We start from the raw sequence: 71,407 nt of genomic DNA on the forward strand, positions 1-71,407 counted from the left end.
ATCATATTGTTTATTTACTTTTTATCATCTACATCTCATTCACGTAAACGAATGATGATGATTATTTGCCACTTGTTTCCGAACATTTTAAAATATATTTTTTTAGATGTTTACTTTGTCAGGTGAACTTAAGCGTTCAATTGATTGGTTAGCATGGTTACGATATATTTATGTATATTTAGTAACTAGATCATGGGATAGTGATGGTTTTGATTTATTTTATTTGTATTAGATTAATTTACACTTCTCCATATGACGAGCTGAACTAGTTGTTTTTCTTTTATAATTATTTGAAAAATGAAAAGAAAAGAGAATAGTAGGAATTCTCTCATCCCATAACCTGCGTGCTCATTTTGCTTCACATTTCATAAAAATAAATATGCAAGGCCAAAAAAAAAAAAAAAATTGTTAAAAAGTTGTTATTTTCTTAACTCAGACCACAATTTGAACATTGACGGCAATAAAAAGCGACATGTTTAATACTAATAACCTTTTTCGTTTAAAAAACGACATGTTATCGTTTTATTTAATTTTAATTATTTTTACTATTACGAGACTCTCATGAGAGCGAGAAGTCTTAGGGAGAAAGAATTGTAATACTATTTTGAGTTGCAAAACTCATTAATCAAGACCATTACGTTTTGAAATGACATAAATCATTAATATAGTATCATTTTTAAGGGTTGTTTTTGACTAATTTTTTATGTTAAAAATCCATAAGAACAAATTACATAAATCATCGATGCACGTGATCTTCGGCATGAGTTGGCAAATTAGAATCATATTTTATGTCTTCAGCCAGCGTGCTGTTATTTGGCGAGACACGTCTTTGCCTTCACTCATTTGGTGAGACACGTCTTGGCTAGACCTTTGACTAATTTTTGTGGCCACAAAAAGCTCATCTCTTCAATGACGGTGTAAGTTGGGACCGGTTTTAATCGAGGAGGGGCCCGAAATTTTCGCCGAGCTCTTGTTGTTTTCTAGATTAAATGCTTGGCCAAACGATCGAATTCAAAATGTCACCTGTGCTGTTGTTTTTCACGTGCTAAATTCGGCCCCCATCAATTCAAAGTAGTATGCAGAGCCGGGGATACTTGGTAAGCTATCAATACAACCGAGGTGTTAAAAAACTTTACGTACTACTTGTGCATGCTACGAGACTACGACAGATACGTACACGGGCGTATCTACTTTTACATTAGAGTTGGGTTTGTATATTCCAAAATTTAATTCTCTGCCGATGACGAGGATATTTTACTTTAACAAGACGAATATATTTTTAAAAATATAAAAATATAAATTTAGTATACTAATGGATAAAAAAAATCATCTTTAATATATTAAAATTTATGTTATTTTTTATAGGTAATGGCTATTTTGGAGTTGTTTCAAGGTAGAGCACGAATCACAACTACACACGTAAAGTGATAAATAATAAAAAATACGTTATAACTTTGATCATGTAGTTATGAAGACGTGCTTTATCTTAGAGCAATTCCTATATAGCTGAATCATTTTTTTATATTTTAGTGATGTTCTTACTTTAATAAAATGAAATTTTCATTAAAAAATTATGCGTGTATGTATATGTGTATGTATACATATATATACACATATTCTCAGGAGTGAGTATTCTCATTTTTTAAAAAAATACAGACACGCTATTAAATTATATAGTTTAATTAAGTCAATATTTATTCATTATAAAATCATATGATTCAATAATATATTATGTCAGCCCATATGATTTATTACTGTGTTGCAAGAAAAAAAAATGTTTACATGAAAGAAATACTATATATGTATATATGGGTAAGCTTTTAGTTATGAATTTATGATTATATTACAACCAAAAGTAGACTAACAGACACAAGTTTTAATATATTAAAAAATAAAATACAATGTATTAATAAATATCACGCTTATCTATACACAACCCGCAACTTTCCACGTTTGAATCTTTAGACTTTAGGAGCTTATCTAGAAGAAATGATCAAGAGAGCTTATGCTATGGTACGCTACATGACTACATCCAATCAATTTTAAGATTTTTTTTTATAATTTTCTAAGAGAAAAAAAAAGGGAAATTAAAGATCGTGGATATGAGTATATGAATTTCTTAAGAGAATATTACATCGCCATCATCGCCATGCCATCCAATATTATTAATTTGAAAATTATATAATAAGGGAATTGACAGGTCATAGTGCAGTGTATGCCTCTTGAATTTTCTATTATAAAAAATTCTAAGTGGATAAGCCAATCCTTTTTCTTTAGGTCAAATAATTTGGGTTTATTATTTCAAAAATAATTTTATTTTAAGTTATTGGGTACTGAAAATTAACTAAGGATCCTGTCACTATCGCTGTTAATTATGGATTGCGTTAAAGAGTCACGATGAAATCGTGGAGACATTAGAATTATTAATTAGGTGATTCTATAATGGAATGGAAATCAGTAATGTAATAAATATGCACTATTAAATTTTGACCAATGTTGTAAATATTGTATTTAAAAAATAAATTCTTTAATAATATTGTAATTAGTTAACAAACAGGTTAAACATATTATTTATAGATTAAACGAAGAAAAAAAGTTATGATGAATCACAATATTTCTCTTTTGGGTTGAGTTAATAAATCTCTTTATTTAATTTCAATCCATCAACTTAATTTCAAAGGTTCGCTGTTTTTTATTCTTTAATTTCTTCATCAATTTCGTTTCTTCTTTTTTTATTCTTTGAAAGCTTGGAAAAATAAAAAATTCTGATATGGTATTTTTTTTAGAGTAAACGGTTGTATCTACATGATTAAGATAATTTATTTACTTGTTTTTTAAATAAAACATTTTTTAAAAAAATTATTTTATAAAAGAAGGTGATTGACCCAACTGGGATTAAATTCCTAGTAAGCCTAATGAAAAATCCTCTGCTAAATCATCCATCACTCTCCTTACTTCCGCAGGACAAAAAAGAAAATTGATGAACAAATTGAAGAAGAAATTGCAGTGGGCAAGTGAAAAAGAAGAAAAAATTTGGAGAGTATGAGAGGATGAAGATATTAAAGTAAATTCTTCAGCATAAACATAATAACATTAAAATAAAATTAAAATTATCAATATTTTATTGTTGATTTAAAATCACATAAAAATATAAATAATGGGACTCGTAACGAGAGGAGAAACTAGCGACTGAGATATTCGCATAATACACTCTCTTTAGTTATTTGGCTACCAACTTTAGAAACAAATTTACTCTTATTTTCCTATCTAAATCCTTGAACCTGCCATTTAAAAAAAAAAAAGATTCTGAACTTCTTTTTTGGGTAAAAAAATTTGTTTCCGAGTAACAAATATTATTAAAAATACTTATTAATTAATTAAAAATTAGAGTACATATTAAAAAGTCATTATTAATTAAGCTCAAAATAACCAAATTTATTCGTAATTAAAATTTGATATTATTTTCCTAGTTTACAAAAATTATTGACCAATATCAAATTTAAAATTATTTATCGCCCTTGCTTATCTCGCAATTTATTTATTAATTTATTATTATTAGTTTTATTCTTCTCTTCGCCGATTATAATGATAAATTCACAAGCAATAAGGCCGTCCTCGAACTTGTTGAATGATTAATGAAACTTCCTAATTAAATATTAATTTGAGTAAATAACGTGTGCCTTTTTTTCTTTGGTTTGAGTAAATTATACTCATCTTCTCTCAGAATTTTGTATTATCTTCTTCTTCTTATTATTTTTTTCATTAAGAAGGCTGGGAATTATGCTATATCGAATTCAAATCAATCCTCTAACCAAAATTATATCTTTATCTATAAAAATAATACCAATCAATTATTGCTTTTGGCATCTTAACATGTTTTTTTAAATTTTTTTTTAAATTTCCTTAATAAGTATAGTTGTATGCAAAAGGTCAATTATAGGAATTATTAGTAACTTTCATATATGACATATATATTTTTTTGTTCTTTTGATGTGACAAATGAATAAATGACGAATATGAATCCGATTTTGAGTCCTGGAATAGGTTACATGGATTCATGAGCAAATGGAGAGCTTATTTTTTTGGGAAATTTACGAAATTAGCTATTATAATTTTGTATTTTTCAACTTTGGTCCCCCAAATTTTTTTAATCAAAATTAGACAAACACCAACTTTAAAGACCAAACTACCCTTCTCATTCTCACCCTCCTCTCTCCCCCAAATCCTCCCCATCTCACCGAAATCGCTTATCTATCGTCGGCCGTGTAGAGCGACACCGGAGTCCATCATTGACGGCCGAAATCACCTCCCACGTTCAAAATCATCCAAGATCTCCAAAATCAATTGTAAAAATTCAAAACTCTAGGTGAGTTCTTACTTCTTCTTTTTTTATTTGTGTTGCAATTTTGTGGTGTTGTTGTGCTTTGTTGTTGTTGTTGTTGTGGTGGTGGTGTTGGGTTGGTGGCGGTTGTGATGGATTGATTATTTGCGGTTGTTGATGGCGGTGGTGGGTTAGTGTCTTGCAAACGGGATGGGAGATGTTTTGTATGTATATTGATGGGTGTTGGATGGTTGCTGCTGTCTATTGTACGGAATTTACAACAGTCATCGTGCGACGGGCACAGCCCAACGCGCTAGTCTCGGTTCCTATCATCAAATCATTGCTGTAATATTTTCCTAAAGTGATCAACAAGATAAATTATAAGAAATTTCCGCGGTTCCCTCATTAATGAATTCACGCTCTCTGCAACGTTGGTGGTAAAAATATTATACCTCCTACCTTTGAACTTAGACTTGCCTAATTACATGTGCCAACATTATTCTCTAAGTAGTCAATTGTACTCGTGTGGAGTTGCCACAATCCCTCTAGTTGTTTTTTAAATTCTTCGTGCCCGTATGTTTTCGCTACATTTATGAAGGCAGACTCAAATTCACCCTAAAGAGCTTTTGACATCTTAAATTTTAACTTAATATTACCTTTCACATGGTAAAAACAAACGCCATGGGCAGCTGTACGAAATACTTTTAGAACGGCTCTCTTAATCGCGGTGCATCGGTCAGAGATAAATACTAACTCCAGCCTATTATCAATCACTCTATATAATTTTGTCATGAACCATTCCTAAGTATCATTGTTTTCCGAATCCATAACCCCAATGGGTAACAGATACAATTGGTTGTTTCCATCCAAGCATGTCGCAACAAACATATTTCCACGATATAGCCCTTTTAGATGAGTACCATCCACAACAATCACTGGCCTGATGCACTGCATGAAACCCTTGATAGAAGATCAAAAAGTTACAAAGTAGTATACAAAATTATTGTCTCCATCTCGCTGCAGGTGAGTAACTGTACCTTCATTTGCTTTTGTCAAAACATAAGAGTATTTAGGAAGTAAGTTGTATGACTCTATAGGGTTCCCTCAAACTATTTCAAGGCCGACTTCTTTAGCCCGATATGTGTTGTGCAAATTTTAATGTACTCGCAAGCGCACGAATCTATTGTAGTATAGATCTATGGTGACGAGTGTCGATCCCACGAGGAGGTGGATTTTAATTGTGTAGAATTAATTTTGTAAATGGGTTGTTGGATTTATGGTGGAAATGATTTGGTATATGCTAAAACTTAAATTAAAATGGCGAGAATAAATTCTAAAATTGGAATTGCAATGGCGAGAATAAATTGAAGATAATTCTATTGAAATGACGTACTTGGGTATCTGGATCCGTATCAACATGCATCATGGGCTAAATAATCCGTATTAATGCCAATTAAATCATGAGGGGGGAATCCACACCTCATGAACCACGCTCTAATCAATATGGTGCTAAGGGCTTATCGTGCCAAATAATAATAACCTTATACTAGAGAGCCGGTGTAACCAAGGCGGTACTAGACAAGATTAGTATTATTTGTCGACGAGAAGTCAAAACATCCACAAAAACTAGAGGGGAAGAGAAAGTAAATTTACCAAATTAAGCCCATGACACATGTTGAGACTTCACCTTCAACCCAAGCTTGAAAGAAAATTAGCCACTCATAATTGAACTAGGGGCAAAATGGGAATTTATTAAAATACGAAGAAAATACAAGATGGAGAAGGAATTACAGAAAACAGAGTCCAAAAATGGATTCAGAGATATCAAATTAGGGGGGGAGGCCCCCTTTTTATAGATACATGGAGTAAATCATGGCCATCGGATTAAAAACAGTTTGGACGCTCAGGATTGCGCCACGTCATCAGTCAACAGTCCACGGTTTGACCACGCGGATGAACAGTAACACGGTTTGACCCGACTTTGAACAGTAACGCGGTTTGACCCGGATGAACAGTAACGCAGTTTGGTTGAAAATAATCCTGTGTGATGCATGCACCGTACGCGAGATTTTTCGTCCACTGATATGCTGCCACGTCACCATCAACAGTACATAAGAATTTTAGCCCAACAGGATCGTGACACCTCATCAGTCAATGCCACATCATCGGTCAATGCCACGTCATCGATCCGTCTATGTGAACAGTGTCGTGAACAGTAACGTAGACAGTACCGTATACGTGAATAGTACCGTACATGTGAATAGTGCCATTTTTCCTTTTATGCTCCTCCTAAGGTTTTCGACCGTCCTGAGTTCAAAAGTGATGTCCGTTTTGCCGTCTGATCTCTCCTTTATTGTGAAATGACTATAATGCCCCTAAAATACATAAAATACTTAATTAAAATAAAACACATGTAATTAAATCACAAGAAGGTTAAATATATAAAAGTAAGGGTTGTTAGTAAGACTTAAAATGTAAAATGACGGTTTTCTCCTTTATAAATATGCATTTTCTAACACTCAACACACCCCCCAACCAGCTTATTGCTAGTCCCTAGCAAATGAAGCGAAAACAAAATTCAAATTCAAAATAATTTTTTTTTTGTTTTAATAGAAACACTCGTATTTATTCCATCAGATTAATGATAGCAATCAAATAAAAGTATAAGCATTATCTCCAGTCTAAAGCAACATCACACCCACATCAACCATCCACATGAATTAGCCCAGTAGACTTTGTTATAGCTACTCTCAAGAATGACATGTCAAACCCCAAAATCTCACTGGAAGTAGTGACACTCTCACAAATAAATTAATCCCAATAAAAATAGTCACTCCAATGAATGGTAATTGAGAGAGAAAATAATAAAGAAGTGATATCACATGCTCTCACCAAGATGAAATAAATATGCCCTCAGCTTAGAAATAATACGATCTCAAGTCAAATAAAATGTTAGTCAACCCACTTTATTTATCTTTTTTATTTTTTATTTTTTATTTTTTAATTATGCATCACTACATCTTTTTAGCTCATATAACTAGCTTCTACTTCAAACTATAGTTCCCTAAAATCAAGAAGGACTTTTATTAGGACGAAACGTAGGCTAGGGACATGGCTAACAAAGAAGGAAAATAAGGAAAACAAAGTGTATGTTTGAGAAAAATGCAGAGAATTTTTTTTTTTTTTTTTTGGAAGTTGCAAGGTGGATTTCACCTATTATTGTTATTTTTATTCTTTTGAAACAACAACTTTTGTTTTTTTTTTGTTTTTTTGTTTTTTTTACTTTTATTTGGCATAACTTCACTGAACAACATAATTATTTACATTTTCTCAAACATAAATAGGTGATGGAACTTATAAGATATCGGGTAATACTCCAAATCGGAGTGGGTCAAGATGATAAGTTGACAAAGAAAAGGTTTTTTTTTTTTTTTTTTTTTTTTTTTTTTAAGGCTCAAAAGGGTTAACTATGGATATTAAATAAAAGGGATGGCTTGAAAGGCTCAAACGGATCAAAGATGGCCTCTCCATCGTCTTTTAGGGCTCTAAATAATCTTCCATATCTACTAGTTAGATGGGCCTCCAAATGTAGCAACACACTCTTTTTTCTTTTTTTTTTTTTATTTTACAATTTTTTTTTTAAGGGTTAACTCAAAAGTAATTTAGAGATCGTGTATAAAATAATAAACTGCTAAGCTGTATAAAGAGTGGGCAAAAGGGTTATTCTCCAAGAAAAATAATAGGCTCAAAAACTCACTTGGTACTTATTATGACATGTTCATTCCTTCAAGCAACTCACATTTGTCTCCGACATCAACATGTAAAGTAGCAAACATAGCGTAACATCACTTAAGACCAAAGATAATACAAATACTAAAATTTGAAATTAATCATGTCATCCAATGTTAAAACAAATCACACATTTTTTTTTTTTAAACATCATTCTACCCCCCAACCTATTCTAAACATGAAAGGAAAATATGCATGCAGAAATGTGAAAATGATGCATAAAAACTAATTAGAAAAGTTACACGTAAAATGATAGAAAACGAAAATGATTTTTTTTTTTTAAAAGAAGATGCGTTTCTAGAGGAACTACACTCCATATTCAGCCATCTTCGACTCAAAAGTTGGAAAATGTATATTTATAAAGGAGAAATTAAAAAGAAGAAAAATAAACATAAACACATAATAAAGAAAAAGAAAATGTCTGAATTTTTTTTTTTTTTTTATAAACGATGAAGATGCGTTTCTAGAGTAACTACACTCCATATTCAGCCATCTTCAACACAAAAAGTTAGCAACAGTTAGTTTCTACAACAAAAAATTAGTAAAAACTTAACCAAAATTCCACAATTGTCGACTATTCCCTCCCCCCAACCAGAACGAAACATTGTCCTCAATGTTTGAAATGAAAGAAGTAGAGTTTAGAAGACATCACCTGGGTGGTGCAACACAGAAGAAAATATTTACAGGCGGAGAGTTAAATCTAATTTGTACTTCTTACTGCGGCTACTGTTACCATCATTATTTGGACGCTCCAACACAAAGGTCCAGGGGTCTGGCTCCGGTCGATAAGCTTGTAACATATCAAGTAGCTCATTAGCAGTGTGAGCACAAATAAAGAGTTTTTTCGCATTAGAGGGAATGAAATAGTTTTTTATTGCATGGTTAAGAAATGCGATAAAGCCATCATAAAAGTTATTGACATTTAACAAACCGATGGGTTTCTGGTGGATGTGCAGATGGGCCCAAGATGCTAGCGTGATAAGTGCCTCTAGTGTTGCAAGATCTCCTGGAAGGAAAATAAAAGCATCAGCATGATTAAGCATTTCAGTTATTCTTTCCTGCATACCTGAGACGACTAACTCTTCTCCAGTTGATGAGTCAGACGAACTGCCCAATGGTTTTAAGACTCTTGGGATGATGCCTAACACTTGACTTCCTCTGATAAAAGCTGCTTCTGAGACCATTTTTGATAACCCTCGATTACCTCCTCCATACACCAAGTGTAATTTTCTCGCTGCTATGCTTCGACCAAGATCTATGGCTGCCTCAATGAACTCTTTATGTTTGCCATAGGTAAATCCAGAAAGCACACAAATGTTCTTGAATTGTCTATTGGGAGTAGCTGCCATTGTGATACTTCTCGAAAACAATTTGTGAGTGCTTGACAAAAAAGAAATCACATTTAAGAGTCTCGGTGATAGTGGGTCATGGTTGTGTATGAGGTAATATGTTAGTGTCAAATAACGCGTAAAGCACGTGGCTCGCAAGTCAAAAAGAAAACAGTAAAAAGGAAAAAGTAAACAGTAATAAAATTATTAAAGACAATAATGCAAACAATAAGACAATAGTGAAATAAAATAACAATAAAGTAAAAGGATATTTACAGGTAGTTGCGACTGTGGCTCACATCTTCCTCTGGTTTTACGTCCAGAAACGGCTTGAACGCCCTCTATGGGTCGAGGATAGGCTTCCTATCCAGTTTTCTTATAAACTGGCAAACAGGGTCGTTTATAGTCAGATTCCCGAGACTATATCGTGCATGCTCTTTCTGGAATAATGACCATAACTGGAGAATCGCTCCTTGCACATATCCACTGGGATGCGTTTCAAGAGACAAAAGGATATCATCCAATGACTCCTTATTCAAGCCATCCCTAATGAATTGAATCTTATCTTCCCTGTTATCAGACATCATTCCTAAAGAACATGGGTTTTTATTGCAACTCATTCTGGCACACTTATGACAAGCAACAGAAATTTTTCGAGCTCGTCGTTTTCTTGCATAATTTCCTTTACCACAACCAGGCATGTATGCAATAAATTTTAGAGGTAACTCACCTGCCGATCGTACTTTAGCCTCGATTAACCAACGGATGTCAGCAGGTATGTTATTCCTCATGAGTAATCGCATGCGTTCGGACCGAGCTTTATAGATCGTAAGGAGGGCATTCTGAGGAAGTGAAGGGAATCGCTTGTGAAGCTTCGCTAGAATCTCGTTTCTGTCCATACCTTCGCCTCAGAATATCAGTTATTATGGGAAACTGAAGTAACCGACTTGATTGTCACGGAGTACCGTTATCCGCCACTTCACCGGGGTAACAAACTAAAGCACACAAACAGAAAAACAAATTAAAACACACAAAGAAAATTAAAATCGTCCTCTTATTGAATTTACCTCAAGCTCCAACTGGATGTCGTAAACACTTCTCTCAATGTCTCTGAGTTGGCTTTCTAAACCCTCAACATAGGCTACTAACTCTGGTGGTTGTAGAGCCCAAATGCGTTGTGTTTTACAAAATTGAATCTGCCTTTTGAGATGAGTTTTGACACGTTGAAGTGGTTTAAGAATGTTCAGGAGGAACGGTCTAAGTATGAGACTCATGATTAAAAATGATAAGAGAAAACTTAATGGTAAAATAAACACACTTATGCAAAAACAATTTCAATTAGCAAAAGAATAATAATAACAAGAAAGAAAGAAAAATCAAATCAACGAAAAGAAAAAAAAATCAATTCAAATTTGGTGGGTCACTCAAATTTATTTCGGTGTCTTCTTCATGTGGTTGGTACTCTAGATATGGCTTTAATCTTTGACCATTAACTTTAAACGTGACACCGTTCTTTGGGTCTTTAATTTCAATTGCCCCATGTGGAAAAACAGTATGAACAATAAATGGGCCAGACCAGCGAGAGCGTAACTTACCTGGGAATAGGTGCAAGCGAGAATTGAACAAAAGCACTTTCTGACCTGGAGTGAACGATTTTCTCATAATTTGCTTATCATGGAAGACTTTCATTCGTTGCTTGTCAATCTTGGCATTTTCGTATGCATCATTGCGAATTTCTTCAAGTTCTGCCAGCTGTAATCTTCTTTCTGAGCTGGCTTGCTGCATGTCAAAATTGAATTTCTTGATGGCCCAATATGCACGATGCTCGAGTTCCACAGGTAGGTGGCAAGCTTTTCCATACACTAGCCTGTAGGGTGACATCCCAATCGGGGTCTTGAAAGCCGTTCTATATGCCCATAAGGCATCATCAAGTCTTAATGACCAATCTTTTCTGTCTGGCCTCACCGTCTTTTCTAATATGTGCTTTATTTCTCGATTGGAGATCTCAACTTGGCCACTGGTTTGCGGATGATACGGGGTCGCCACTTTGTGTGTGATTGAATACTTTGTCAAAAGAGCTTTGAATGCTTTGTTACAAAAGTGGGCACCACCATCACTGATTATTGCTCGAGGGAATCCAAAGCGTGAAACAATGTTGCTTTTTAAAAATGCTATCACCACCTTTGAATCATTGGTCCTACATGGAATAGCTTCTACCCATTTTGATACATAGTCAACAGCAACCAATATGTATTGATGACCAAAAGACGGGGGAAAGGGTCCCATGAAGTCGATACCCCATACGTCAAAAATCTCAACCACTAAAATTGGATTTAGTGGCATCATGTTCCTTCGCGTAATGCTCCTCATTCGTTGACACCTATCATATGAAGAACAGAAAGTGTAAGCATCTCGAAATATAGTTGGCCAATAAAAACCACATTGTAAAACTTTAGTCGCTGTTTTCTTAGCACTGAAATGGCCTCCACAAGCTTGTTCATGGCAGAATGAAAGGATATTCTGAATTTCACTTTCTGGGACACATCGTCTAACAATTTGGTCTGCACAATACTTGAACAAATACGGGTCATCCCAAAAGAAATTCTTTATCTCTGCAAAGAATTTTGCCTTGTCTTGCTTGGTCCAATGCTCAGGAAGTTTACCTGTAACAAGATAATTAACTATATCAGCATACCAAGGTAATACTTCCACACTCATTAATTGTTCATCTGGAAATGACTCATTCAATATTAATGGCTCTGTAATTATGTCAAAATGGAGACGAGAGAGGTGGTCCGCCACAACATTTTCTGTCCCTTTCTTATTTTTGAATTCCAAGTCAAACTCCTGCAAAAGTAACACCCAACGAATTCGTCTGGCTTTTGCATCTTTCTTTGTGAGAAGATATTTAAGAGCAGCATGATCTGTGAATATAATTATTTTACAACCAATGAGATAAGATCGAAATTTCTCTAATGCAAACACTACTGCTAGCATTTCTTTTCCTTTTCGCAAGGTCATTACTGCTTTGACCTCTCCATGCTGTTGTGGTGAACTGGTACTTGCTTCATGTACTCCTTTAGGATTAGGCACTGGTTGACTTGGAAACTTACCTTTCTCAACGGTCATTGCCAAGGTTTGAACTGAAGAAGCAAGTTGTCCCACCATCTTCTCGAGGCTTGAAACAGATTGAGCTTGTGAGTTGAAGCCCGCTCTCAACTCATTTCGTAGTCCATCAATGGTGCGGTTCTGTTGCTCAATCGTGGAGTGAGTAACATTCCTAAAATTCTGGAATGCATCCTCCCATGGTCTAGGTTGAGAGTGGTTCTGGTTCTGATTGTATGGTCTAAATGGTGGCTGAGAGGCTTGAGGATTTTGTGGAATTGGTGGAGCTGGAGCTGTTGGTCCATTCTGTTGGAATCCTTGAGACCATGAAAAATTGGGGTGGTCTCTCCATCCAGGGTTATATGTGTTGGAGTATGGGTTGTAATTTGATGGCTTTCTCATTACACCTATGGCATTGGCTTGATCTGAGTATGAGTCATGGTCATGTGGCTCTGTTGATTTAGCAGTCGATAATGATGCTATTTGTCGAGAGAGACCTTCAATTATCGCTTTGACTTCTTTAATTTCTGAACTTGATTCGCCAATTTGAACCTCATTTACTCCCTTAATTCGTCTAGTATTCCTGAGTGATCGACTCCGTTGTTGGGAATTATCCGCTTGTCGCTGGAAGAATTCCCAAATCTCTGATGCACTTTTTGACATTAGCTCTCCTCCACTTGTTGCCATTAGCCATTCTTGCACATTCGGCAATAATCCCTCCAAAAAGTATTGGCATTGGTGCCATTTCTCGTACCCATGATGTGGACACTTCAAGAGTAGCCCATTGAATCGCTCCCATGTCTCGAAAAACTGCTCGTCCTCTCTCTGAGTAAACTCTGAGATTTCCCTGCGAATAGCATTGGTTTTATGCACTGGGAAATATTTATTCAAAAATTTCGTTACCATTTGTTCCCATGATGAAATGCTATTGGCAGGCAATGTATTAAGCCATGAACGAGCTCTATCCTTTAAAGAAAATGGGAATAATCTGAGTTTAACATCATCGTCTGAAAAATTTTCATATTTAAAAGTTTGACAAATGGCATGAAAATCATTCAGATGATTATATGGATCCTCATTTTCTAAGCCATAAAATGTGGGGAGACAATTTAGCACACTAGGTTTTAATTCAAAACTCCTAGCAGCTACATTTGGGTATCTTATGCATGATGTGCTCAAATTAGCTAAGGGACTAAAATAGTCCTTAAATGGCCTCTCCTGTGGTGCTTGTAAATCCATTTTATTTTTAATTTGTTTGTGTGTGCGAAGTGTTTTTTCTAATTCAAGGTCTATAGGTTCAAGATTAGGTAATAATGACCTACGACCATGCATGCAAAACAAATAAAATAAAAATAAGGATGAGAACAAAACAAATAAAAATAAAGAAGAGGGAGAAATTACGATACTAACCTTATTGCGCTATTACAACCTTTCTATAAAAATACACAAAAATAAATACGTGAAAGAAATTAACTAAAAATTAAATTAATAAGAAAAATTACAAAGAAAAATAAATTAAAAATTAAATTACAGAATTTTAAAGAAGAGAAAAATAAAAGAAATACTAACCTTTAAATGTAGATTCACTCTTTTTTTTCTTTTTTTTTAATAATAAAAAAAAATACAAGAAAATAAATAAAAGAAATTATTCACAAAAATTAATTCTATGAATTAAAATTACTTACCTCCCCGGCAACGGCGCCAAAAACTTGTTGTGCAAATTTTAATGTACTCGCAAGTGCACGAATCTATTGTAGTATAGATCTATGGTGACGAGTGTCGATCCCACGAGGAGGTGGATTTTAATTGTGTAGAATTAATTTTGTAAATGGGTTGTTGGATTTATGGTGGAAATGATTTGGTATATGCTAAAACTTAAATTAAAATGGCGAGAATAAATTCTAAAATTGGAATTGCAATGGCGAGAATAAATTGAAGATAATTCTATTGAAATGACGTACTTGGGTATCTGGATCCGTATCAACATGCATCATGGGCTAAATAATCCGTATTAATGCCAATTAAATCATGAGGGGGGAATCCACACCTCATGAACCACGCTCTAATCAATATGGTGCTAAGGGCTTATCGTGCCAAATAATAATAACCTTATACTAGAGAGCCGGTGTAACCAAGGCGGTACTAGACAAGATTAGTATTATTTGTCGACGAGAAGTCAAAACATCCACAAAAACTAGAGGGGAAGAGAAAGTAAATTTACCAAATTAAGCCCATGACACATGTTGAGACTTCACCTTCAACCCAAGCTTGAAAGAAAATTAGCCACTCATAATTGAACTAGGGGCAAAATGGGAATTTATTAAAATACGAAGAAAATACAAGATGGAGAAGGAATTACAGAAAACAGAGTCCAAAAATGGATTCAGAGATATCAAATTAGGGGGGGAGGCCCCCTTTTTATAGATACATGGAGTAAATCATGGCCATCGGATTAAAAACAGTTTGGACGCTCAGGATTGCGCCACGTCATCAGTCAACAGTCCACGGTTTGACCACGCGGATGAACAGTAACACGGTTTGACCCGACTTTGAACAGTAACGCGGTTTGACCCGGATGAACAGTAACGCAGTTTGGTTGAAAATAATCCTGTGTGATGCATGCACCGTACGCGAGATTTTTCGTCCACTGATATGCTGCCACGTCACCATCAACAGTACATAAGAATTTTAGCCCAACAGGATCGTGACACCTCATCAGTCAATGCCACATCATCGGTCAATGCCACGTCATCGATCCGTCTATGTGAACAGTGTCGTGAACAGTAACGTAGACAGTACCGTATACGTGAATAGTACCGTACATGTGAATAGTGCCATTTTTTCTTTTATGCTCCTCCTAAGGTTTTCGACCGTCCTGAGTTCAAAAGTGATGTCCGTTTTGCCGTCTGATCTCTCCTTTATTGTGAAATGACTATAATGCCCCTAAAATACATAAAATACTTAATTAAAATAAAACACATGTAATTAAATCACAAGAAGGTTAAAATATATAAAAGTAAGGGTTGTTAGTAAGACTTAAAATGTAAAATGACGGTTTTCTCCTTTATAAATATGCATTTTCTAACACTCAACAATATGCTTGCTGATATGTTAACTGGACATCGTATTCATGTTGCATGTTTGCTCTAATGTCATTTGGAGTGTATATCCGTCTTTCTTGGATAAACTTTTCTGCGATTATATGACCAACAACCCGGCTCCTTACTTGTCGAACACCACCGACCAATACCTCATTGCAACAAATATGTACATTGTCAACTCTTCTTACTAACCAAGGAACACGCTCGTCATTCGAAGCTCTTGTTGCTCAAATACGCCATTTACATAATTCCGAAGAACGCTGGGCCTAAAAACGTGTCATTGTCGATCGTGTGATCTTGAAATCAAACTTACCCCTCAAGGCAACTTTCCGCAGTTATAATATTAACTCATTATTCTCAGCAAACAACTTACCCACTCCAATATCATCGTAATTACAAAATTTTGACCAAGTCTGGGGCAACCAAGTTCGAAGGTAAAACTAGAGCAAGACTTACAAGGTGGTCATATGTTGTTCTCTTTCTCGAACGGACAATTGAAGGAATAGGTTGGTTGTCTCTGTTATTAATAAGAATATCGTTTTGATCTTTATCCTGCTCATTAGTACGAATATCAGATGGACCGACACCCCCATTATGAACTGAACTATTGAAATGATTGTTCGTTCTATTATTATATGGTCTCATCCATACATTGTTTACTGCTATGTCTCCGATGTCATCAATAAGATCATCATTGTTGCGAAAATCATTATTGTTTATCAAGAAAAAAAGGTTGTGGGTTTTGATTTGTTTCGTCCCAAGTTTTGAAACAATATATTTTACTCAAAAAATAGACACATATAGCCTAAATTATGACCTCCAAAATATAACTGTTGGGCGAGCTGTCGCACAAAACTTGCTGCAACAAACAAGCCGCCGCACAACAATTCAGATTATATAATCTGAATTTTTGTGCGACAGGGGACTGTCACACAAAATTTTGGGCAACATAATAAGTTGTCGCACAAATTTTCGTGCAATGGGTGCTGCCTATTATTCGAATCTTCGCGAATTGGTCAGCACCCATTGCAAAATATTACCACCAACACACTCCAACAGTGGACCACCACCACCACCACCACCACCACTACCACCACAACAACAACAACACACAACCACAACACAAAACAAGAATAAAATAAAGCATCTATTTGAAATTGTTAACCTAGGATTTTTGAACTTCAACCGTTGATCAAGGAGATTTTGATTGCTATTAGTCGTGATTTTGGTGGAATTTGTGTTATTGAACGTGATTCCGGCGAGATTGGCCGCCGGTGATAAACTCTGATTTGCTCTATGGTGCTACCGATAGGTGAGAACTTTGAGTGAGTGAAAGATTTTGGTGAGCTTGGTTGAGATTAATGGGGGTAATTTGGTCTAAAATTTTGTCGTTTGGCTAGTTTTGATAGAAAAAAAACTTGTGTGGTTAGTTTTATAATTTGTTAAAATATAGTGGCTAATTTTATAAATTTCTCTTATTTTTTTGATTGCATGACGACAAGAAACAACTTGAAGAAGGGAGATTTATTAATCAAATTAAAAAATCCTACTTTTCGGTTTCTTTGATAGAGATTTTTTTTTGGTTAAAAGTGGCATATATGTAATTTGATATAAAAGATATCAATTGTAAAAGTTGGAATTTGATGTTTACTATTATAAATTTGTTATTAGTCGAGAGATTTTTAAGTAATTTTTTTAAATTAATTCACTTATATTACATTATTAATTGGGCTTTGGCTCACCCCTACCTTTTAAAATTTAAAAAAATAAAAAATAATCAAAAGAAGTTAATGTCGACGGAAAAAGAATAATGGTGTAAATACTGAATGAATTCAATTTTAATTTATCAATCCACTAGAATTGCTGAAGAAAAAAGGCAAATAATAATTAACTTTTTCGTGGTGGAAAAATTGATGAACGGATTCATCAAGGTTATCAATTATTATTATTTTTTTTTTTTTGTAAAACAACAAGACAATTTTGATGTTTCTAGGCCTAACCTCTCCGCCATGAATTTTCTCCAGCAGTTCATGGGGCCCTGCCATGCCATCGCCAGCTCTCCAGATTACTCTTTAACTTTCCAAAGCAGCGAGAGGTCAAGAAGTGCGAGTGCCTACAAATTAAAATGCATAAAATCAATAAATAACGTCATAGTTGGCGTACGAAATTATATATGTATTTGCCATTAAATTATATATTCAGGTTTGAATGCAAAAATATGGATTTCGTGTGGATTTACAATTATACCTTATAATATTATAGTTAATTCCACATAAAATTCACATTATTATTATTATTATTATATGTTGGTTTTTTTAATTTAATTTTTTTGGTTTAAAATTCAGATAGAAATTTAAAGTGATTGATTTTCATGTAATCTACTAGTAGATAAGGAAAATCAAAATAACATTTAATTATGAATATTCATAATACAAATTTCCTTCCTTCCTTCCTTCCTTCCTTTATTTTCATAAGCTACCAATTTTATTAAAGAAAAAAGGAGGAGAAGGGGTACCACACGGTCCACACCCATTACGAGCAATGTACATGCAAGCTGAAGAACAAACAACAAACAATCATTTACTACAAAAATATGTACACAATTACTTCGCATCCATTCATCTAGTGCAACCATAATAATAGAGTTGATAATGCCAAAATAAAAATAAAATTACAAGTAATAATGTGTTAGAAAAATAAAATTATATAGGTCACCTGTACTAAGATTTAAAAAAAAAAGGCAAAAAAAAAAAAGAGGAAATAATTATTATTTGGGAAAGCGGTGTTTCAACCTATTATCTATTTCGCTTTTCTTGTTTTGGACTGAATTGTATAGACAATGCTTTTTATTTTTATTTTTATTTTTCCATATTTCGCCAATGGCGAAAGTGACTTTTAGAAATTGATTGTGAAAAATAAAGACAATAAAACCTTGTAATCCTAATGCAAATAAAAGACAAAGCCTTGATAAGAAAGGTAAAGGACAAATGGTATAACAATCTGAATTTGATTGGGGTTGTTTAAAATATATACAACAATTTGAACCTTAATAATAAGAATAACTACATATACAAATTAAAATATCATAATATAAATAAATTAATAAATTAATTAAAAATATAAATAATGAAAATAAATTACATCGCTCGTATGTTGTTTATAATTCAACTAATTATAATATACCATTTCAATTTATACAAGATTGTTTGTTTAGCTGTATCACTTACTGATAATAATAATATATTTCCTCCATGCAGATTGACGGCTCTGTTTCCGTGTTTCGCACATTTTCCACAGTCAATCAATCACAATCGTCAATCACAACACGTTCACATTGAGAAATCTGGATCCCTAATTTTCTAGGTTTTGACATATACTGACATAGTTTTTCTGTTTGTATCAAATAAGTCCTTAGCATAATAGCATTCACATTCGCACCATTATGTTGCGGACCGCCCAATTCGCTAGCCCAATTGCCCCAATTTCGGGCTAGAGAGCCAACACAAGGCCAAGAGTGCTAGCTTGGCCCAATTCCGGAAGGTTCTAGGCAACTCTAGCACATGTGAACATGTAAATATTCTAGAATACTTTATACAATTCCAGCACATGCAAATAGCTAGGAAATTGTAAAATACTCTAGAGTTTGACAAAGTTTGGCAAAGTTAGGTAAAGTTAGGCAAAGTTAGGCAAAGCCTCCCCTATAAATATGGGATGGCATTAAGCATTTGTATCCAACAAGCATTGTAATCTCTCTTTGTGCAATACAAGTTTCTTTGGCTCAATTGCTCTCTTCTCTTGTTCGAGAATCTCTAGGCTTACTTAGCAACATTCGGCAAAGTTGTCTAAGTGCCGCACGGGTTAGCTGCGCAAAACACTCATCCCGTGACAAGTGGTATCAGAGCTAAGGTTTGCACGCATGCAAATTAGCTTACGAAGCAATGGCCAACCCTTCGAACGTAGCACAAGAGGGTCTTGTTGGTGTGGATGTTCCACCGGAACCAAGCCGTGGCCGAGAGGGAGAACGCGCCCAAGGCAAGACTCGCGGCAAGTCCAAGGCCCTATCCGTGGATGCGTTGGAGCCTCGTGTAGGCACTCTCGAAATAGCATTGTCCGCCGCTCAAGATAGCCTCGTGGGATTGGAGGAAAGAGTGGATGGTCTCGAGGGAGAATACGCCGAGTTCACGGTGGCCACAAAAGCTCTCATCCATGAGCAAGCGAACATTCTCCGAGGTGAGTTTCGTTCTTGCCATGATGAGTTGCTCAAACTTCGTAGTTTTGTTCAGGACGAACTACGTGTTGTCCGTGCGGAAGTGGATGAAGTCCGCTCGGATTGGGCATGGCACAAGCGCACACTCTCCACAAGTCCAGCTTCCGCAAACTCGAGTGATGCGCGCCGCATTGACGTGCCAAAGCCCGACACCTACGATGGCACATGCAATGCTACCATCGTGGACAATTTCCTCTTTGGGCTGGATCAATACTTCGATGCCATGGGTGTCCGAGATGAGGCATCGAAAGTAGGCACTGCACCCACCTATCTTAGAGGCGCTGCACAACTATGGTGGCGTCGCAAGCATGGCGAGATGGGCAAGGGCATTTGCTCCATCGACACTTGGGCCGACTTCAAGCAAGAACTCCGAAAGCAGTTCGCCCCAAGCAATGCGGAGAAGGAAACGCGAGTGCGCTTACGTCGCCTCAAGCAATCGGGCAGCATTCGGGACTACATCAACGAGTTCACTACCCTCATGTTGGAGATAAGCGACATGTCCGACAAGGATTCACTCTTCTACTTCTAAGATGGCCTCAAGGATTGGGCCAAGACCGAGCTTGATAGGCGTGGCGTTCAAACACTTGACGACGCCATTGCCGTTGTGGAGTCACTCACCGAATACTCTACCCAATCCAAGGACAAAAAGGCCAACCAAGGCAAAGGTGGGGGAGAGAGTCGCAAGGACAAGGGCAACAACCGCAAAGATTAGGGGCAGAAAAAGCCGCCGAGCAACAAGAGTTGGCAAGGAAAATTGGAGGGCAAGAAGGAGGCGCCAAAGCCGCGAAGCCCATGCTTCATATGCAATGGTCCTCATTGGGTACGCGACTGTCCGGAGAAGAGGTCGCTTAATGCTCTTGCTGCCCAACTCAAGAGCAACCCCGCAATGTCCACGGAGGAACCCCAACTCAGCATGGGTTCTCTCCAACGCCTCGGCGCACTCAATCGCCACAAACCCGCACTCGTCAAGAAAGGGCTCATGTATGTAAGCGCAAAGGTAAACGGTCAGTCCGTTCGCGCGCTGCTAGACACGGGAGCAACATGCAATTTCGTGTCCGTAGACGAGGCCAAGCGCTTAGGCCTCAAGGCCACCAAGGAAGGAGGCACAATGAAGGCTGTGAACTCACCCGCCAAGCCAATTGCGGGAATCGCACAAGGCGTGCACATCACACTTGGTACGTGGAGCGGAAAGCTTGACTTCTCCATCGTGCCCATGGACGACTTCAAGATGGTCCTCGGCATGGAATTCTTCGACCAAGTCCATGCCTTCCCACTGCCCGCTACAAACTCCTTAAGCATCCTCGACGGGAGTAAAGCATGCATGGTACCCACGGAGCGAGGCAAGTCCGAGGAGAAGACACTCTCCGCCATGCAATTCAAAAGGGCTTTCAAGAAGGACCCAAGCTTCTTGGTCTCCATATGGGAACTAAATGAGGAAGGAAATAGCGGAACGTTGCCAAACCAAGTCCCTCCATGAATTCAAGTCGTCCTCGAAGATTACAAGGATGTGATGCCTCCAGAACTTCCGAAGAAGCTCCCACCTCCGCGAGAGGTAGATCATGCGATTGAACTGGAACAAGGCGCGAAGCCACCAGCCTTGGCACCCTACCGCATGGCGCCACCCGAATTAGAGGAGTTGCGGAGACAACTCAAAGACTTGCTGGATGCAGGCTACATTCGCCCCTCAAAGGCCCCATTCGGTGCACCGATCCTCTTCCAAAAGAAAAAGGATGGATCGCTGCGGATGTGCATCGACTATAGAGCGCTCAACAAGATCACTATCAAGAACAAGTATCCGATTCCCTTGATTGCGGACTTGTTCGACCAGCTTGGCAAAGCACGGTACTTCACCAAACTTGACTTGCGCTCCGGGTATTATCAAGTGCGCATCGCCAAGGGAGACGAACCGAAGACAGCGTGCACAACAAGGTACGGGTCTTTCGAATTCCTTGTGATGCCTTTTGGCCTTACTAATGCACCCGCCACATTTTGCACACTCATGAACAAGGTACTCCAACCATTCCTCGACCGCTTCGTGGTCGTGTACTTGGACGACATTGTGGTGTATAGCACCACACTCGAGGATCATGCCCAATACTTGCAACAAGTCCTCCAAGTACTTCGAGACAATGAGCTCTTCCTCAAACTAGAGAAGTGCTCGTTTGCCCAACAAGAGGTGGAGTTCCTTGGCCACAAGATTGCGGGCGGGAAGATCATGATGGAGAATGACAAAGTAAAGGTCATCCTCGATTGGGAGCCTCCCTCGAAAGTACCCGAGCTTTGCTCATTCCTTGGGCTGGTGAATTACTACCGCCTCTTCATTAAGGGCTATTCAGCCAAGGCGGCACCCTTGACGGATATGCTCAAGAAAAACAGAACGTGGCATTGGTCCGAAGAGTGCCAACGTGCATTCGAGGAGTTGAAGAAGGCAATTTCGGAGGAACCAGTCCTCGCTCTTCCGGACCACACCAAGCCCTTCGAAGTTCAAACGGATGCCTTAGATTTCGCCATAGGTGGAGTCTTTATGCAAGAAGGCCACCCAATAGCGTTTGAGAGTCGAAAGCTAAATGACACGGAACGCCGCTACACGGTGCAAGAAAAGGAGATGACAGCCATCATCCATTGTCTAAGAGTGTGGCGACATTACTTGCTTGGCTCACACTTCACGATCATGACGGACAACGTGGCGACAAGCTACTTTCAAACTCAAAAGAAGTTGAGTCCGAAGCAAGCATGGTGGCAAGATTTCCTTGCGGAATTCGACTATCGGCTAGAGTACAAACCGGGGAAAGCCAATGTTGTTGCGGACGCTCTAAGCCGCAAGGCGGAATTGGCAACACTTAGCATGAGCCAACCGAAGTCCGACCTTGTCTCACGCATCAAGGAAGGCCTCCAACAAGATCCGCTAGCAAAGGATTTGCTGGAGAAGGTGCTCGAGGGAAAGACAAGGCGGTTTTGGCAAGAGGAAGGCATCCTCCTCACCAAGGGAGATCGGCTGTTCGTGCCAAGGTGGGGAAACTTGCGGAAGGAAGTAATCAAGGAGTGCCACGACTCTAAGTGGGCTGGTCACCCAGGAATCGAGCGCACCACCGCACTAGTTCAAGCCTGGTATTTTTGGCCCCACATGAGGGACGACATCGAGGCATATGTGCGAACTTGTCTTGTGTGCCAACAAGACAAGGTGGATCATCAACTTCCAGCGGGATTGTTAGAGCCGCTACCACTAGCAACAAGGCCATGGGAGAGTGTCTCCATGGACTTCATCACATCGCTGCCCAAGTTCGAAGGTTGCGGTAGCATCATGGTCGTTGTCGACCGATACAGCAAGTATGCTACATTCATTGCCGCACCCGTCGATTGCAAAACGGACGAGGTAGCCCGCCTATTCGTCAAGCACATTGTGAAGCTTTGGGGAGTTCCGAAGAGCATTGTGAGCGACCGAGACCCTCGGTTTACTGGGCGGTTTTGGACGGAGCTCTTTAAGATGTTGGGGACCGATCTCAAGTTCTCGACAAGTTTCCACCCACAAACGGATGGGCAGACCAAGCGCATTAATGGCCTCCTCGAGATGTACCTGAGGCATTATGTGAGCGCTCACCAGCGGGATTGGGCGAAGCTACTCGACATCGCCCAATTTTCTTATAACTTGCAGCGAAGCGAGGCTACAGGCAAGAGTCCGTTCGAGATCATCATGGGATTCCAGCCCATGACCCCCAATGCCATAGCCTCAACTTACGGAGGGAAAAGCCCCGCGGCACACAAGCTCGCCCGCGAATGGCATGAGGAAGCGGACATCACGCGAGCCTATCTCGACAAAGCCGTGAGGAAAATGAAGAAATGGGCTGATACAAGGAGACGGCATGTTGAGTACAAGGAAGGAGATCAAGTCATGATCAAGCTCCTACCCCAACAATTCAAGACTTTGCGGAAAGTTCACAAGGGGTTAGTGAGGCGCTACGAGGGACCCTTCCGAGTTGTTCGACGTGTAGGCAACGTCTCGTATCAACTCCAACTTCCGCCAAGACTCAAGATCCATCCGGTCTTCCATGTGAGCCTTCTCAAGCCATATCATGAAGACATGGGAGAACCAAGTAGCGGAGAATCGAGGCGCGCGCCAACTGCCGTTGTCACCGCGTTCGACAAAGATGTGGACTACATCATTGCGGACCGAACGGTTTCGAGGAGGGGCGTGCCAGCACATAGAGAGTACTTGGTGAAGTGGAAAAACCTCCCCGAGAGCGAAACCACTTGGGAACGGGAAGATGATTTGTGGCAATTCGCTGAGCACATCCAGCACTTCAAGCACGAGAGCGCGGCGAGGATGCCGCGAGCTTAGGTGGGGGAGGATGTTGCGGACCGCCCAATTCGCTAGCCCAATTGCCCCAATTTCGGGCTAGAGAGCCAACACAAGGCCAAGAGTGCTAGCTTGGCCCAATTCCGGAAGGTTCTAGGCAACTCTAGCACATGTGAACATGTAAATATTCTAGAATACTTTATACAATTCCAGCACATGCAAATAGCTAGGAAATTGTAAAATACTCTAGAGTTTGACAAAGTTTGGCAAAGTTAGGTAAAGTTAGGCAAAGTTAGGCAAAGCCTCCCCTATAAATATGGGATGGCATTAAGCATTTGTATCCAACAAGCATTGTAATCTCTCTTTGTGCAATACAAGTTTCTTTGGCTCAATTGCTCTCTTCTCTTGTTCGAGAATCTCTAGGCTTACTTAGCAACATTCGGCAAAGTTGTCTAAGTGCCGCACGGGTTAGCTGCGCAAAACACTCATCCCGTGACAATTAGCTGGGTATGTCAAAGACTTTTCTTTCCGTTTGTTGCCTCAATATATAATATTCATACATTTTCAAATGTAAAAAATATGAGTCACATTTATATATTAATAAAATTCTTTATTACTTAAGTTTTTATTATTAAACCAACAATTCTTTAATTGAATTGGTCAAACAAACACTTTTCTTGTATCATTTTTTATGTTGAGAGTTCAAATATTTTTATAAGAGTGAAAGTGTATTATTTGTTATTTTCTTTAATTTTAAATTTTAAGACTTTATATTTTATTTTAAGAATTTAAATTTAAACTTCAATAAATCAAGATAAGTCCCTACAGATATTAGGTTAAACTTTAAATATTAAGATAATATTAATATTTAAGTATTTAGTCGGACGTCACACATATTGAGATGTATACATCTATTTATATTATACTCTATAATGTGAGGTTAAGAAAAATAAAAGTTTAGATGAAAGGAATAAATAAATAAAATATGTCAAAGACCGTATTTCAATAATTTGAGTAGGTAAAGAAAGGGACCCATTTCCTTGCACGGAAAACTATGTCCTTATCAATAAAAATATTAAAACCCTCAGGGATGACATTGTTATTATCACCATAGATTAGATATTAGAATTTAGACACAGCGCAACACATGGTTTTAAGGGCAACAGACAAAACAGAGAAAGAGACAAGAGTCCAGAGACGCACAGAAGAAGAAGAGGTGGGGGCAAGGCAATAAATATAATTAAGTATATATAAAGTGGGATTTTGATTTTGATTTTGAGGTTCTGCACGACGGCATTTAATTTTTTTTGGCACATTACTTTGGTTTTTGAGACCTCTGAGCTTTTGACTGGTTTGTTTCTGTAAAGCTTTTTAAAGACTTGATGATTCTCACTATAACATATCAAGCTCTCACTGTTTTAAAGGATGCAGTTGGGATCGCCGGTATGTTTCTCTCCTTGTTTCTTAAGCCGTTCAAATATTGCTTTTGTCTCTGTGTTGTGAGAAACTTGTTATTTTTTTTTGGAAAATAAGATGACCCTTTGCTAGATTTCTTGTTTACTTGAGAAAGAGGGTGACCCCTCGATTCCATTCTTGAAAAAACTGATGCCCATGAATTTCTCTCTTTTTTTTCTCTCTCTCTCTCTTTTTCTGTAGTAGTGTTTTTGGTTCCTGGATTTAGCTGGAAGATGAAACAAGAGCTTGAGAGTTGGTTAAAAGAGCATAAGGCTTTGGATATACTTATCAGGCAGCGTTAATTGTACTTAATCTCTGATGATTGTAGCTTAATGTACAGCAATCTGTTGTCGATTGACTTTTTATGGGGCCACTTTGAGGGGCTATTATAGAAGAACTATAAAATTACAGTTGAATTTTGTGCCAATTCTTTTTCAACCAATTGGTATCCGTTTGGTTGATTGCTGCACTTTTGCATGCTTTGATTCTCGTGAATGATTATTATTTGAGGCAAAATGGACTTAGATGCTTGTAATGGCATTTGGCAAGTTTGGTCTTTGGAATTGTTTTCTGTGTAAATTTCAGAAATTAGCAATTTGTTGGGAAAATGATCTGATTTACCAAGAATGACTAGGGGGATAATAAAACCAATTTATATTAAATTAGAAAACTATATATGCATTTTCCTAAATATTTGTTAATATCAAATGCAATTTTGGTTGCTATTAAATTTTTTCTTGCTTGTTGCAGGGAACATCTTTGCTTTTGGGCTGTTTGTCTCACCTGTGTAAGTTCTAGTCTCGAATAACTGATTCATATCATAATAACTAAAAGTTGAGGAGAATACAATGAGTACTACATCCCCTATCAATTGATCTTTACTTCATTTCCCTTCAATTTCCAGGCCCACATTTAGGAGGATCATCAGAAACCATTCAACGGAAGAATTCTCGGGGTTGCCATATGTATATGCACTCTTGAACTGTTTGATTACCATGTGGTATGGCACGCCCCTTGTATCTGCTGATAACATATTGGTTACGACGGTCAATTCAATAGGTGCAGCTTTTCAGTTGGTCTATATAATCCTCTTCATTACATATACTGAGAAAGATAAAAAGGTTTCTTATCCCTTTAGTCACATGCATTTGGTATATTGCTCGGGTTCTGCAATATGTTCTGTTAATCAATTTTTTCCTTTATGCTCCCGGCAGGTGCGGATGCTTGGACTGCTATTAGCAGTTATTGGCATATTTTCAATTATAGTAGCTGTCAGCTTGCAAATAGTTAATCCTTTCTCACGGCAGATGTTTGTTGGGTTATTGAGTTGTGCTGCTCTCATATCAATGTTTGCTTCACCGTTGTTCATAATTGTGCGTTAACCAAACGTATTGCATGTGGTTTTCTCTATTTATAGACTGTTTCCTGTATTCCTGAATTTTTAACGACGTTATTTCAACATTTATCTGCAGAATCTGGTCATTCAAACAAAGAGTGTTGAGTTCATGCCATTTTATCTCTCACTTTCAACATTCTTGATGAGCACTTCTTTTTTGGCATATGGAATCATGAACTGGGATCCCTTCATTTACGTATGGTTCCTCTTGCCCTCTCACTTTTCCTTGCTCATCCTTTTTGGTGTTTGTTTTTTCTTTTGTTTTATGTTGTACAACATTCAAACTGTCAGTTTGCAGTCATTATTGTTACAAAAAAAGGTTATTTGCCCCCTTGTCACTATTACTTTTCTGCTCAAATTTCAGGTACCAAATGGAATAGGAACAATTTTGGGGATTGTACAGTTGGCATTGTATTTTAACTATAAAGAGACATCTGGGGAAGAGTCCAGAGATCCCTTGATTGTGTCATATGCATAAATAGGTGTACTCGAGACAAAGTGTAAAGGCGAATGTCTGTTATTGGGATGATTTTTCAGTCATCCTTCGTTGCATTGCAAGGTGAATTTCTACCAAATGTTCAGATTGGGCAGTTCTGATGTTGGGGATACATACTGGTGGTGAACCATGCTGAGATGCCTTGTTGGGTGCTCTTTTCTGATCTTTGGATAATCTTTCTTTTTCATTTTTTTCCCGCTTCAAATTCCACAGGCCAATTCTTGAAGTGCAGAGTTGTTGAAATTTCCTACTGATGCTTGAAGATTTTCTCCATCCATTCGCCTCAATTTCTCTTTCTGAGTGTGTATGTGTGCACACGAGTGCACAAATGCTGCACGCTGGTCAAATGATTGTTTCAGCCTTATACCATATTTGTTAACATATGTACTTGCTCTCTTTCTTTATGCTGTTGAACATTTCATATCATGTATAAAGATCCTGTTGTTTTACACTGAGTCTCTCGACACTTACACTAACAAATCACTGCGCCTCGACATGATGATCCCAAAGCATTTTTCATTTCATCGACAATATGCATTGAGAGTATATATCAGAACGAAGAAAATGTAATTGTAGCAACAAGAAGAAAACTGGATTAACATTCTCAACCAAACTCTTACTCTCTTTTGATACAAGCTAGTTCGAAAAAGGGGGAAAAAATCCTCAATAAAGAAAATTACAGCAAGTCCTTCAGTGTTGTTCTCACAACTGCAGCTGATTTTTCCTACAAAAAAAAAATGAATATTGTTAGTTTCCACGAAAATATTGTATTTACACTTCTGTTTTTACAAGATCAAGCAGAAGTTAAATCACCTGATGAATATCATCCTTATAAGATGCTGCCTTGAGAGAGTGATGAAGTGGCTTGCCTCTTTCATCATACAGAATAAGCCCACTAAACCTTGGCAGCTCGCATTTCTCCCCCATAAGTATAGGCCGTTGCCACACCGGTGATGCCGAGTTGTGGCTCTGCCACCCCACACCACCAGCTTCCGAGATTTCTTGCAGACCAAGCAATGGTGGATCCCCCTCTCTGCAACCCTCAATACATCTTCTGTCCTTCCACTTCTTTGCACCACTCCACCTTACTGAGCTCATCAACATCCTCCTAATGGACACCCAACCGCAACTCGGCTCACCCAATTTTACATGCACCGACTTGCTTGGACCATCATCCACATCCACAACCTTCGTTTTTTGGGCTTTTCTCTGTAGTATTGTGACGGTGCAGAGCCCAACAACGGCGACGGCGGCACATACAAATAAGAGGAGTGATTCTCGAGTTGTTAGCTTCCATTTATCCTCCAAATTCCACAGAGCTTCCATGGCTTGACAAACATAGAAATGTAGCCAACTCTACTACAGGGAAAGTTGCACCTACGAAACATATCTTTTTTCGTTTATATATTATGGAATTGGTGCTATTAAAATGTGGGATTAGTGAGCTTCACGTGAGGCTCACCGCCCGTTGGGCTGTGAGGACCTTATTTATGAGGTAGCCGTTGAAAGAATCTCACCGATGAAAGCTCATAATTGCAATTGGCAAGTCACGAGCGAACATAAGGGTGTTATAAATTCTTGAAGGGAAAAAAAAAAAAAAACCCAAAAAAATGAAAACGAAACCCACATCCTCTGAGTAAGATGCTGTTTATGATTATCTATTACTTCTATTATTTTTTTGCATAAGAATAATGGTAACTCACTAGAGTGAATATTCATATATGTGCACTTGTTATAAATAAGATGTAATCTTTTATATGTCTCATCACTTTGAACAAAATTATTTGGCTAGATTATTTTGAATGTTGCATGATGTAAATGTGTCATTTGATTTTTGTATTAAATCACTTTTGAGAGTTATTCAACAATATGCATGAGACGATCAAGTCGTTATGTAAATAAATGTCAATAGGAAGTTACGTCGGATATGATACATATGGAATGCTTATGTCGGATATGATACATATGGAATGTTGGTAGAATTGGTGTCTTCTAAAAAGGTAAACACTCATTTAATTTTTATATTTTGAGTTAAGTGTTTATTAGTTTTTATGTTTAAAAAGAATGCCTCAAGACGCCTCTAGGCCTCTATTATTGAATGTGTGACACTCTCACCCTTATTTTTCTTTGCTTTTACAATAATACATTTGTAACAATATTTTTTATGACATTAATGAAAAAAAATGTCAATTTATCAAACTAACACTAAAATTGTATTAAAAATTAAAGTAATTTTTTTGTTACTACTTAACACTAAAAGTAAAATAAAATTAAAGTGAATCTTTTATTGTTATTTTACTTTTAGGATCGATTTGGTGACTTAATTTTTCTTATAAATAATTATTAGCAAAACAACAAAGTATTAAATGTAGATTCAAGTTGGCTGATTTTAATTTATTTATAAATAATTATTAGAAAGATTGTTGGATGGGTATGAAAATATTAGTTCTTTTAGATTGACAATTATTGGTTAATTTGCTAGTTAACTTTTCTTTTATGGATAAATTAATTAATGCTCTCAAGATTGTAGCATGGGTATTATTATTGTAATGACAAAGAAAAAAAATAAGGGCGAAAGTGTCACATATTTAACAGTAAAAGTATCTTGAGGTATTTTTCAAAGTATAGTATAAAATGATCATTTAATTCAAAATATAGGGACTAAATGAATATTTTACCCTTTTAAAAATTGGAAATATAAAATCAACAACTATAATATGTGTAGACAAATTAGCACAAAAAATAGCACACCATCAATAAAAGACAAAAATATATAAGGAAAAAAAATTTATTACAAGACAATAATTTTTTTTTGTGCCTTTTGCACTAAATTTTATGTTATTTCCCTACGTATAGCATTACTTTAAAATTATTGCCATTCATTATGGAATAAGTAGAGGTTGCATAACACTCAGCCAAACTAGAGCATTATTGAGGCTTAATTCTTTTCTTAATTATGAAATAATTAAGTGAAGACAGTGTTTTATCTTACAAAATGTAAGTATAATCATTTGATGAAAACCATCACCTAAATTTCAAGGACATTTATATTGTATCACTAAGAATCAATAATTAAATATGCAGAAGTGTACCTGAATTCATAATGACAAACTGCTTTATAGAGTCGTGTGATTTGTCTTTCAAATCAACACATTATCCTAAATAATCTTTTAAACATCGCTCTGCACTTTTTTTTTATGATAGGATGTCAGAAAAAAATAAAATATTAAGTGTGATCTAGATACCATAACTACTTATATGGATAACTTTCTTATTATCTTTTGATATTGCTATTATACCTATCATAACAATAGAAATTACCTTTAAATATCTACAGATTAAAAGTCTACCTTTATCAAATACATTAGAGTTCAAATTACCAAAAGCCTTAAATCACTTTTAATTGGACTTAACCTTATATGACAGTTTACAATACATAATTATTCACATATAAGCCCAACGTTGATTTAAAAATTCAACAATCTCTCACTTTGGCTATATTTGTAATCTTATAATTATGTTTGTAAAAATAACCGAACGAGTTCACCTTGCTGCCATTATTCAAATATATTTATAACTAATTCGATCCATCGACTATATTAACATAGCATCAAAGTTACCTTTATTATAATTATCGTAACTCGATCTATTAATGGTCACTATACCAATACAAATGAATGACATAGATCATAATTATATTAATGAGGGTTACAAAATGTGAGTGGAATAGATATTTCTTCAATATTAATGAGGGATGTGAGTGGAGTAGAGTCTCTTAAATATTAATGAGGGTAAAAATCTGGGCAATAGTCTGATTGTAATATCATTGTCTAGTTTGATTGTGATATCAATGTCAAAAAACTGTAGAGGTTATATTTTAAATCATAATTACCCATTTTTTATCCTCAATACCACAAGAAAATTTTATAAACCATGTATTTATCAATAAAAAAAATAAAGAAATAATATTATTGCTAATTATTAGCAGTATCATAGTCGTTATCATTATTTATGAATTTTAACTTTTTTTATTAATAAAAAAATTAAGAAATAATATTATTGCTAATTATTAGCATTATCATAGTCGTTATCATTATTTATGAATTTTAACTTTTTTTATATTGACTATAGAATTCATTGAATTTAATTAACTATTTTTTAGCCTTTGACTGTAGTTCGATTAGTCATGAGGGCAAAACTATGTTGCAATTGTGGTATGGTACCACAGTTGCTTTCAGCCGTTGGATCCACAGTTGCATAATTACATTAACTGAATCTAATGGTTGAAAGCAACTGTGGTACCATACCACAATTGCAGACCCTAGTCATGAATACGCTTTGCACTAGGGGTGGGCATATCGGGTTTCGGTTCGGGTTATTCGGGTTTCAATTTGGGTTTCAACCTGATTGGGTTAGAGAATTGAACCCAATCGGGTTGAAAACGCCAATTCGAACCGAACCGAATTTAATTCGATTCGGGTTCGTAATTCGGATCGAATTGGGTTGGTAATTCAGGTTAATTCGGGTTAGAACAATTTAATTCACAAATTCTACCAAAAACCACTTAAAATCCAAAAATTTCAAATCAAAACATCCTTAACAACATTTTAACAAGTCTTTTTAAAGTTAATGAAACATAAAACATGTAGTCAAAGATATTTTTTTTTGTTTAATACATTATATATATATATATTTATTTATTTTTAAAAGCCAAAACTTAAAAAAAAATTGAACCCGAACCGAATTTTAACCCAAATGGGTTGATAGTTTGAATCTGTTTGGGTTGCACATGTTAACCCAAACGAACCGAATAAGATTCTTATTTGTTATTATCAAATGGATAGTAAGGGTGCATTTGGCAACACAACAGCTCCCTACCATATATTCTTTTTTTATATATATTAAACTATCTGATAGCTTAAGACCACATTGGGTCTCAACTAATTGAGATTCGAGTCGAGTGTGATCACTAGAGCGGAAAGCTTCTCAACAAGTATTTAACGCAATTGTATTCCCAAATCTCGAACCGAATACTTTAGTTAAATTATAATAATCACATACCAACTAATCTATACACTTGTTGATTGCTCACCACTCCCTACCCTATATTCTAAGAAATAATTTAGGAGAATATAGGGTGGGGAGCAGCTACATTGCCTTAAACGCACAGTAAGAGGTAAGGCTTTTTACCTAAAATCGTTTGGGCCTAAGCCCCAAGGCCCAGTTTCAAATTTAAACCCTGAAAAAAGAACAATTTTCTTCACCTTTTTCATCTTCTTAAATATTTTAACCTAAAAGAGGAATAAGAAATAATGCCTTTTTAATTCTAACGCAGGTTTCCACTTTCCAGTAATTTGCTCTATGGATTAGCCAAAGGCAAGAGCATTGATATTTTCTTCTTCTTCGGCGATGACATTTATTTCTCAATAGATTCCTTCACTTTTCAAAGGTTAGTGCTAATTATTGTTATCAGTATCATAATCATAATCATTATCAATAATTATTGTTGTAACCTTAAGAATTAAACCTTTTCATGGTACCATTAGCTTTCTTTGTTCCCTGTAATTATTTTACTCCTTCTCGAAGTTAATTTTTATGATAAACCCATTATCCTTTTTTGTTTAATTTGCCCAGTAGGTTTCAGTTTCTGTAATGTATTTGATTCTTTAATTGTCCCCGTTGCTTTAGTGTTTAAGTTTAGTTCTTATGTTGGTTACAATTTTTATTTTTATTCAGATTTTTAAGTTGGAAAAGTGAATCTTTATTCCTAATTAAATCTTTGGAGTAGGAAAAATATGTCTGGAAGAAATCGTGGGCCCCCTCTTCCTATGAAAGGTGCCCCGCCTGTGGGGCTGCCACTTCCAGTGCATGAACCTCAGTTTGGCAGAGGCCTCGGGCCAATGCCACCTCATCCAGCACTTCTTGAGGAAATGAGGGAAACCCAGTTCGGGATGGGTCCCAGACCGCTTCCACCAACCCATCCAGCAATTATTGAGGAGCATCTTGCAGCTCAGCATCAAGATATTCAAGGTCTTTTAGCTGATAACCAAAGGTTAGCTGCCACTCATGTTGCACTAAAGCAGGAGCTGGAAGTGGCACAGTATGAGTTGCAGCGGATGGTGCACTATGCTGATTCATTTCGGATGGACAAGGATGTTCAGATGAGGGAAATGTATGACAAGTCGGTTCAGTTGGAGGTTGATCTTCGTGGGGTGGAGGCGATGCGGAGTGAGCTTCTGAAGGTCCAGGCTGATATTAAGGAGCTTACTGCTGTGAGACAGGAGCTTACAGGTCAGGCGCAAATGATGAGTCAAGATTTGGTTAGGTTGACGGCAGATTTGCAACAGGTTCCAGCCTTGAAGGCAGAAATTGAGAATGTGAAACAGGAACTGCAACGTGCAAGGTAAATGTTTACATTAGGTTTCTTGTTGTGTTAGTAAAATAAGCGCTAAAATAAGCGCCAGCATAACCTGGGACCATATTTCTAATCTGTGGAGGATTTTGTTTGGTTTTTGGGGATCTAGAGCCGCCATTGAATTTGATAAGAAAGGATATGCAGAGAATTATGAACATGGCCAGGTTATGGAGAAGAAATTGATCTCAATGGCTCGGGAGTTGGAGAAGCTCCGTGCGGAGATCGCGAATTCGGAGAAAAGAGCTCGTGCAGCTGCTGCTGTTGGAAACTCTGGTATGTAATCGCACGGTGATCCATCTATTTGCAAATTTGTGCAAAATGCAAGTGATTTTTTTGTCTAATATTTATGGACTCCTAATTGTAGTTATTATTATCTAAGATATCAAGCAAGAATGAATAGAAGAAAGACTAACGTGTGTAACAAAAAGAGATATGGCACACACGTAGAGACCGTTACGGTGTAAACCACTTAGTGGATATTTGAGGTATATGGATATGTGATCTAGTAGAGAACACATTCTTCTTCTATAGACATATTCTTAGGCGATTCTTTGATTTTGTTCGAAACAAGAGTTTGGTGGTTTATAACTGGTTTGAGCAAGGTTCAATTGAGCACCAAATGTGTAAATGTCATAAAGGAAAGAAAATAGACAAATCATGCATCTCAGCCGATATCATAAACTTGATTACTTTTATTTTAAAATTTTGGTTGTTACCAGTTTAATACTGAAGTGTTGATTAAGTTTGAAGCCTAGTTTATTTTAAAGAGATTTGTTAGTGTGTTTAATTAACTAAGTTCAGTGACTATAGTTCCTCCTGTGAAATTCTCACGATTGCTCGCAGGTGCCAGTTTTAACACTAATTATGGTACTCCTGAAGCAGGATATCCCTCCAATCCTTACCCTGTCAGTTATAGCATGAATCCTGTAAGTTTTCATTATATGCATATTCTTGCATATGCATATTGTCATATAAGTATTTACATATTTACGTATATTGTGTTTGTGTGAGATATTGGCTATTGATATAAGTTACTCTGGCAGGTTATATACAAATGCCATTTTCTTTTGGTAACTGTACAAGTATCTTATTATATCCACCCACATATTTCAGGTACAAGCTGGTGCAGAAACTTATCCTCATTATGGACCTGGACCTGGATCCTGGGGTGCATATGATATGCAGCGAGCTCAAGGACACAGATAGATTTCTCTCCAAATCATTCTAGAATTGTCTTACCTGGTATCTTGGACTACAACTTATTAGACATAGATTTAAGTTTGAACTGCTAGTCTGTTATATCATGAAAGACATATTGGGAGATTTTCTCTTCATTATGGGTTTCTGAAGTTGTACTTTAATTATTTTTGTTTCATATTAGCTTTGAGGTGCTATGTACTGTTTTCATTCGGTATCTTCTTCTGCAAACATTTGCAACCCAATTCTCCATGTTAGAATTACAGTTTGATAGAACTTCTTTTTGCTCTTGTTCATATTCATGAAACTTTGCTTTTTGTTCAAATAATCATATGAAGAGATCAGATATTTCTTCCTCTTATGGTTTTCAGATTCAAGATTTTTGTTTAATATCTGTCATTGTGGAAGTTAAAACTATAGAAAATGCCGGTGCTTTCACTGGTTTTAGCTTTTGTGGGGATATGAAGGCAGGCTTTGTTGATCATGTTTACCAAACATTGGAATTGGGTATAGAGCTTGATAAACACCTTAGGATTATAATGAGAGTTGACTTTGGCTTTCTGGTCCTTAAGGAGACTGATGTTCAAATTTGTTTTCCACACTCATCATTAGTGTGTTAGGTCAATCTTCCCAAACTGCCTGTAATCATCATGGATGATAATATGTTCTGAAGTCTCTATTGCAGCTTAGAACGTCCTCATGTAGGGTGTTGTTGTCACCTGTATTGGTATCTGGCCTCGCTATAGCTTCTCTGTTTTAACCTATATACTCTTCTTGTCTCTCATTACAAAAAGAACTGACGGCCTGTGGAGACCAGTCCTCTCTTTCATACTTGTGTGTAGTTATGAATCATTATTATTACCTCCAAATAATAGTCATTGGAGACCAGTCTTCCCCTTTCTATGTGAATATAATAATAATGTATTTGGTTAATTATTACATTTGATCAATACTCGTACATTGATATTCATTATGTAATCTCCCCACTCACACAAATGTGTGTTTGGATAAAAGAATATGCTAGATTGTGTTCCTTTTTGTATTATTATTTTAGTTAATTAATCATTTCATGGTTTCTGGTAAGTATTTTTCATCTAGCAGATAACCACTGGTGTAACCTGCAAGTTAGTTATGGGTTTTCAAACAATATTGAGAATATAGTAGATGAAGACCATAACACCAAGGGAAGTAGTTGGGATTAGATGAGAGCCGGCCAGCAGGAAGTAAATTACATGTCTATCTCTTGAATTTAGCTTTAGTTTGAAGACCTTGTCATTAGTGCAGGACTGCACCCTGAAGTTTATAAACCTTGGTCTGGATGTCTAATATGCACATGATACTTGTTTATAGGTTATAATGAATACTAGTTGGTAGTTGCTACCATGTCTATGATGTTGACTTCTGGCCCTCATCTAAGATTAGATGCAGGTAATTACTTTTGGTTATATAGAGCATGATATGAGATTCATGGCCTCATTTATATTCATGGAGGATGTTAAAGGCATCAAAGTTTAGCTATATGGATCACTGACGTTATGAAAATCATTTCATTATTTAAAAATTTATATCCTGATAGCTAGTTTTTAAAAATTTCAGACCATATGATTTTCTTTATGAATTTTAAAGTTCACTGCCTAACTGTACCTATGTATTGGTGTTTAGCTGTCCCACATTAGCTACTTTAAGGTGGTCACATTTTCCTATAATTAGGATAGGTTAGTCCACCTAGAAGGCAAGTCTTTGGGTTGGATATCTAGATGTTCTAGGCCCACCCTGTAACAAGTAGCATCAGGCAGTTGGTGTTGCACTGGCCGGCAAGGGTTTCATTCGAAAGGAGGATTGTTGAGTTGTCCGTTATTGGCTATAAAAAGGAAGAGAAATGGACACTTATATATAAGATGGGCTGGTCACTCCAACTGAAGGGCAGTCGTTGTCAGATACCTAGATATCCAAGGCCCGCCCCCTAATAATTTGTAGACTGTTAAATGAAATGCTTCAGAAAAATATTTCTTACATTTTGAAGCTCACAATTCAATATAGTAATCTGTGTTGTACTACTGATAAGGCTAATGGTTAGAATAATAAGAGCAAGAATCATCGTCATTTTCTCTGTTCAGCATTTATGCAATTAACACTCAATAGAGGTGGACGTTCAAGTCTTTAGTGGTTAGAATGTAGTTCTCTTCGTTTTGCTAGGAGGCTAGTTGTGTTATTTCTTTGGGAGGCATGCGTGGCTGCATCCTAGTGTGATGAAGGTTTTAATTCGTATTCATTATTCAAGGAAGATCTCAGTTTTTTGTTCTTTGACTTGACATGTAATATTTTTTATTTTTCACCAGTGGTGTTGCCTTGAGATGTTAATTGTGTCTTGATTTTGGTAAAACCAATATTGGAGGCTTGTGTTCGGTGCAAATAGGCATTCAGTTTTGTCTGATTTTTACTGATTAGATCAAAAGTTTCTAGCAAGTGGAAGGCTTAGTTTGTTCGTGTGCTAAGTACTTTAGTTTTAGATGGTTCTAAGGCCTAATCTCCCTCTTTCTCCCCACCTTTTGTTTTTCGTATGGCAAGTGTCGGGAGAGTTCTATTTCATTTTCCCCTAGATGATATCCATGAAGATGTTCTTCAGTTATTATTCCCCCACTGCAGTCTGTTCAGTTCATTGGCATGGTACTATGAGTACTGGGAATGAGTAAGTCGCAGAATTATGGGGGTAAGTAAACTTTTAGTTATGGAAGCTTTTTTTTCTGGAGTTGGAATGCTTTTTGATTCTGCCATTTGAACGGGAGTGGGACTGAGGAAAAACTTTCTTAAAGGATTACATGTTGGTTCCATCTAGAAAAGCTGCCGCCAATTACTGAAGGAAGCTTATCCATTGCATGAAGTTAGCGGTTAGTTGGCAAGTCATGCTATGAAACAAAGCTGCGGGATGAATTTCTGGTCAAGTAAGTGACGCTATGTTCTCAGAATATCATCTCCTTCATTCGATTATCATTTGTGTTTTCCTTCATTGGTTGTGACCAATGTATTTCTTTTCCTTTTAGATTGGTGCCAACTCCTCTTGCTAGTAGCAAATGATAGGTAGGACTCTTGTGGTCCGTGATTGAGTTGGTAGTTTTTGTAATTATAAAGCTCCTAAATTTTTAACTTTGTTTGGTCTTGATTTAATATCAAGAATTAATGCTATTCAAACTTTGATTTTATCATCTAGAAGTATCATGTATGAGTTGTCACATGAATGCATGCTTGCATCATTGCAGCTATTTAGCTTATGTCCCCAAGCTTATGATGGGAAAGCTTTGAATGAGTGAGTGGTTTTCCAATTCACTTGGTTTCTGCCATACCTGTATAATTGGTTTGGGTTAGTGCTTCTTCATTGCAAGTCTCAATGGAAATCCAGTGATCCTGAGTGGCAAAGTATTGTAGTATGATACGGAAAAACAATTGAAGCAGATTGCTGAGGATTTGATGTCAGTTTTAGGTACTTGTGGCTTCAAATAGAAGCGAAGAGGGGTGTTTGTTTGCCATAATCAAATAAATTTTGTGAAGTTGAACTACTGTCATTATACTGCATTGACGTCATGGTGATGGCAAAACAAATTTGACAGGTTTACCAAGTTAGAGGTTTAAAGGAAATTGAACCTCAAAATGGAAGTATCGTCAGTTGTTAGTTACTGTACTTGTCATCCTTCTTCCAATTGTTGTTTTGAATTTTCCCTTCTGTCCTGCAAATTGAATGATTTTAATTTGTTTTGTATTTGATGTATTATGTAACATCTTGCTCTCTATCTCTACCTCTCTCTCTCTCTCTGACACACACAGACACACACACACAGAGAAAATACTCCTTTTTTGAATTGTGGTTTAATGTATGAATTGACTTAAAAGTTTGTGCTGCTCTTTTTCTGCTTCTGCCTGGAATCTTATGCTGTATAGATGTAATCATTATGTTCTATGCTGTTTTTTTCCTTTCGTGTGTGTGTGTGTAAGTATTTGCATGATTATTTTACATGATTATGCATACTGGTATTTGATTTTATCTTTCTAGTCTCCTGAGAGCTTTATATTCAAGAAATATGGTATTGGTATTTTTGACTGGTTTCATTTTTTTTTCCCTCCCACTTTTTCTTCCTAGAGATTGATAGAAATAGATGTGCCACAAATGATGTGAAGCTTTATTATTCATTAATTATTTTTCATTGGAGTTCTTTTTCACTATTGAATAGTTATTTGTGCAATATCACTACCCTGATTGATGTGGTTATTTCACTTGAATATTTTTGTTTGAATCTAATTTCCTTTCCTTGCCTTCATAATCAAATAAATGAATAAGCATTATTCTGCAATTTAGTTCTATATTATTATTATTCTCTAAAATTTACCATTAGTTGTCTTGCCTCATAAATAATTTGTTCTCATGCCCTTTTGTGTTTTATATGTCTAGGTTCAAGATCTTTTGGGCTCTTCAAAGTCGCTGCTTCAGCTATCATGCACTGATTTTGAATTTTAATCAGGTAAATACATGTTTGTTGATTTGGACTATTGTATGGTTATGGCATTGCTTTTGTATCCGGTTAAAAGGCCAACTGAACAAGAGAGAAAGATGGGTTGTAAAGCTGGTGTTTGGAGAACTTGACATCTTTTAATTGGTAATTTGACATGTATACTTCACCTTGGTTATGTTGGGCAATAAAATAAGGTGGTAGTAGGCACTAAGCAAGGTTGAAGACGCATAATGTTTTGTTTTCAAAATAAAATTAATTGGGGAGTGATATTTATTATGTTTTCGGTTGTCTTTGCATTAAAGTATTGTTGCCACATGCAATATTACAATGACATATCTACGGGTAGTATCATTGGTGTCCCTTGACGTATTGGTTAAATGTTAGTGGATTTGGAAGTGGTCTAGTTCAATGGAAACTCCAGCGCTTTACATTTGAAACTTCTCATTTTGTCTTTTCTGTTTTCTTTTGGGTGGATGGTACTGCCTATTAGGGTGATTGTAATCTCAATTGTCCAGACTAGTTACCTGTGAATTGTGGTATGTAGTCTATTGAAGATCCACCAGCATATTGACTCATTGATTGCCTGTTGTTAAGACCATAAAATCAACTCAACTTGTTAACCAAGCTTAAGCACTCTTCAATAAAGGCCATACGCATTTAACCCCACTTAATTTAGTGTAAAAATTCGTCTGCATTTCTGATGGTTGATTATTCTAATAACTTGATTCTTATTCTCAGGTGATCTCTTAATTGGCGACACAGTCAAGAGCCATTCCCAATTGTTGAGTTCTTAATGCACCTCCTGCATGCAAGTCCTTTCATAGAAGATTTAAGACACCACTTTAGTGAATTCACTCGACAAGGGTTTTAATGTGTTCTTCTGCTTATTTTATCAATTTCTCCACTCTGGCGGTGTTTTGGTTCTAGTTCTTCTGGGAGGAACCTTGCAGCAAGATTCTGTATGGGTTCCCGGCTCAAATGATTTTAAACGGTTTGGGTGTCAGATTCACTCTTGATCAAGTCTGGATCTCATATTGGAGCACCCGTCTGTGATGATAACGTCGAGGTATTTTTTGCTTCGCATTGTAAATTTCATTTCTTAGTAATAACATTAGATTGTACAGCTAACACGTGGCTCAATCGGGAAGGGATAAAAAACAAAATGATGTTCTCATATCAATACATAGTTTTGTAGTAGAAGCTCAAGAGATTGTCTTCATATCATTACACAATTTTGTACTATAAGCTCGTAGTTTCCATTTTTTGCCTCCCAAGCAAAGATTGGAGACCCCACCCTTCCTCCCCTTACTATATTGACAATTATCCACTTTTCCTCGGTCTTTTTGAAGATGACGTTAAAACGAAACGGTGGTAGCCCATTTATTCTCTTGTCCCTCAATCTTTTAAATTACTGGAAAAAATAGAAACTAAACAAATTAATTACTTGCAAAATTTCAATTCAATACAATCAACCATAAAAAAAACTTTTAAAAAAAACTTTTTTTTTTCTTTTTTCACCAAAACAACAATACAACAGAACCAATCAACTACCATTTCTCGGCTCCTCATCATTTGATCGACCGCCCTAGATCGTGAATGCCTCTTTTCGACTTGAAGCCCAAAGCCACGAGCTGCGTTGAAATAAATTAAAAGACCAAATTGAAAAAAAAAAAGGCTACGTTGAAAGAAATTAAAAGACCCAAAAAAAAATTTAATACAGCCTATTTTATTTTATAATATATTCGCGTAATAGTATTTATTATTATTATTATTGTTATTTTTGGTTAAGTTTGATTCTTAACATATTCAAGCAATGGATCCCTATTGTATCTGTCTCTATATACACACATAAAAAACCGAAAGTGGGCTCACTTCTTTTCTGGGTTTTAAATTATTGAATTTTTGGTAGCCTTGATTAGAAAAAAAAAAAAAAAAAAAAAGCGTGCAGACAAATGACAAAGAGTTAATTTTAGTTTTTTAGATTTATTTGATCTGCTACTACGTTGAAACAATTTGTCTTCTTTCATAGCATATTGCAGTTTTAAAAAAAAATGTAGATGCACCAAGCAAATTGTAAAGGGCATGACTCGTTAAATCAGATGTGATTAGATCGGAAATAGAGCTTTTTGGTGAGTCAAAATCTTATTTATATTGTAATATTTCACATAGTTACTGAGAGAATTCCTGAACTACTTTATAAGTTTTAATCTCTCCTAATTAAATAACGCATTCTGAGTTGTAAAGCCTAATAACAAGACTGTGACGAGTTGTATGCCCAAAGTAAACAATATCTATTTAGTTGTGGGGTTTGATTGTTGGGCTTATGTTGTTAAAATTCTCGTCACATGAAAAAATATTTTGTCTTTAAAATTGAAAGTACCTTATTATCTCAAAGCAAACAATACTATTAATCTGACTGATTAATCTTAGACAAACTAATCTCAAAAGAAGTCTACAGTATCCTAAACCAATAACTTTAATATCAATTGTAATAGTTCAAGCCTAACAACCAAATAGTTATTATCCGCTTCAATATGATTGATCAAGTTTAGACAAAATCTCTAATATCAATTGTAACAACCTATGACCAAAAATTAAGTAAAAATTGTTCGCTTTAATTGTAGCAACCTATGCTCAAAAGAAATCTATAGAATGAATAATGTGTTTCCACTTGCTCTTTTCTTTGAAAATTAATCCCGTGATAGAGAAGAAATTGGAGGACAATTAAATTGGCATTTTCAGCCTAACTGATATATGTGTTTATGAAGGCAATTATACTGCCAAAAAGAAGCCTAAACTTAGGATCCCCTCACTCTACATCAACATAAGGTTTTGTTCGTTGTGCTCATGCTTTTTGCATTGATGAAACTAATAGACATTTATGGTAATTATTATTTAATCAATTTTGATGTTTTCTAAAGGCGTTTAATATCTAATTTTATCCTTTCTTTTTTCTTTTTACTATATATATTGACAAACTTAAGTTTTCTCTTCTAATATGGAATTAGATTCAAAAGTCTCAATTTGGTTTCTTCTAATACAAATTCTATTTTATTTGAGGGACCAATTTAGACATGTTATAAAATAAACTGAAACACATTTTTTCATAGATTCTTGATCTATTGTGTGTGTGACTGTACATGTGATGGGTATTTATACGGTTTTATCAATGATATATTGTCATGTGTGACTACGTACACCTAATCGAAATCCTTGTTTAATATAATATAATTATTAATCATACATTTTTGAATCGTATTGAAGGTCTATTTAATATTGAGTTTGATTGACTGAAATATTCTTATGCTAGCAAATATTAAGTTCAATTTGACTTTGAAGAAACTTATTTGGTTACTGTTTATTTTGAATTGGACGCCCTCTCAATGTTGTTCGTGTTGTTAATTTAGAGACGGGAAGTCCGAAGTCGTAAGGAGATTTATTGGGTTGTTTCCAATATTAAATGGAGAATGCTTCCTCGTCATTTCTTTCTTATTCAACACGTGTGCCGTTCTTCAAATCTTGCAGCTCATGGGCTTGCAAGGTTGACTCTGTCCACACGGTCGTTTACTGTTTAGTTAGAAGAGGTTCCTTTGGAAATCTCAGACTCTTGTTATAATTTTTACTTAATTTTTAACAGTCAGAGTCCAACAACTAAGTAGATATTGTCCGTTTTGAACACACAATCCGTCATGATTTTGTTATTAAACTTTGCAATCCAAAATACATCTATTTAGTTAGGAGAGCATAAGACTTATAAATTAATTCAAAAACTCTCTCGCTCACGATGCCATATATTACATGTATTATTTGGAAAAAAATTTGAGATCACAAAGTATAGTATTTTTTTTTTATTTTCGCCCTAATATGTGTCGGTGAAATTTTGGAAATCAGGGCTTCCACTATATAAAGATTGATTTAGCTTCAATAGTTAAAATTTTGCTATAACAGAGTGCGGGGTACTGTTAAAAAATCAGTGGGAAGGAGAAGGTTTCCAGCAAAGATTGTCCGACAACAGTCGGCAGGTGTGCACTGTTGAGATATAATTAATAATCTAGTAAATTGAGCAAGAAGTTTGAAGGGTTATTTGGTTTGTTTTTCAATGTGAAGTAAAGGGTAGAATTGATGTTTGTAATGTGGCTTTGGAAATGTAAAGCATGATTAATGTAATCTCTAGAGTTATCTATAATGCATATAAATATAGAACTCTGGTTGTATGAAAAGCAAGAGAGAAACGAAAAAATGAATTAAGCAATAAAGTTTCAGTAATTTCCAGCAAAATACTCTGTTCTTAAATCAAAAGATTTTCTGCACTTCCGCTTGCACCCAACAAATTTGGTATCAGAGCTTTTCCAAAACACCCTCAAAATGACATCAAATACCTTACCCACATTATTTTCATATGCTCCCAGTCAAGTTCCAATATTTGAAGGGGTACATTATGAATATTGGAGTAATCAAATGGAAACCTTTTTCCTCTCTCAAAATTTATGGGATGTTGTTGAAGATGGATATGCTGAACCACCAGAATCTGCAAGTTCTTCAGATTGGACTCCAGCACATCAACAACAGTATAAAGAAAACATACAGAGAAATGCCACGACACTTCGATATATCCAGCAAGGTGTTAGTAAGTCAATTTTCCCCAGAATATTTGGTGTCAAAAAGGCCAAAAATGCTTGGGAAATCTTAAAACAAGAATTTCAAGGTTCCGAAAAGGCAGTCACCATCAAGTTACAGACTTTGTGGAAAGAGTTCGATAATTTATCAATGAAAGACAGTGATGGAGTTCAGGATTTTTGCAGTAGAGTTACTGAGATTGTGAACCAGATTAAAGGTTGCGGGGACTCCATTGAAGACAAGAAGGTGAATGAAAAGGTGTTGAGATGTCTTCCTCCAAAGTTTGATCATGTAGCAGCAGCCATTGAAGAATCAAGGGATTTGTCCAAGATGACTTTTTCAGATTTGTCAGGATCATTACGGTCTCATGAGCAAAGAATCAATCGACCTTCAAGTCAGCCTACAGAGCAAGCTTTTTAGTCAAAGATTAATAACTCAGACTAGAATAAAAGCAGCAAGAAAGACCAGAAGAACGGAGGCTCGTCTCAAAGAAACGGACAGCGTGGCAAAGGGAAAAGAGAACAGAACGACAACCGCAACAAGTGGAAAAATGACAGAGGGAATTCACAGTAAAATTCAGACTCTCAGTGCATCATTTGTAATCGGTCTAATCATGAATCAAAAGATTGTCGTTATAAATGCACAAGGTGTCGCATTCCTAACCATTCTCAAAGGGATTGCTGGTATCAAAATAAGAAAGGAAAAGATGAGGCAAATTTTACAAAAGAAGGTGATGGAGATTACTTGTTTTATTCAAGTAAAGGTGCTGAACGTGAATTATATAATTTGTGGTACTTGGATAGCGGCTGCAGCAACCACATGACTGGAGAACGTGACATTTTCATCAGCCTTGACCAAAGTTTTAATTCGCTAGTGAAGCTTGGAGATGGAAAGATGCAGAAAGCTGTGGGAAAAGGCACTATTGCTGTCCATACAAAGGGAGGTAACAAAAAGCTTATTTCTGACGTTCTTTATGTTCCAAATTTAACTCAATACCTCTTGAGTGTGGGGCAGCTAATTCAAAAGGGTTTTTCAATTTATTTTGATGATGAGAAATGCAAAATTATTGATAAAACTAATAATCACACAGTGGCCGTTGTTGAAATGTCAAAGAACAAAGTTTTTCCTCTTGTTATGCCACTTGATGAGAATGTTGCTCTCAAAACTGAAAATTTAGATTTGTCAAATTTATGGCATCTCAGATATGGTCATTTAAATTATAAAGGGCTGAATTTGCTCAAGCAAAAGAACATGGTGACTGGCTTACCTGACGTTGGAAGATATGAAAAAGTTTGCGAGGGCTGTATATATGGAAAAATGCATAGACTTCCATTTCCTAAAAATTCGTGGAGAGCCAAAGCCCCGTTGGAGTTGGTGCATGCTGATATTTGTGGTCCTACAAGGACTCTCTCTCTCAATAACAGGAGATATTTCATTCTTTTTGTTGATGACTATACAAGGATGATGTGGATTTATTTTTTGAATGAAAAATCAGAAGCTTTCTCAACTTTTCTTCAGTTTAAAGCTCTTGCAGAAAGGCAAAGTGGATGCAAAATGAAGACCTTGAGAACTGATCGTAGTGGTGAATTTATCTACACTCCATTCATGAATTATTGCAGGGATAATGGAATTCAAAGACAACTTACTGTCAGCCGAAGTCCACAACAAAACGGAGTCGCAGAACGGAAGAACCGTACCATTGTAGAGATGGCAAGAAGCATGTTAAAAGGCAAAGGCATTCCTAACAACTTATGGGCAGAAGCATGTCATACAGCTATGTACATTCTCAACAGGTCTCCTACAAAAGCTGTTAGAGACAAAACTCCATTTGAAGCTTAGCACAACCGAAAGCCAACTGTTGATCACTTGAAGATTTTTGGGAGTATTGCTTATGCTCTTATTCCAGCTCAAAACAGGGAGAAGTTTGATGAAAAAGGTGAAAAATATTTGTTTATTGGCTATAGTGATGAGTCTAAAGGGTATTGGTTGTTGAATCCTACAACAAATAAGCTTGTTATCTCAAGAGATGTTGTATTTGATGAGGCATCAGCTTGGCAGTGGGAAAAAGATCAATCTCAAGCATCTAGCTTTTTTGAAGCTCCTGTATCTCCACCAAATTCTTCACAGCAAAATAATTTGGAACCAAATTCTCCAAATTCAGCAGCAGAAAGTTCTTCGGATGATGAAAGTCCTCCAAGGAAGATAAAGTCAATGAGAGAAATTTATGAGTCATGTGAACTTGCTTTATTTTCTTGTGAGCCTCATGACTTTGAAGAGGCCTCAAGAAATGAAGATTGGATCAAAGCAATGAACGAGGAAATGGCCACCATTGTGAAAAATAAAACTTGGGAGATGGTTAATTTGCCAAATGGAAAAGAAACAATTGGGCTGAAATGGATCTTCAAAATCAAGTACAATGAAGATGGTTTAGTTCAAAAATATAAGGCGCGGCTCGTTGCCAAAGGATACTCTCAGCTGCCTGGAGTTGATTTTACAAAAACGTTTGCTCCCGTAGCTCGAATGGAGACTATTCGAACTGTTCTTGCCTTGGCAGCCCAAATGGAATTAAATGTGTTTCAGCTAGATGTAAAATCGGCATTTCTAAATGGTGAAATTGAAGAAGAGGTTTATGTTGAGTAGCCTAAAGGATATGAAGTGAAAAGTGAAGAAAACAAAGTTTATCGACTCCGAAAAGCCTTGTATGGCTTGAAGCAAGCCCCTCGAGCGTGGAATAGCAGAATTGATAGATATTTCGTTAAAAATGGATTTGACAGAAGCTCAAGTGAACCTTCTCTTTATGTTAAAAAGGAAGGTACTGATTTCCTTATTGTTTGCCTTTATGTTGATGATCTAATTTATTGTGGCACTAATATGAAAATGGTGGAAGAGTTTAAAAAAAGCATGCTAGATGAATTTGAGATGACTGACTTGGGCTTAATGAAGTATTTTCTTGGTATTCAAGTGAAGCAAGCCAGAGGAAAAATCTTCTTTTGTCAAGAAAAATATGTAGAAGATTTGTTGAAGAAATTCCACATGTTCAAATGCAAACCAGCACCTACTCCTATGGGTTTGAATGAAAAATTGAAACATGATGAAAAAGAAGAAAAGGCTAACGCAAGAATCTATAGAAGCTTGGTTGGTTCGTTGATTTATCTAACCAACTCAAGACCTAACATTTTGCACTCAGTTAGTGTTCTTTCTAGATTTATGGATGATCCAAGGAAGTCCCATTATATTGCAGCAAAGAGAATCTTAAGGTATCTTCAAGGAACAAAAAAGCAGGGGATCATGTATGAAAAAGAAGACAATTGCAAGCTTGTTGGTTTTACTGATAGTGATTGGGCTGGTTCCCTTGATGACAGAAAAAGCACATCAGGTTATTTATTTTGTCTTGGTACAAATGTGATTTCATGGAGCTCAAGGAAGCAGAAGTCAGTAGCTTTATCCTCAGCCGAGGCAGAGTACATTGCAGCAACTGAATCAGCTTGTGAAGCCGTTTGGCTTAGAAGAATTCTCTAGGATTTGCAGTTCAATCAAGATGTTGCAACAACAATTTATTGTGACAACATGTCAGCCATTGCTCTAACAAAGAACCCCGTATTTCATGCTAAATCTAAGCACATTGAGCTGCGTTACCACTACATCCGTGACTTAGTAAGCAAAGGAGAAGTTAATATGAAGTTTATCAGCACTAATGAGCAGCCAGCAGATTTTCTGACCAAAGCAATCATCATTGAGAAGTTTGAAAAATTCAAGAAGCAATTGAAGATTACTAATTAAGAGGGGGTGTTGAGATATAATTAGTAATCTAGTAAATTGAGCAAGAAGTTTGAAGGGTTATTTAGTTTGTTTTTCAACGTGAAGTAAAGGGTAGAATTGATGTTTGCAATGTGGCTTTGGAAATGTAAAGCATGATTAATGTAATCTCTAGAGTTGTCTATAATGCATATAAATATAGAACTCTGGTTGTATGAAAAGTAAGAGAGAAACGAAAAAATGAATTAAGCAATAAAATTTCAGTAATTTCCAGCAAAATACTCTGTTCTTAAATCAAAAGATTTTCTGCACTTCCGCTTGCACCCAACATGCACACCATTTTTTATTTTTATTTCTTTTCCTTCTTCAATCGTTGTTTCAAAGAACTTCTATGCTTTGTCAGTCTCATTTTCGTAGCATAGTTCCTCAATTTAACAATTTAAATATTACCACATCACGCTTTATGCCTCGACCAACCATCTCAATAGAAAGAACATGTACAAAAACTATGGAAGGAAAATTCTAGTAGAATGTCCAAACACAACATGAATATGATCCGAAACTATTAAGATCTAAATCCTCCCGTGTTCATGGGGAGATGATGATTCTTCCATTTTAAAGTTTCTGCATGCACAGCTTGTTCTTTGTTAAGTTTATTTATGTTGATCTGCAAGAGATGAAAAGCTTACTTATTATTGTCTAACAAGCCGTGATATTGTATATGTATATCTACCTAACCTAACCATTCCTTTTGGTTTAGGTTTCTCTTTTGGTTTTACTTTATAACTAACCATTCCTATTGATTAAACAATTAATAAACAAAAAAAAAAAAGAATTCTACTTTAATTATTTGTTCTCATTCGATAATCTATCCTACCAGAAATTCTAGAATACATTGAGATATTGTGTTAGTCATCTAACGACTAAATAATGTTCTGTCATGTGTGCATTTATATCACTCATACTAATAAATATAATTCTAATAAAACTCTTTACTCCTGATGGAACCCTATAATTCTAATAAAAATTGGACAAAATATATAATAAAAAATCCATTCCATAATCATAAAGCAATTTTTTTTTTTAAAAAAAAAATCTGAATTGTTTAATCCAGAAATACAATGAAATGAAATTGTAACAAGAGAAAGAGCAAAGTATTGCAATTACTAACCATTCGGATTATTTTGGCAAAAATATCACTGAATTTTAGATTCTTTGAAGCAAATTAAAATTAACAAAAACTGGCAGTAAAATACATACCTGTGACAAATTCATATAGAATTAAACCTCAATAAATGTACAGCGTACTATTCATTACTACAACATAATCACCATCATAATGGATATTTATGTGCATTTAGGATATGTTTGAGGGATTGCGTTGGATCCTCAAATAATATATAATTAATTTTGAAAATAGTTTTGAGTTATCTAAAAATTAGAGAAATTTTTTCTTTATATATTTGATAAATTACTCGTCAAAGTGTGGTCAATCTACAATGAAATGATCAAAATATTACTCTCAATTATGTATAAAAATAATTTCACTAGTTTTTTATTTCTATTTATGTTTTCTAAACATAATTAATACCAGTGTGCTAATAATATTATTTTAAATTTAATAAAAAAATAAATGAATAAATTATAAAAATATGTGTTCATTTAGAGTTGCAGGGTGTCACTCAGGTTGATTCATTTCAGACTTTGTTTTAAGGGTGGTTTTGAAAATACACATTCATGAAGGGCACTTTTGGTATTGTGCCTTCAAAATATTCTCATACAAACAAATTTAAAAAATACCTTGTCTAAATATTAGAATCAAAACAAAATATAATTATACTTCCGCATCCGAGTATGACTCAAGGTTTCTTTATTAGCTTTAGCATATTTATAATTACTTCTCATATTGGGACAAAAAAAATTGACCTCTAATCCATTCCTTCTAATTCTTTGATCTACCTAAAACAATCATGTATGCTAGACTCTAGAAATGTACATCAGGCATGTAGAATAAATAAGATTCTACGTTAGTAGAATTATCAGAATTTTATGACTTTGAGTTAATTTCGACAGACAGCATGCTGACATTTCTTGCACGCATTAATAATAAACACTTGAGGAAATAATGAAACTACTACTTTCAAAAACCCAATAAAAACATGAAGATTACAGACAGTAGCAAATAGGTTATGCCTCTATATGACATTGCTGTCTGGCAACTGCAGCTTTTAAGTTACACTTCTAAAGTGTTCCTTATATTTGTTTAATTACTTTTATTATATTTATTAAATTATTTTTCAAAATTCATATTTCATCACATCAAATATAGGGCGGAAAGGACCCTAAATATGAGAGAACAAAGAAAAAAAAATGTAATTCCTGACAACTAATTTAGATTTTAGCATCAATTATCATTAAAATTAAGTCGCATGAAACAAAATAAAAAATAATAATTGCTGTAAAATACGTACATGAGAGTCAGAAGGCTTGAGGATTTGTGAGATATAATTAGGGGTTTTTACAAGCGATATACAATGGGGAATAATAGGGAAATTATCGTTTTGACCCCTAATTTTTTTCCTAACTACGGTATCCCCTTTTTGCCCGCCCAATATCCCATTACCCTTGACCCGCTTGGTATTGCAAGTTTACCCTAAGGTAAATAGCGGATGAGGGTAGAGTTTTTTAACTTAAATTTTTTTGTTTGAAGTAATTAAATTCTATTATTTTTTCACTTTTAAATTTGCACTGATAAAATGATTAGATTCGAAAATTTAAATCAACAACTAGAAGCTTCCAAGAATGAGTGAAATTATAAATGAATGATTGATTATTTCTCCTATAACTTGGGTAAAATGTCTTTCATGTAATCCAATTGTGGTAATATTTACCTTTTTGTATCCCTTAACCGTTATCTTTTTTTCATAGGAAATTATCAGCCATATACCCTTAAATGACACCCATATTAAACGTGTGTGAACATTTTTAAAGTGTATCACTCGTATACCCTGAGTTGACAAAACACCTCTGCCGTCCACCAATCCGTTAACTTCCGTTTGCAAGCGCTGACATCATAAGGGTAATTTAGTCTTTTAAGATTGATGAAACTTTGATTAAAAAAAGATATGTCATCCCATTTACTTAGTAAAAAATGACATGTCATATGATATATATTGATAAAAATGACATGTCATCCTATTTATCGGATAATTATTAATAATTGCTAAAAAAAACTACTTTACAACCGAATCTACTCCTCTAAAATTTAACTTAAATTTTTAGAGATCTACTCCTCCAAGCTCCAATTGAAAATTTTTATGGTATAATATGTATAATTGTAAATAATATGTTGTTAATAATTTTTTTATGGTATAATATGGATATTTTTTATGGATAATTGCTAATAATATGTACCATTAATAATTTATTTTTTAATAAAAAAATGTATTGTTAATAACAAAATAAAAAAATTGTGTATTGAAAATTTACGTTAATTTTTGGGGTAAATTTATCCTTTTTATCTCATTTTGAGTTTCAAGGGCAAAATAGTTAATTTGCCATAATTCTGTTAACTTTCTAACAGAAGTTAATGGATTGGTGGACAGCAGATATGTTTTGTCAACTTAGGGTATACGAGTGATATACTTAAAAAGTGTTTACACACGTTTGATACATGTGTCATTTAAGGGTATATGGCTGATAATTTTCCTTTTTTCATTTGACATATTCTGATTAGTTAGTCCAAGTAATTTTTCTTTAAAATCATTTTGGTCTCTGAGAATTTGAGCAAACTATGTCACGCTCTTCCATTTTCAGGTACAAAAGATTATTTATATAGCGATCTTTATTTCATCATGTGATTAAGTTTTTTCATCTTTTAAATAATAATTTACTATCTTTTACATTATTTTTTAACCACATATAATCATTGTCACTTCAAATATGATACATTAGAATGTATCATACATTAACCCAATAATAGTGTCCAACAACTTAAAAGTTGAATCAACAAAACTATGTTTAGGTTTACAAAAATAACTTCTGAATTTGATGTATCATACATTATAATTCGAGTTTAGAAAATTTTTTATCAATTTTTTTTATTTTCTATAATCTGTCCAGTCTAATACCTAATTGATTTGATCAATCCTAGTATAAATTAATGGTGAAAAAAAACCTAACAATTATTATAATATATCAAATCTAAAAGTTATTTTTGTAAATTTAAACATAATTTTGTTGATTCAACTTTTAAGTTGTTAGACACTACTATTGGGTGGGCAACACTGATGTTTGCCCCGGGTCAAACCCCGAAAGAGCTCTAAAACGACGTTGTTTCATCGATTATTTTGTTTTTGTTTTTGTTTTCATTCTCGTTAAAACGACGCCTTTTTTCAAAAGGCAAAATTCTCACGTTTAACGGTTTAAGGCAAAAGCAATACCAGAAGCCCAGAACCCATCTGTTTTCTCTTCCTCTTCGTTTCACCACACTAGAATTTTGAGTACAATTCTTACACAGTTCATTTCTCTCAAAACCTAGTTGCCAACACAAACAAACCGCTTACTTCACTTCAAAAAACTTGTTGTAACCAACAACTTGCTTCTGTTGCTGCGGCTGTTGTCGTTGCTGCAGTGGTCTTGAGTTCGCAGATTCAGAAGAAGCAAGTCCAATGGATAGCTCTAAGTCGAGAATTTCTTGATAATGGGTGCTGCTATGCATCATTTCTTCGTTATTATTAATAGTCTAATTGTTGAAATTATTATGGTTATGAATTTGGTTGGGAGGGCGGTGAGAGAACGAAAAAAACAAAAACGACTTCATTCACAGTAAATCAGAACAAAAAAAAAAATTCAAGCAGAAACAGTGCCGTTAAGAGAACGAAGAAAAAGAAGAAGTAAGGGTTCAGCTGGGTTAAAGAAAGAAGAAGAAGAAGGTTGCCATTTGCAAACCAAAACGACTTCGTTGAAAGCGAATAAGAACAAATAAAAAAATTAAAGTAGAAACGTCGTCGTTCAATAGCGCTTGAAAACAAAAAAAAAATTAAGAGCCGAAACGGTATGGTTTCGGAATTTGACCCAGGGCAAACATCATTTTCCTTGTGTTAATATATGATATGTATCACATGCTTCATTGTAGAGTTGTATCATGAAAAAAAGAAAACCAAAAAAATGACAAAAAACCTAAATAAGATAATTAAGAGCAAACAGCCAAAATCAGCACAGGTAAGCATAATCCCATTACTCCTGCGATAAACTGGCGACCATGGAGTCTTTGTTGACAGAGATCACTGAGCAAGCAGTGTGTGAGTGATAATTACCAGTTAGTAATTACTTCATATTTAAGAGCGCGCAAAAATGCAGTACTCAATTCCATGCTCTAACACAAGACTCAATTTTGAGCCATACACAACACACATTTCAAGTCACCGTCTAACACGAACTCAACTGCAACTAAGATCCCAATCCATTTCATCTTCCAAAAGCTCAGATCAGCTTATACTAAGATCCCAATCCCAATTCCAATCACGTTTACATGTAAAACCCATTTGGAATTCACCCATCACTCATCCTCGAAACCCCGAAAACACCAATTTTAGACTCACTAACTTTGGCCCTCTTCATTGCGGCATTTCATCGAACACCGCTGACGCTAATAACAGCCGGAGTTTTCGGGAATGGATTGAGTTAATTGGTGAATTGATATCAACTGCCTTTCCGATATGGGTATCTTTGGGTTGCTTATTGGGTTTGGTCAAGCCAAGTTCCTTCAACTGGGTCCAGCCAAAATGGACAATTATTGGCCTTACTCTCACCATGCTCGGTATGGGAATGACTCTCACTCTTGATGATCTTCGTGGCGCTTTGGCCATGCCCAAGGAAATCATTTCTGGCTTTGTGCTTCAGTATTCGGTTTGTGTTTTTCTTCATTGCATTAATTATATTCAAAATTTATTCAACTGCAAAATGCTTAGATCTTTTATATGAATAAACGTGTGGTAGAATCATGATGAAACGTATATGGTTATCTAAAATACATGTGGTGAGTACTATGCTCAAGTAATTTCACAAAATTTTCTATGCTGAAGAGTTTTGATCTTACGATACATAATATAAAATCGTTATGTGTAAAAGTAAGAATGTATTATGACACATGAATGAATGAGCAACCGTAAAATTATTAAGACTGATGATAAATATTAAAATGTGTTAAGAAAAGACTGTGATGTAGATTGTCAGAGAATATAATGCTTCGTGTTTTGACCCTTAACCAAATCCACGTCATTGGTTTAATGGAGGCCCTACAACTACTCAATCCAACACATCCCATTCTCTGTTTGTTACCTTCAATCTCAATTATCAACAATTTACCTCATTTCAGTGAAAACAGCTTGTATAAATAAATATGTGAAGACTTTGCATATGATACATGAAGACAACAGGAGGGTTTCATTTCTGATAATTGAACAATAAAAGGAAAAGAAGAGAGAGAGAGAGAGAGAGGAAGAAGAATATGAGCACTTGAAACTTTACTGATATTAGTGTATCTATGTATACACTTGGTGTCCATCTGCCTGGCGAAATGCCACGTGTTTCCTGCCTCCCATAGATTTTAGGCTTTTGCAAGAGCACCTCTTTCAAACTCGACTTCGCATGGTGGGTCCATGGGCCTTCATGGTTTTCAAAAGAAAAGCCTATATCTACGCATTCGGAGGTTGTGAATTTAGGAATAGTGATACTGTAAACTTTATATGTATTTTAGAATCACTTTCACTCAACTCCCAATATATATTTGTTTTCCATAGCTTCAACAGCATTTTGGATATTTGAGGCTTTTCTCTATCTGTTCATTCTAGACTGAAGCTATGAAGAACCGGTTTTGCACTATAAGCAACAATTGTCAATTAGTTGACAAATGATGTTCACTTTCAGTCAACGTAACCATGTATTGAAATTTTTATACTAACTTAGATGACAATGGGTGACTGATTGCAGGTGATGCCAATATCAGGATTTCTTGTTAGTAAGCTCTTGAATCTACCATCTCATTATGCAGCTGGTTTAATATTGGTTGGGTGTTGCCCTGGTGGTAAGTACATCTGTTATTCTCTGAATATGGACTTGGCTACTTCATCACTATCCACATTTTGATAGTTTTGTTATCTCTTGGATGCAGGTACAGCAAGCAACATTGTCACTTACATTGCACGGTATGTGAATCTACGTAAACAAAATTATTTCCTCCTCTTCTGTTCTTATGCCTGCCAAAATCAGATGACCTGATGGTCTATTTGTTTTCCAGTGGAAATGTAGCACTTTCAGTGTTGATGACAGCCGCAAGCACTCTCTCTGCTGTGGTCAGTTAGCTAATTTTTCTTACTTATCCAATGCTGTCTTCCTTTAGATCATTTTTAGGACGGGACTATGTTAATGTTGATGTCGATCCAATAACAGGAATAAATTTACTGTTCTATAATTTCCTTAACATTAAAGTTTCAAATACTTTTCTTTTGTGATGCGTACAAGTAGTCATGTTGCTTGCCAACTATTTGGTTCAGTTTTCTGGAAAGAGGGTTGGAGTTGGTATAGTGCAGTTAAACTTTTGTTCTCTCAAAATTACCACTCACCGATATTATATTAAATCTTCTCTTCCCATTTCATTTTTCAGGTCATGACCCCCTTCCTTACAGCCAAACTTGCTGGACAATATGTTGCAGTAGATGCTATGGGTTTGTTTATGTCCACATTGCAAGTGAGCTCTCCTGCTGAAATACTGTTTTCTAACTGTTGTTGTTTGCAGTAAACTACAATTATTAATTGTGCCATGTCCTCAGGTTGTGCTTCTTCCTGTACTGGGCGGTGCATTTCTAAATCAATATTTCCATAGCTTGGTTAAGTTTGTCTCTCCCTTGATGCCACCCATTGCTGTGGGAACCGTTGCAATTCTTTGTGGCAATGCAATTGCTCAGAGTGCTTCTGCAATCCTTACGTCTGGTCCGCAAGTGGCGCTAGCAGCATTTCTTCTTCATGCATCTGGTTTTTTCTTTGGATATGTACTTGCAAGGATGCTCGGGATTGATGTGGCATCTTGTCGAACCATCTCTATTGAGGTTGGGATGCAGGTAATTGTTATTATGTATAGTTCAATTTCTAAGACAGAGAAGCTCCTTGTTTCATCTAGAAGTGATCCTTCACAGCGTTCCACATCAATAATTGAATATAGAAGAGCAAATGCATATGGCTGTGTGTTGAAAACAAAATGAACTCTCATATTTTGATCATGGTTCTGGGGCCTGCTGGCAATTATTCTGAGTTAAATCAGATAACACTTTCATAGAGGAGCCAGCCCCTTCTATTTTTATTTAATTTTTGTTAAGCTTATTTTAATGATTTCATGTACCAGAACTCGGTGCTTGGAGTCGTTCTTGCCTCTCAGCACTTTGGAAGCCCAATGGCAGCAGTACCATGTGCAGTTTCTAGCGTCTGTCATTCAATCTTTGGAAGCGTCTTAGCAGGAATTTGGAGACGCTCTACACCCAAGTAAATGCAGGATTGAAACAATATATCAAAATTGTGTAGTGTAGCTGTAGAAATAAGTTTGAACCTTAACCAGTATGTACTTGAGATGTTAAAAATATTACCACTGGATAACTGATTGACAATGTTGGTTCCTAAAGTAGATGTAGTTCAATTCAAAGCAATCCCGGTTCTGAAGCTGATCTGGTACTGGTAAATGCTTTAATGAAGAGAGATTGGACGTTACGTGCTGTAATTTGTTGTTAAAGAAAGTTAAGATGCCTTACAAGTCTGAAGGGAGCCACCATTGTGCCATGACGTTATAAGTTATAACATATATTCATCGATGCATTATGGCCCATTTCCCCTTTCTTTAGAAACAAAATTTAAGGTCTTATGAGACTCGGTCCCTCTTTCAGAAATGCATTTGGTATAGCTAGAAATGTTTTTAAATTTACTAGTAATATAAAGAAATGCATTTGGTACAAGTAGATTTTTTTTTTTAAAATTTATTAACTAAAATTTATAGAAACATGAAATTATTATCACTCAACTTTGCCAATGGTATACTTCTTACAGTAAAATGGATAATTTCCTCTATATTGATACTCTATATAGAAATAACTTTCATGTAATCATAAAAAATTTTAATGCCAACTTGGGTCAATTACAAATAAGAATAAATTTTACATTGCAATAAATTATAAATTTTCTAGATCCTTTAAAGAACTTATTTGTCCATAATAATAATTATCCATATATTGCAAAAAATATATATTATATTATATTAAAGGTTCAAGATGAAATAAAATATTTTTACAAAGTTATTTTAGACAATGATTTATTCTTTAAACCTTTAAAGTGAATTTCTATATTCCCAACAGTACACAAATATATGTACTATTTTTTAATACACACACAGTAGTCACACCCAAACACATACTATATTAATTAATTATCAATGTATAGCGTACTTTACTTCTATATCACTTAAAGAATAATTTAAGGCATAATAATCATTTTTATAATTACACCTCTATATAATTATAACCTACTCATAGTAATAAAATTATTAGTTTGATTCTAATATTATAATTACAGAGAGATTTCACTGCAGTAACAACTAACAATGTTATTTAAATATACATATTTTATTTAACTATACATATTTGACTCGCTAGCATCTGATGAAAAGATCCATCCCCGCGCCCGCCTAAAATAACCCAAAGTCGTCCAATCTTTTGGCGGCTTTTGTTCGTAGAAGTTTCAACTTTTAAAAGACGAAAAGATCCAAACCCGCCAAATTCAAAAACCCCAAACGATTCCTCAGATCCCGCCACGCTACCGGCCACCCTCACTGTTTCAAAAGAATCAACAACCCAAATGAAATCTTTCACAAACAAAAAATCAAAACCTCAAAAACTTTCTTTCACTTTACACAAATCAACAAAATGAATACCAAATTCGAAGCCTTGCCCCCTCTCAAGAGATTCAGGCTCATGCAACAGCAACGAGAAGAACAAGAAGGAGGACAACAGCATCATCAACAGAAAATTCAAGAATCCGATGAATCCATAGCCAAAAACCTTTGCCTCCCGGCGAAGAAGAGAAAATATTGCTTCTACCCACCACCATTACCTTCATCTGATTCTCCGGCAACCAGGACCGTGGGCGCCGGCGGCGGTATCGGTTCATTCACTACATATTCCTTGCCGGCCAAGAAAAGGGTATGGGCAATTCAACCCGATTTGTCATTTCTTGATCTCAATGTTGAGTGGAAGCCGCCGTCGTTCATAGAAACCAAAGACGAGTGCATTCAAGAACAAGAAGAAATCCAACAAGAAGAAGAGGATGATGGGATTCTGTGTACAGTATGTCAAAGCACGGACGGGGACTCGAAAGACCCCATTGTTTTTTGCGACGGGTGTGATCTAATGGTGCACGCCACTTGCTACGGCAACCCACTTGTTAAAGAAATCCCAGATGGGGACTGGTTCTGCGCCCAATGCTTGGCTGCTAACGATGAGAATCGGGCGTTTTCTTGTTGTCTGTGTCCTGTTGGTGGCGGAGCAATGAAGCCTACTAAAGATGGTCTATGGGCCCACGTGGTGTGTGCAGTGTTGGTGCCAGAGGTGTTCTTTGAGGATCCGGAAGGGAGAGAAGGGATTGATTGCTCAAAGGTGCCTAAGACGAGGAGGGAGAAGAGGTGTTATATTTGTAAGAGTAAAAGGGGATGTTCTGTTGAATGTTCTGAGCCTAAGTGTTGCCTTTCTTTTCATGTCACCTGTGGGTTGAGCGAGGATCTTTGTATTGAGTATAGGGAAGGGAAGAAGGGTGGTGCTGTTGTTGCTGGCTTCTGTAAAGATCATACCGAGATATGGAAGAAGGTAAAGTAAATATTTGCTAAATATGTGGTTTTTTTTTCCCAAGTATGATGATTTGTTAGTGATGGTTCTGTTAATGGATTTTGTTTTCTTTATGCAGCAACAGCAGACGGGTAAGTACAAGATTGTGGCCAGAGATGATTGCAAGAAATGAGTAGCTTTTTGGGGGCCGATATATTCAACAATGGGTTTGTCCCTCTATCAAAATTTATGATCTCTGATTGTAACCTTTGTTTTTAGATGATAATTATGCTTATATTGGATTAGTTGAAATAAAGCCTTTGGGTATTAGCCGTTGGTTTGGCAAGCTTGGTACAGAGGTGCCATTCAAATCCTTTTGGCAACTGATCTCTTATTTATCAGATAAAATGGGTGATCATAACTTGAAAAGTAGCATTTGTGCTTTAATTCAAACGGACGGGTAAAGTTTTATTGTTGGTTCATCTGAGATGACCTGTGTTTATATACTTCTCTTATTTTTCTAAGATAAGATGAAAGGCTTGTGAAATTGAAATTTAAATTTGGGTTCAAATCAATGACTTTGCTGAAATAACTACATTCTTGGTAAAGCAAACTTTGTTTGCATGTTTCTGATTAAGGTACTTGATGAAGGATTCTCAGAAGTAGCTGCTTATGAACAGCTTTAATGGTGATTAGGGTAGAATATTGAGTGATTTCACTCATAACTAGATCGTGTTATTCTGATGGTTGAAGCTAATTTTATCTTTTGCTGAGAGTTTTGCACGAGCAATATTTGCCTTTTGCTAACAGCTCTGTGTACATTGCAATACCAAACATTCTAGAGAAGATAAAATAACAAAGTTAGGTTACTGTATAATAGCAATGCTACCAAAGTTGGGTTAGCAAATCTCTCTCTCTCTCTCTTTTCTTTTTCTGAATAAGCCACAAAGTTGGGCACAAATTCATGCAACACTAGACAATTGTCAATTTACTTGAAAATTGAATTGAAATGCTTAAAAAATTACATGTCTCATCATGTGAGTCATGTATGATAAGACATGTACTTCAACTTTATTGCAAATCTGAGGGATATATTCTCATTTGTAAAACTTAAATTGTCAACTTTTTCTAGCGCACTATAAATTCGAATCAATCATAGCAAGACCAGTATCATTAAACATACTCTAACCTGTATTGTTAGCCACTCACATATGAATTATACAGCTGCAAGGACGGTTTTCTTAGGTATTTGAAAATTCTCCTTAAACCATCCAATTCAATCATGAGCTTAATTTGTCAGAATCACACAGATATGTATGTTTGCTAGAGTTTGGTGGAGGATGCTGACCTGCTACTAAAAAGTTAAAATACTGTTACTTTTCTTGTAAGAAAATACCTTATTGCAATCATGTTCTAGAACCAATGCAGCCTATAAAAAGGCTGTAGACTTGTAGTATTCTTGAGCCAAAATTTGTGTAAGAAAATATGGATAGACTTGGAGGTTTTCTGCCTGTGCCTTATGTTCAAGAGTTGGCCAAGAAGCCTATGGCGGTTGTTCCTCCCATATACATGCGTCCGAAGGGAGATACACCCACCATTTCCAATGATACTTTGAATTCAAAGATCCCAGTTATCAACATGCAGAGCTTGTATTCTGAAGAATCAATGGATAGTGAACTAGCCAAGCTCGACTTTGCTTGCAAAGAATCGGGGTTTTTCCAGGTAAATTTCTTTTTCAAAGTTAGTACTTGTCTTTGATGTTCATAATTGCTTCTTCTATCTACCACACAGTTCAAATCATACTGCATGCATTAGGATTAGAAAGTCACACTCACTAAGGTCAAGTAACTCACAAGCATGAACAAGAGTCCCTTCTTCAGAGAAACATTTTGATCACTGTGGCGTGTTCCGGACAATGAGGAAGAGATGTCATGCCTACACATTGGTTTCAAGAAAATATATCAATATGTAAAATAACAATTATACTCTACACTGTCTGTTCTGCACTTTTTTTAATAACTAACTTGAGACTATTTTGCTGTTGTATGGTTTTGCTAATAAACTTAACAGGAAACTCTTATTCATTCTTATGTTCGTGTTTCTGGCATATTTAACCAGTTGCAAGGAACAAGTTCTTTCATTGCATGATAGCAATACGAATATTGCAACAAATTTTGAGTTTATGGATTCTGCGTCATGCTTGGGTGAAGCATTACTTTATAAGAATTGAGTGAAGCTGTACTGGCTGGTTTTTGATCTTGTAAAGTTTAAAAAAGCAGGACCAAATTTGACGCCTCCTTATTTTCAAAAATTAATTTGACTAACCCCAAAAAGAATCCTCAATTGAATGCGAAACATGAGTTTTACAATTATTTAAAATCACTATGTAGTTTAATGTTACAGTGATCTTAGTGTACTGGAAATTAATCTATGCTTATATACATTGCTGTAATTGAATTTGGTCCCTAAATGAGTCAAATTTGCTGTTACTCCTTTTTTTTTATCATATCAGCTGGTAAATCATGGAGTGAGCCCATCATTCTAGAGAAATGAAAGAAAGAGATCAAAGAATTCTTCTATCTCAGCATGGAAGAGAAGAAAAAATATTGGCAGGATCCTGGGGAAGTTGAAGGATTTGGACAAGCCTCTGTTATATCTGAGGAAGAGAAGCTTGATTGAAGTGACTTTTTCTACCTGATGGGTGATCACCCATCCTGTCTAAGGAAACCCTACCTATTTCCCCACCTCCCTCCTTGATTTTCCTCACTAAGGGGAGCAGCCCGGAAACGGCAAAATTGGATTGGCTTGGTGAGTCCAGGTTCTCTCTCAAAATGTAGAGAGTTTGTGTTTTCGGTACATTTTAAATGCCGCTGGCTTACTTATCTATCGGCACCTTTCATTTGTTGTGTAGGGATACCATGGAAGTTTACTCAAAGGAGTTAAAAGCTCTAACCATGAATCTGTTATTGAAAATGGCAAAAGTTTTTAACTATCAAGGATGAAGAAATGACAGGATTCTTTGAAAATGGAATGCAATCATTGAGGATGAACTACTACGCACTATGTCCTGTGACACCTCTCCCAAATAACCTTAACTTAGCAATTTTGATTGACAAAGGAGAGTAGAACAACACTTGCTTGCAACTTGTGAGAAAATGTAAAGAAGAGTGTTTGCTAAGTGAGAAAATAACAAAGAAATCGAGAGGAAAGTTTGAAGAAGAATCTAGATTTTTATTATTGTTATATCTGTAAAATGAATGTTTACAACAGTTTATATGGCAGCTGGAATAACTAATTGAAGCTACTAGATTCTACACAAAATAGCAATGCAAATACAATTAACAAATAACAAATTCTGTTATGCACAATAGAGGGAAGCAACGAATTCTGCCGGCTCAGCATGAGGAAGTATCCGCTGTGTGTGCATTTAGTTGCATCCAGTAAGCTCACGCTATTAGCTCTGTTTCAGCACATATGCTAACACAACTTGATTTGTATCACAGGATACAGATTTAATGCAATTAGTACATGCAAAACGTTACAGGAAATTCTGTTCAGCCTTAACATTGCCCTGTTTATGCAAAGTTACATCACATGATCTGTACGAAATTACATACTCATTTCATTTGCATGTGTGAAAATTTATTATAACAAATGCGATGCACATGACTCGAGCTTGCGGAATTTGGGCTAGATGTGAGTGTGCGCTTGTGCCCAACCCAATCCGAGCGGACTTCCTCTACTTTCACCCGGATCGCTTATGGCTTTTCTTGCACGAAGCCACAAAGTTTAAGCAATTCATCATGGAATGCTTGATGAGGGCTTTGTTGGCTACCGATAGTCAGCATACTCGCCCTTCAGACCTTAGACCCTTTCCTCTAAGCTTTCGAGGGTATCCTGAGCAATATACATAGAAGTTTCAAGCATGGCGATGCAAGACTCTAAGGTATTGAGTTTAAACAATAGAGGTGGCCTTGAACTTTCTGCGGGTCTTTGCTTGCAAATGACCCTCCTCATGGCCACTGTTGAGTGTTAGAAAATGCATATTTATAAAGGAGAAAACCGTCATTTTACATTTTAAGTCTTACTAACAACCCTTACTTTTATATATTTAACCTTCTTGTGATTTAATTACATGTGTTTTATTTTAATTAAGTATTTTATGTATTTTAGGGGCATTATAGTCATTTCACAATAAAGGAGAGATCAGACGGCAAAACGGACATCACTTTTGAACTCAGGACGGTCGAAAACCTTAGGAGGAGCATAAAAGGAAAAATGGCACTATTCACATGTACGGTACTATTCACGTGTAAGCATATCAGTGGACGAAAAATCTCGCGTACGGTGCATGCATCACACAGGATTATTTTCAACCAAACCGCGTTACTGTTCAAAGTCGGGTCAAACCGTGTTACTGTTCATCCGCGTGGTCAAACCGTGGACTGTTGACTGATGACGTGGCGCAATCCTGAGCGTCCAAACTGTTTTTAATCCGATGGCCATGATTTACTCCATGTATCTATAAAAAGGGGGCCTCCCCCCCCTAATTTGATATCTCTGAATCCATTTTTGGGATCCATTTTCTGTAATTCCCTCTCCATCTTGTATTTTCTTCGTATTTTAATAAATTCCCATTTTGCCCCTAGTTCAACTATGAGTGGCTAATTTTCTTTCAAGCTTGGGTTGAAGGTGAAGTCTCAACATGTGTCATGAGCTTAATTTGGTAAATTTATTTTCTCTTCCCCTCTAATTTTTGTGGATGTTTTGACTTCTCGTCGACAAATAATAATAGTCTTGTCTAGATACCGCCTTGGTTACACCGGCTCTCTAGTATAAGGTTATTATTATTTGGCACGATAAGCCCTTAGCACCATATTGATTAGAGCGTGGTTCATGAGGTGTGGATTCCCCCCTCATGATTTAATTGGCATTAATACGGATTATTTAGCCCATGATGCATGTTGATACGGATCCAGATACCCAAGTACGTCATTTCAATAGAATTCTCTTCAATTTCTTCTCGCCATTTCAATACCAATTTTAGAATTTATTCTCGCCATTTTAATTTAAGTTGTAGCATATTTCAAATCATTTCCACCATAATTCCAACCACCCATTTACAAAATTAATTCTATATATAATTAAAATCCACCTCCTCGTGGGATCGACACTCGTCACCATTGATCTACACTACAACAGATTCGTGCGCTTGCGAGTACATTAAAATTTGCACAACAAGTTTTTGGCGCCGTTGCCGGGGAGGTAAGTAATTTTAATTCATAGAATTAATTTTTGTGAATAATTCCATTTAATTGTTGTCTTGTATTTTTTTTCTTTAAAAAAAAAAAGTAAATCTACATTTAAAGGTTAGTATTTCTTTTCTTTTTCTCTTCTTTAAAATTCTGTAATTTAATTTTCAATTTATTTTTCTTTGCAATTTTTGTTTATTTTATTAATTTAATTTTTAGTTAATTTATTTCACGTATTTATTTTTGAGTATTTTTTAGAAAGGTTTTAATAGCGCAATAAGGTTAGTATTGTAATTTCTCTCTCTTCTTTATTTGTATTTGTATTTGTTTTGTTCCATCTTTATTTTTATTTTATTTATTTTGCATGCATGGTCGTAGGTCATTATCACCTAATCTTGAACCTATAGACCTTGAACTTGAGAAAACACTTCGCACACACAAACAAATTAAAAATAAAATGGATTTGCAACCACAGGAGAGGCCATTTAAGGACTATTTTAGTCCCTTAGCTAATTTGAGCACGTCATGCATAAGATACCCAAATGTAGCTGCTAGGAGTTTTGAATTAAAACCTAGTGTGCTAAATTGTCTCCCCACATTCTATGGCTTAGAAAATGAGGACCCATATAATCATTTGAATGATTTTCATGCTATTTGTCAAACATTTAAATATGGGAATTTTTCAGACGATGATGTTAAACTCAGATTATTCCCATTTTCTTTAAAGGATAGAGCTCGTTCATGGCTTAATACATTGCCTGCTAATAGCATTTCATCATGGGAACAAATGGTAACAAAATTTTTGAATAAATATTTCCCAGTGCATAAAACCAATGCTATTCGCAGGGAAATCTCGGAGTTTACCCAAAGAGAAGACGAGCAGTTTTTCGAAACATGGGAGCGATTCAATGGGCTACTCTTGAAGTGTCCACATCATGGGTACGAGAAATGGCACCAATGCCAATACTTTTTGGAGGGATTATTGCCGAATGTGCAAGAATGGCTAATGGCAACAAGTGGAGGAGAGCTAATGTCAAAAAGTGCATCAGAGATTTGGGAATTCTTCCAGCGACAAGCGAATAATTCCCAACAACGGAGTCGATCACTCAGGAATACTAGAAGAATTAAGGGAGTAAATGAGGTTCAAATTGGCGAGTCAACTTCGGGAATCAAAGAAGTTAAGGAGATGGTTGAGGGTCTTGCTCGACAAATAGCATCGTTATCGACTGCTAAATCAACAGAACCACATGACCATGACTCATACTCAGATCAAGCCAATGCCATAGGTGTAATGAGAAAGCCATCAAATTACAACCCATACTCCAACACATATAATCCTGGATGGAGAGACCACCCCAATTTTTCATGGTCTCAAGGATTCCAACAGAATGGACCAGCAGCTCCAGCTCCACCAATGCAACAAATTCCTCAAAATCCTCAAGCCTCTCAGCCACCATTCAGACCATACAATCAGAACCAGAATTACTCTCAACCCAGACCATGGGAGGATTCATTCCAGAATCTCAAGAATCTTACTCACTCTACGATTGAGCAACAGAATCGCACCATTGATGGACTACGAAATGAGTTGAGAGCGGGCTTCAACTTACAAGCCCAATCAGTTTCAAGCCTCGAGAAGATGGTAGGACAACTTGCTTCTTCAGTTCAGACCTTGGCAATGACTGTTGAGAAAGGTAAATTTCCAAGTCAACCAGTGCCTAATCCTAAAGGAGTACATGAAGCAAGTACTAGTTCACCACAGCAACATGGAGAGGTCAAAGCAGTAATGACCTTGCGAAAAGGAAAAGAAGTCGACAATAAAGTGGAGATGCCAGTGATTAAAGAAAATCAAATTGTACTTGTAAATGCTGAGGACTCACCACCGGAGGACAGAGAAGAAACCAACCCACGAGAATATGTTCCGAAAGCTCCATTTCCTCAGAGGTTAGCTAAAGGAAAGAAGGGAAAATCCACAGGTGAGATTCTCGAAATCTTCAAACAGGTAAGTGTTAACATCCCTTTACTTGATGCTATAAAGCAAGTTCCATCTTATGCCAAGTTTCTTAAAGACCTGTGCACTAAAAAGAGAAACATGCATGTTCAAAAGAAGGCATTTTTAACAGAAAACGTTAGTTCTATTCTCTAACATAAAATTCCTTTAAAATGCAAAGACCCAGGCTCCCCCACTATCTCATGTAGTATAGGGAACCACACAATTGAGAATGCTTTGTTGGATTTAGGAGCTAGTGTAAATCTGTTGCCTTACTCTGTATTTGTGAAACTTGGACTTGGAGAATTACACCCAACTCCAGTGGTATTACAACTTGCAGATCGGTCCACAAAAATACCTCGTGGTATTGTGAAGGACGTGCTTATCCAGGTAGACAAGTTCTATTTTCCTGTTGATTTCATTGTAATTGACACTCAACCAATACAAGATTCAAGGAAGCACATCCCCATTATTCTAGGCCGACCTTTCTTGGCAATTGCGGATGCTCACATTCAATGCAGGACTGGAAATATGCAATTGTCCTTTGGCAACATGACTATGGAGCTGAACATCTTCAACATTGCCAAACAACCTCACAATGCAGATGATGGAATTGTTGATGTGGATTTAATTGAAGCATTAGTTGATGACACTTTTGTTTCAAACCTTAGTGATGATCCTTTACAAACATGTTTAACTCACTTTGGTTTGGATTTTGATATTGACAGATCGGTCGATGAGGTCAACGCCCTGGTTGACTCAACACCATCCATGGACACTAATAAATGGAAGTCAAGAGTTGAACAACTAGCACCATCAGAGAAGAAACTCATCCCATCATCAGAATCACCACCGAAACTCGAGCTCAAACCATTACCCAACACATTGGAATATGCATTTTTGGGGGAAGAAAGTTCTCTGCCGGTAATCATCTCATCATCCCTCAATGACGAACAAAAAGGTAAGTTGTTGGATGTTTTAAAAGAGCACAAAGGAGCATTAGGATGGACCATAGCGGACATAAAAGGTATAAACCCTGCAGATTGCATGCATTACATTCACCTTGATGAAAATGCTAAATCTACTAGGGAAATGCAACGTCGGTTAAATCCTAATATGAAAGAAGTGGTTAGAACTGAAGTCCTTAAGCTATTAGATGCAGGTATCATTTACCCAATTTCTGATAGTTCATGGGTCAGTCCTGTACAAGTTGTCCCCAAAAAGTCAGGAGTCACAGTAGTTACGAATGTTGATAATGAATTGATACCAACTAGAGTGACTACAGGATGGCGTGTATGCATTGATTATAGAAAGTTGAATTCTGTCACACGTAAAGACCATTTTCCTTTACCATTTATTGATCAAATGCTTAATAGATTAGCAGGCCATGAATTTTATTGCTTTCTAGATGGCTACTCAGGATACAATCAGATCCCCATAGCACCAAAAGATCAGGAGAAAACTACTTTCACTTGCCCTTTTGGCACTTTTGCATATAGGAGAATGCCATTTGGATTATGTAATGCACCTGCTACATTCCAACGATGCATGTTGAGCATTTTTTCTGATATGGTTGAACGATTCCTTGAAGTCTTTATGGATGATTTTTCTGTCTTTGGTGACTCGTTTGATCAATGTTTACATCATCTAACATTAGTTCTGCAGAGATGTATCGAGAAGAATTTAGTCTTAAATTGGGAGAAATGCCATTTTATGGTAAAACAAGGTATTGTTCTCGGTCACATCATTTCGAGCAAAGGTATTGAGGTTGACAAAGCCAAGGTGGATCTCATTTCTAATCTTCCTCCACCCAAAACAGTCAGAGAAGTAAGATCTTTCCTTGGGCATGCTGGGTTCTATAGACGTTTCATTAAAGATTTTAGCAAAGCTTCTAGACCCTTATGCAATTTACTTGCTAAGGATGTACCTTTTGTCTTTGATGATTCATGTCTTGTTGCGTTTGAAAAATTAAAGCATTTGTTGACATCATCACCCATCATTCAGCCCCCGAACTGGAAATTACCATTTGAGCTCATGTGTGATGCATCTGATTATGCAGTAGGAGCAGTATTAGGACAAAGAGTTGATCGAATTCCCCACGTTATTTACTATGCTAGTATGACATTGAATAATGCACAGTTGAACTATTCAACTACTGAAAAAGAAATGCTAGCAGTAGTGTTTGCATTAGAAAAATTTCGATCGTATCTCATTGGTTGTAAAATAATTATATTCACAGATCATGCTGCTCTTAAATATCTTCTCACAAAGAAAGATGCAAAAGCCAGACTAATTCGTTGGGTGTTACTTTTGCAGGAATTTGACTTGGAATTCAAAGATAAAAAAGGGACAGAAAATGTTGTGGCGGACCACCTCTCTCGTCTCCATCTTGACACAATTACAGAGCCATTAATATTGAATGAGTCATTTCCAGATGAACAATTAATGAGTGTGGAAGTATTACCTTGGTATGCTGATATAGTTAATTATCTTGTTACAGGTAAACTTCCAGAGCATTGGACCAAGCAAGACAAGGCTAAATTCTTTGCAGAGATAAAGAATTTCTTTTGGGATGACCCGTATTTGTTCAAGTATTGTGCAGACCAAATTGTTAGACGATGTGTCCCAGAAAATGAAATTCAGAATATCCTTTCATTCTGCCATGAACAAGCTTGTGGAGGCCATTTCAGCGCTAAGAAAACAGCGACTAAAGTTTTACAATGTGGTTTCTATTGGCCAACTATATTTCGAGACGCTTACACTTTCTGTTCTTCATGTGATAGGTGTCAACGAATGGGGAGCATTACGCGAAGGAATATGATGCCACTAAATCCAATTTTAGTGGTTGAGATTTTTGACGTATGGGGTATCGACTTCATGGGACCCTTTCCCCCGTCTTTTGGCCATCAATACATATTAGTTGCTGTTGACTACGTATCAAAATGGGTAGAAGCAATTCCATGTAGGACCAATGATCGCAAGGTGGTGATAGCATTTTTGAAAAGCAACATTGTTTCACGCTTTGGATTCCCACGAGCAATAATCAGTGATGGTGGTGCCCACTTTTGTAACAAAGCATTCAAAGCACTTTTGACAAAGTATTCAATCATACACAAAGTGGCGACCCCGTATCATCCGCAAACCAGTGGCCAAGTTGAGATCTCCAATCGAGAAATAAAGCACATATTAGAAAAGACGGTGAGGCCAGACAGGAAAGATTGGTCATTAAGACTTGATGATGCATTATGGGCATATAGAACGGCTTTCAAGACCCCGATTGGGATGTCACCCTACAGGCTAGTGTATGGAAAAGCTTGCCACCTACCTGTGGAACTCGAGCATCGTGCATATTGGGCCATCAAGAAATTCAATTTTGACATTCAGCAAGCCAGCTCAGAAAGAAGATTACAACTGGCAGAACTTGAAGAAATTCGCAATGACGCATACGAAAATGCCAAGATTTACAAGCAACGAATGAAAGTCTTTCATGACAAGCACATTATGAGAAAATCTTTCACTCCAGGTCAGAAAGTGCTTTTATTCAATTCTCGCTTGCACCTATTCCCAGGTAAGTTACGCTCTCGTTGGTCTGGTCCATTTATTGTTCATACTGTTTTTCCACATGGGGCAATTGAAATTAAGGACCCAAATAACGGTGTCACGTTTAAAGTCAATGGTCAAAGATTAAAGCCATATTTAGAGTACCAAGCACATGGAGAAGACACCGAAATAAATTTAAGTGACCCACCAGATTTGAATTGATTTTTTTCTTTTTGTTGATTTGATTTTTCTTTCTTCCTTTTTATTTGTTAATTGAAATTATTTTTGCATAAGTGTGTTTGTTTTTCCATTAAGTTTTTTCTTATCATTATTAATCATGAGTACCATGCTTAAACCGTTCCTCCTGAACATTCTTAAACCACTTCAACGTGTCAAAACTCATCTCAAAAGGCAGATTCAATTTTGTAAAACACATCGCATTTGGGCTCTACAACCACCAGAGTTAGTAGCCTATGTTGAGGGTTTAGAAAGCCAACTCAGAGATATTGAGAGAAGTGTTTACGACATCCAGTTGGAGCTTGAGGTAAATTCAATACGAGGACGATTTTGATTTTCTTTGTGTGTTCTAATTTGTTTTTCTGTTTGTGTGCTTTAGTTTGTTACCCCGGTGAAGTGGCGGATAACGGTACTCCGTGACAGTCAAGTCGGTTACTTCAGTTTCCCATAATAACTGATATTCTGAGGCGAAGGTATGGATAGAAACGAGATTCTAGCAAAGCTTCACAAGCGATTCCCTTCACTTCCTCAGAATACCCTCCTTACGATCTATAAAGCTCGGTCCGAACGCATGCGATTACTCATGAGGCATAACATACCTGCAGACATCCGTTGGTTAATCGAGGCTAAATTACGATTGGCAGGTGAGTTACCTCCTAAATTTATTGCATACATGCCTGGTTGTGGTAAAGGAAATTATGCAAGAAAACGACGAGCTCGAAGAATTTCTGTTGCTTGTCATAAGTGTGCCAGAATGAGTTGCGATAGAAACCCATGTTCTTTAGGAATGGTGTCTGATAACAGAGAAGATAAGATTCAATTCATTAGGGATGGCTTGAATAAGGAGTCATTGGATGATATCCTTCTGTCTCTTGAAACGCATCCCAGTGGATATGTGCAAGGAGCGATTCTCCAGTTATGGCCATTATTTCAGAAAGAGCATGCACGATATAGTCTCGGGAATCTGACTATAAACGACCCTGTTTGCCAGTTTATAAGAAAACTGGTTAGGAAGCCTATCCTCGACCCATAGAGGGCGTTCAAGCCGTTTCTGGACGTAAAACCAGAGGAAGATGTGAGCCACAGTCGCAACTACGTGTAAATATGCTTTTACTTTACTGTTATTTTATTTCATTTCACTGTTGTTTTATTGTTTGCATTATTGTCTTTAATAATTTTATTACTGTTTGCTTTTTCCTTTTTACTGTTTCCTTTTTGACTCGCGAGCCATGTGCTTCACACGTTATTTGACACTGACATGTTACCTCATTCACAGCTGTGACCCACTATCACCAAGACTCTTAAATGTGATTTCTTTTGTCAAACACTCACAAATTGTTTTTGAGAAATATTCCAATGGCAGCTACTCCCAATAGACAATTCAAGAACATTTGTGTGCTTTCTGGATTTACCTATGGCAAACATAAAGAGTTCGTGGAGGCAGCCATAGATCTTGGTCGAAGTATAGCAGCGAGAAAATTACACTTAGT

General features: G+C 36.1%; 6 protein-coding genes and 1 long non-coding RNA gene across 15 annotated transcripts; 5 read left to right on the forward strand and 2 right to left on the reverse strand.

Annotated features, from left to right (window-relative positions):
• The first annotated feature begins 24,288 nt into the window (after positions 1-24,288).
• On the forward strand, positions 24,289-28,001 carry LOC102618909 (bidirectional sugar transporter SWEET2). 3 transcript variants are annotated; one of them, XR_008053731.1, is made up of 8 exons: positions 25,338-25,421; positions 25,573-25,648; positions 26,411-26,447; positions 26,565-26,781; positions 26,875-27,033; positions 27,133-27,252; positions 27,421-27,615; positions 27,766-28,001. XR_008053731.1 is itself a non-coding variant. In XM_052439030.1 (7 exons), exons 2-7 carry the CDS (start codon positions 25,588-25,590, stop codon positions 27,532-27,534), a joined length of 708 nt encoding a protein of 235 aa, XP_052294990.1. In that variant the 5' UTR covers positions 24,289-24,712; positions 25,573-25,587; the 3' UTR covers positions 27,535-28,001. The 3 variants fall into 3 exon arrangements, 2 of the variants coding, with proteins under 2 accessions (XP_052294990.1, XP_052294989.1); XM_052439030.1 differs by lacking the exon at positions 25,338-25,421 and adding an exon at positions 24,289-24,712 and having other exon boundaries at positions 27,421-28,001; XM_052439029.1 differs by having other exon boundaries at positions 27,421-28,001.
• A 119-nt stretch (positions 28,002-28,120) lies between these two features.
• On the reverse strand, positions 28,121-29,173 carry LOC102618244 (uncharacterized). Its single transcript, XM_052439031.1, has 2 exons — positions 28,366-29,173; positions 28,121-28,276 (listed from the first exon to the last, which is right to left on the reverse strand). The coding sequence occupies exons 1-2, from the start codon at positions 28,876-28,878 to the stop codon at positions 28,229-28,231; spliced, it is 561 nt and encodes a 186-aa protein (XP_052294991.1). The 5' UTR covers positions 28,879-29,173; the 3' UTR covers positions 28,121-28,228.
• A 3,662-nt stretch (positions 29,174-32,835) lies between these two features.
• On the forward strand, positions 32,836-40,872 carry SMC (structural maintenance of chromosomes domain-containing protein). 7 transcript variants are annotated; one of them, XR_003065162.2, is made up of 8 exons: positions 32,836-33,001; positions 33,341-33,955; positions 34,077-34,240; positions 34,811-34,893; positions 35,081-35,209; positions 37,733-38,106; positions 39,606-39,675; positions 40,405-40,872. XR_003065162.2 is itself a non-coding variant. In XM_025097977.2 (5 exons), exons 2-5 carry the CDS (start codon positions 33,348-33,350, stop codon positions 35,171-35,173), a joined length of 948 nt encoding a protein of 315 aa, XP_024953745.2. In that variant the 5' UTR covers positions 32,836-33,001; positions 33,341-33,347; the 3' UTR covers positions 35,174-35,376.
• On the reverse strand, positions 40,829-41,600 carry LOC127901108 (uncharacterized). Its single transcript, XR_008053187.1, has 2 exons — positions 41,218-41,600; positions 40,829-41,077 (listed from the first exon to the last, which is right to left on the reverse strand). It is a non-coding gene; the product is annotated as an uncharacterized LOC127901108 (long non-coding RNA).
• A 5,560-nt stretch (positions 41,601-47,160) lies between these two features.
• Positions 47,161-47,802, forward strand: LOC127900588 (secreted RxLR effector protein 161-like). Its single transcript, XM_052435743.1, has one exon. It carries the CDS (start codon positions 47,161-47,163, stop codon positions 47,800-47,802), a length of 642 nt encoding a protein of 213 aa, XP_052291703.1.
• Positions 47,803-53,187: 5,385 nt separating this feature from the next.
• Positions 53,188-56,845, forward strand: LOC102617572 (probable sodium/metabolite cotransporter BASS1, chloroplastic). The gene is made up of 7 exons (XM_006477747.4): positions 53,188-53,949; positions 55,033-55,126; positions 55,214-55,247; positions 55,340-55,394; positions 55,706-55,789; positions 55,872-56,159; positions 56,441-56,845. The coding sequence occupies exons 1-7, from the start codon at positions 53,395-53,397 to the stop codon at positions 56,579-56,581; spliced, it is 1,251 nt and encodes a 416-aa protein (XP_006477810.2). The 5' UTR covers positions 53,188-53,394; the 3' UTR covers positions 56,582-56,845.
• A 978-nt stretch (positions 56,846-57,823) lies between these two features.
• Positions 57,824-59,655, forward strand: LOC102617284 (uncharacterized). Its single transcript, XM_006477746.3, has 2 exons — positions 57,824-58,940; positions 59,038-59,655. The coding sequence occupies exons 1-2, from the start codon at positions 58,005-58,007 to the stop codon at positions 59,089-59,091; spliced, it is 990 nt and encodes a 329-aa protein (XP_006477809.2). The 5' UTR covers positions 57,824-58,004; the 3' UTR covers positions 59,092-59,655.
• The last annotated feature ends 11,752 nt before the right edge of the window (positions 59,656-71,407 follow it).

This window comes from Citrus sinensis, chromosome 3 (assembly GCF_022201045.2).
Source record: "Citrus sinensis cultivar Valencia sweet orange chromosome 3, DVS_A1.0, whole genome shotgun sequence".
Taxonomy (NCBI): Eukaryota; Viridiplantae; Streptophyta; class Magnoliopsida; order Sapindales; family Rutaceae; genus Citrus; species Citrus sinensis.

Coding starts and splice junctions, on each gene's coding strand:
- LOC102618909 (XM_052439029.1), top strand. CDS start 25,353: ATGGTTTTAAGGGCAACAGACAAAACAGAGAAAGAGACAAGAGTCCAG. Junction 26,782..26,874: donor ATACTGAGAAAGATAAAAAG/GTTTCTTATCCC, acceptor TGCTCCCGGCAG/GTGCGGATGCTTGGACTGCT. Junction 27,253..27,420: donor ACTGGGATCCCTTCATTTAC/GTATGGTTCCTC, acceptor CTCAAATTTCAG/GTACCAAATGGAATAGGAAC.
- LOC102618244 (XM_052439031.1), bottom strand. CDS start 28,878: ATGGAAGCTCTGTGGAATTTGGAGGATAAATGGAAGCTAACAACTCGA. Junction 28,277..28,365: donor ATAAGGATGATATTCATCAG/GTGATTTAACTT, acceptor TTTTTTTTGTAG/GAAAAATCAGCTGCAGTTGT.
- SMC (XM_025097977.2), top strand. CDS start 33,348: ATGTCTGGAAGAAATCGTGGGCCCCCTCTTCCTATGAAAGGTGCCCCG. Junction 33,956..34,076: donor CAGGAACTGCAACGTGCAAG/GTAAATGTTTAC, acceptor TTGGGGATCTAG/AGCCGCCATTGAATTTGATA. Junction 34,894..35,080: donor TCAGTTATAGCATGAATCCT/GTAAGTTTTCAT, acceptor CACATATTTCAG/GTACAAGCTGGTGCAGAAAC.
- LOC127900588 (XM_052435743.1), top strand. CDS start 47,161: ATGGTGGAAGAGTTTAAAAAAAGCATGCTAGATGAATTTGAGATGACT.
- LOC102617572 (XM_006477747.4), top strand. CDS start 53,395: ATGCAGTACTCAATTCCATGCTCTAACACAAGACTCAATTTTGAGCCA. Junction 53,950..55,032: donor GCTTTGTGCTTCAGTATTCG/GTTTGTGTTTTT, acceptor GACTGATTGCAG/GTGATGCCAATATCAGGATT. Junction 56,160..56,440: donor CTATTGAGGTTGGGATGCAG/GTAATTGTTATT, acceptor TTCATGTACCAG/AACTCGGTGCTTGGAGTCGT.
- LOC102617284 (XM_006477746.3), top strand. CDS start 58,005: ATGAATACCAAATTCGAAGCCTTGCCCCCTCTCAAGAGATTCAGGCTC. Junction 58,941..59,037: donor ATACCGAGATATGGAAGAAG/GTAAAGTAAATA, acceptor TTCTTTATGCAG/CAACAGCAGACGGGTAAGTA.